General features: G+C 41.3%; 1 protein-coding gene across 4 annotated transcripts; it reads left to right on the top strand.

The window, feature by feature from the left end:
- Positions 1-22,441: 22,441 nt before the first annotated feature.
- Positions 22,442-66,261, top strand: GRAMD2B (GRAM domain containing 2B). 4 transcript variants are annotated; one of them, XM_075411189.1, is made up of 14 exons: positions 22,442-22,566; positions 46,124-46,246; positions 48,368-48,455; positions 48,769-48,835; positions 49,805-49,908; positions 54,845-54,940; positions 55,929-56,000; positions 56,121-56,201; positions 56,903-57,014; positions 58,727-58,849; positions 59,043-59,130; positions 59,400-59,501; positions 61,300-61,393; positions 65,031-66,261. In XM_075411189.1, exons 1-14 carry the CDS (start codon positions 22,442-22,444, stop codon positions 65,064-65,066), a joined length of 1,311 nt encoding a protein of 436 aa, XP_075267304.1. In that variant the 3' UTR covers positions 65,067-66,261. The 4 variants fall into 4 exon arrangements, with proteins under 4 accessions (XP_075267304.1, XP_009930504.1, XP_075267306.1 ...); XM_009932202.2 differs by having other exon boundaries at positions 65,025-66,261; XM_075411191.1 differs by lacking the exon at positions 22,442-22,566 and adding an exon at positions 31,811-31,951 and having other exon boundaries at positions 46,129-46,246; positions 65,025-66,261.
- The last annotated feature ends 5,828 nt before the right edge of the window (positions 66,262-72,089 follow it).

Here is a 72,089-nt window from a genome sequence, read left to right as displayed (position 1 = left end):
TCCATTGTTTTTCAGAGTCTTTATGCAGTATCCAATCTTTTATTGCATACATCCTGCTGAGCTGTAGAAACCAGGTGCTTAACCACTTCAGTCTTGCTACACCTCCCTCTGCTCAGAGAAATAATCTCTCCTCCAAGTTGATTTTTTTGCAAAGAACATTGAATTCTTAAAGTTTTTTTGTTTACATCTAGACCTGACTCTACAGAACAGATCCTTTGATGCAACTGAATGTCATCACACGTAGGAAGCCTCTCAGATATGCCATGTCACAACAGCAACTGCTTCCCAAAAACCTGCATAATCACACACTACCTATTTGTAGGGTCAAGCATGGTTTAATTTTTCTCAACTTATCTTGTCCTTTTAACCACTCCACTCAGAACCGTGTTAGCACACTACTACATGTGCTATGTAGCAGTCGCTCAGAAATCATAGAATCATAGATTCATTAAGGTTGGAAAAGATCTCTAAGATTATGAAGTGCAAACATCAATCCATCACCACCATGCCTGTTAAACCATGTCCCAAAGTGCCACATCTACAAGCTTTTTGAACGCCTCCAGGAATGGGGAGTCCACCACTTCCCTGGGCAGCCTGTTCCAATGCCTGACCATTCTTTCAGTGAAGAAATTTATCATAATATCTAATCTAAACCTCCCCTGATTCAACTTGAGGCCATTGCCTCTCGTCCTATCACTGGTTACCTGGGAGAAGAGACCAATACCTGCCTCAGTACACTCTCCTTTCAGGTAGTTGTAGAGAGCAATAAGGTCCCCCTTCAGCCTGCTCTTCTCCAGACTAAACAGCTCCAGTTCTGTCAACCACCTCCTAAGACTTCTTCTCTAGACCCCTCACCAGCTTCTTTGCCCTTCTCTGGACACACTCCAGCGCCTCAATGACCTGCAACCACTCAAGAGAAGACACAAGATGCTCTTGAAGAGGGCAGTGCTTCATAGGGAAGCAAGACAGAGAAGTTACTACTAATCAATGTCTTTCATTTGTTAGCACTTGCTAACTGAGTATTGTGCTACTCAATAAAGAGACTACCAAGCACTCTGTGAACAAAGGTGGGTCTTTTTTTGGAAAAATTTAAGAGCTGCCTCAGGTTTTGTACTACCTGCAATTTTAAAAGAGCTTGAATTTCATGCAGGATTAATTGAACTGGTGCTTCACTTCATTGAGGGTTGTCACGAGCCGCGCAGAGTCTAGTTCGAGGCCTGTAACTAGTGGTGTCCCTCAGGGGTCAGTACTGGGCACAGTCTTGTTCAGCTTCTTCATCAGTGACCTGGATGAAGAGACAGAGTGTACCCTCAGCAAGTTTGCTGATGACACCAAACTGGGAGGAGTGGTGGATACACTGGTAGGCTGTGCTGCAATTCAGCGTGACCTGGACAGGCTGGAGAGCTGGGCGCAGAGGAACCTGATGAAGTTCAACGAGGGCAAGCGCAAGGTCCTGCACCTGGGGGGGAACAACCCCATGCACCAGTACAGGCTTGGGACGGACCTGCTGGAGAGCAGCTCTGTGGAGAGGGCCCTGGGAGTGCTGGTGGATAACAGGTTGACCAGGAGCCAGCAGTGTGCCCTGGTTGCCAAGAAGGCCAATGGCATCCTGGGGTGCATTAAGAAGGGTGTGGCCATAAGGTCGAGGGAGGTTCTCCTTCCCCTCTACACTGCCCTAGTGAGGCCCCATCTGGAGTACTGTGTCCAGTTCTGGGCTTCCCAGTTCAAGAAAGATGAGGAGCTACTGGAGAGAGTCCAGCGGAGGGCTACAAGCATGATGAGGGGACTCGAGCGTCTCTCCTATGAGGAAAGGCTGAGGGAGCTGGGCTTGTTCAGCCTGAAGAGGAGAAGGCTGTGAGGGCACCTTATAAATATCTTAAGGGTGCGTGTCAGGAGAATGGGGCCAAACTCTTTTCAGTGGTGCCCAGCAACAGGACAAGGGGTAACAGGCACAAACTGAAGCACAGGAAGTTCCAGCTGAACATGAGGAAGAATTTCTTTCTTCTGAGGGTGACAGAGACCTGGAACAAGCGGCTCAGAGGGCTTGTGGAGTCTCCTTCTCTGGAGATATTAAAAACCTACCTGGACAAGGTCCTGTGCAACCTGATTTGAGTGACCCTGCTTTGGCAGGGGGGTTGGACTAGTTGATCTGCAGAGGTGCCTTCCAACCCCTATTATCCTGTGATTCTGTGATTCATGAATGCAAGGGAGTATGACTCCAATGTGTTTTTGCAAACAACTGTAGTTCTTATTTGGAACCCAATTTTTAATCTTCAGTTTCCTGAGGTATCTTTGGACTTCCTTCCAACAAACTAGCACAAAATAGAAGTTTTGCAGTCACTTTATTGAACCAAGTACTAATTTGGAAATAGTATTTGAGAAGAAGATGTAGCAAAACAGACACAGCACAGAAAATAATACAATAACACAGATGCAAGTCATTGTCAAATCAACTCAAAATACTGAGACTTGATATGGTTATTGTTACAATTAAATTATGAGTATGAACTAGTAAGTTTAAATACATCATTGGGACTTGCTCATGAAGCAGCAGCTAGTATGTCAGAAAAATCTTCAGGACTGTGGCAAAAAAGTGTGTGGATATTTCTGCATGTGTGAAAGGTCCAAAATGAAAAAAAATCATGAATGGGGTTCTCCTCTAAGGAGGATTTAATTTGAAAGGTTTACAAGACATAATTGATTCTGTTGGCTTTCTTTCTGAATTTTAAATATCAAATGAAAGCATAGGAACCCATGCAAAGAAACGGGGGGCAGGGGTTGCATGTCTCCTGTTTCTATTGTTTGTAAAATGAACTTTGTGTTTCACTTCCAGGTGCTCCTACAGAGCAGTCATGGAGAGACTGGTGAAAGCTGGGAGCACCACTGGAGTACAGGGACTGCCCAGCACAGAATGAGTGCTGCTGAAGTCACAGAGCCCTTCTTAGGCTAGAGAACAAATGGGGCAGAACTGGACTTCTTGCACACCAGGATGAGACTTTATGCCTTTCCACTCCTGTAGCCAGGAACAGCAGTTCTTCAGGCCCACGGGGCTGCCCAGGGTTTTCCATAATGGCAGCAGCCTCTGCTCTGGCCAAGCCAGGGCCACCACATGCCCAAATCCCAGCCACCCCTCACTGCTCAACTTGCACCTGCAGTCCAAATCACAATGTCCAGAAAACAAGACACCCCACAAACCCAGCAGCCTCTACCCTGACCATCACAACTCTTGCTCAAGCAGGCTGTCAGCAGGACCTTCAAAGCCACCACTACAGCAAACAGAGGAACGACTTCTGGCATGTAGGAGAGGTGCCCACCTGAATAACCTTCACAATGGGACACTTTGACGCCTAACACTGCAGCCTTGCCTCCTACTCCCTGGATGTCAGCTCCTACAGCCAACGGGACCCAGCCCTGCCCTGGCATTGCCTACAACATTTCAAGACACTTGGATTTATTCCTCAACTCTCCCTTCCAAACACCTGCAGCTCTGGAAATGACTATCATTAACTAATATTCAGTAGCTTCTTCTCTCACTGTTGCAGCATGCCAGGACATGGGCACCAGGCTGTGATGTCACTGCCACACAGTACAGGCATCATGGTGACATTTGAGGACTTTTCCTCGGCACCCCAAGCCAGCCAGTGGCAGTTTGCTGGTGGCACTTGCTGTCTGGCAGGACCAAGAACAGCTGCCATGGGAAATGCTTATAGTTAGGCACCACTTTGGTCTAATCCTTGCAAGAGACTTTGCAAGGGAGCTCTCTTCAGGAAAAATATCATCTGCTTCTGCTCTGGACAAGTTCATTGAGTCAGAAGACTGTCTCTCCAGGATGGACAAAAGAGCACCTTGTCGTGCTGATCTAGCATCCCTCAAGGACAAAAAGCATTTCCAAGCATACAGTGAGGACCACAGCACCAACAGAGTCCCAGCTCCTTAGAGGAGCTCATACATCTCCTATAAAACCATACAAAACCCACTCATACTTCTTTTTGGATCAGGGACTTCTCCAAGCACCCTTGCAGACAAGGATCTCGTGTCACCGACAACTGGACTGCCTGACACTGCATTTTCCTTTCGAGCCTCCTCTTATTTGTAAACAGGATAGTATGCTATTTATCTAAGCAGACATGCATTTCCACTAGGTACATTATTTACAGATGTGAGTGATCTTTTTTCCCTTCTATTAGACCAGTTTCCCTTGTAAAATGTGGTTCTACAATTTGGCTCCCTGGCAGGGTTAAATCTCTACAAAGTGTAGCTATTCCTTTGCAACTGCACATTTCCCTTTTCCACCTGATTCTTCAGAAATCTAGAAATTCATTATGCAGAGAGGTGAATCTTCACCTGATCCTCTCGGGCTTCTTCCTGCTTTATGGCCAATATCATTATCAATTTGATAGGTGGAAGTGATTTGTTACTTACAGGAGGTCTTGTACATACTTCGATAAACCTCTCTTTTTATTTCCCAAACTACAAATCCCAGTCAAGAGGCCCGCAGCTTGAGCCATTTACACTCCTTACTGTCGTTGTAATGTTCTGTAAACACCTCCAACTAATTGAAGGATTAACTAGCATAGGTTCTGTTTGGGTGCCCATATAAATCTCCAAAGGTTGGTTACAAATTTTACACTGTAGGCACATTAGCAAAGGATCGGTCTCCTATTTCATAACAATTACGTACTCATAACTTCAGAAGTACTCACAACGTGACCAAATCCTGCTGACTACAAAACCTTGCAGGGATATTAGAAGCACAGCTGCCTCCACCGGCAGCCCTGGCCAGGACCGTCCTGCCAGGCAGCTGGAGCCCATCCCCGTGCCTAGGGACCCAGGATCTCTGCCCAGACTGGGGGCCACAGTTGCCACTTTGCCTGGTGCAGGCTGTCCCAGGTATGAAGCTGAGCACATATCCCAAAGACATAATCGAAGGTCGTACACAGGACATTCATAGAATCATAGAATGTTTTGGGTTGAAAGGAACCTTCAGATGTCATCCAGCCCAATTACCCTGCAGTGAGCAGGGACATCTTCAACTAGATCAGGTTGCTCAGAGCCCCGTCCAACCTGGCCTTGAATGTTTCCAGGGATGAGGCCTCCACTGCTTCTCTGGGCAACCTGTTCCAGTGTTTCACCACCTTCATGGTAAATATTTCTTCCTTATATCTAGCCTAAATCTGCCCTCCCTTAGTTTAAAGCCATTGCTCCTTGTCCTATCGCAACAAGCCCTGCTGAAAACATTTTTCCCATCTTTCCTATAGACCCCCTTCAGGTACTGAAAGGCTGCTAAAAGGTCTCCCTGCAGCCTTCTCTTCTCCGGGATGAACGGCCCCAACTCGCTCAGCCTTTCCTCATAGGAGAGGTGCTCCAGCCCTTGGATCATTTTTGTGGTCCTCCTCTGGACCTGTTCCAACAGCTCCATGTCCTTCTTGTGCTGGGGGCTCCAGAGTTGGACAGAGGACTCCAGGTAGGGTCTCACCAGAGCAAAGGGGCAGAATCACCTCTCTCAACCTGCTGGCCACGCTTCTCCTGATGCAGCCCAGGACACAGTTGGCCCTCTGGGCTGCCGGGGCACATTGCCTGCTCATGTCCAGCCTTTCGTCTATCAGTACCCCCAGCTCCCTCTCAGCAGGGCTGCTCTTGATCCTTTCATCCCCCAGTCTGTATTGATACCGGGGATTACACCGACCCAGGTGTAGGACCTTGCACTTGGCCTTGTTGAACCTCCTGAGGTTCACACAGGCCCACCTCTCCAGCTTGTCCAGGTCCCTCTGGATGGCATCGCGTCCTTCTGGTGTCTCAACCGTACCACTCAGCTTGGTGTCATCTGCAAACTTGCTGAGGGTACACTCGATGTCGCTGTCCATGTCATTGATAAATATATTGAACAGCACTGGTCCCAGTACGGACCCCTGAGGGACTCCACTCGTCACTGGCCTCCATCCGGACAGTGAGCCGTTGACCACTACTCTTTGGCTGCAACCATCCAACCAATTCCTTATCCACCAAATAGTCCACCCATCAAATCCATGGCTCTCCAATTTAGAGAGAAGGATGTTGTGGGGGATCATAGGGTTATCAAAGTCTAGCTGCAGGGCTGTGGACTGTAACTCTGTTGACATTTGATCAAAGGAAGTTCAACCACATCATCCAGCTCTGCTGTGATGGGTGATACACTCTGCATTGTATCTGAAGGTGATCATAGGGTCATCAAAGTCTAACTGCAGGGCTGTGGACTGTAATTCTGTTGACATTTGATCAAAGGAAGTTCAACCACATCATCCAGCTCTGCTGTGACGGGTGATACACTCTGCATTGTATCTGAAGGTGGTGTGACCCTTATACCCTGGCAAGCATGGATCCATCTAGCAGACCCTTGCACATGACTGCAGCACTAGTAATTACCAGTACCAATAAAGTCCCTTCCATGGAAGCTAAAGCACTGGTATATTTACATGTAGACTCAGTCTCCTGATTTCAACGAGTGACAGACTTCAGAGGTGAGTTCTGGTAAAACAACTGTCAGTGGTCTGTGGAAAGTCCTTAAACATTTCATTAGTAGCTGGCAGTATTTCAGAAAAGCATTACCTGTTAGTTCTATGTTTGACTGTAGGGAGTGTTGGGTGAGACAGTCATACGTGTCACCATTATAATCCAGTTAGGTGATAGCCCTTATTCTCTGTTCTCAGTGCATCTTATATATACGTCAGTGGGAGAGGTAACACATCCAGACGTTTCAGGCCAGTCTTTGCACAACTTTTTGCCAGCTGTGTTTTAAAATGTTTTTCCTCCTTGCAGTCCCATGGGATTGGGGATGATGGGCACAATGACAACTTGGTTCTGTTTGTAGGGCTGCCCCAATATTTTGCATTATTTCTCCAGTAAAAAGGGTCCCCTTATTGCTCTCTAACACTAGGGGAATATTAAAGGAATTAGTTCTCTCAGTAATTGTTTGTTGTTTTTTTTGCAACCATCGTTTCACCTGCATGTTTACAAAGACAGGCCTCCATCCCGAGAACCTACCTAAAACAACAAGGACATACTCCAAATTACAGCACTTAGGCATCTGAATAAAGTGAATTTGGAAATTTACAAATGGTCCTTCCAGTTTAGGGTGTACAGCTGTACTTCTCTTCTTCTTCTGTCTTCTGCTATTTTGTTGAAATGATGTCCTAACAATATGAAGATTCAAGAATGTGAACAGTACTTTGGTAGCAAGGCTCAGTTGTTTGCACATTAATTTCTGACAAAATGAAAGCCCCTTCCTGATCATTCAAGTCATAGAAGTATTCAATTAAATAAAAACAAGTTTGAACTATACAAATCCTATAGTCTATGTGTAGACTATTAAAAACAAACAAAACATCTTTCAAGTTCTTTAACCTTCCTTTTTCAGTATTAGCTGCATCTTCACATACATCAACATTTTAATGGTGTAGTCATTAGCTCAGTTTATAATGGTATTTGAAACTCTACATGTGAAATTGCAAAGACAATTGGTCTCCTACGTACAGCAAGAACACAACATCTTTTTCTCAAAAGAACTAGAACAACCATACAGACACTGAATGAGCTATCAAGAACAAAACCCGAAGCCTCACAGGGCAGGCTTTTTGATGCTGCATACCCCAAAAATAGCAGGCAACACCGGAGCCAATGCAACCTTTGCCATGTACCCTCAGTACAAGCAATGCGGGCCAGGATGCCTTTGCTTTCTTGGCTGCACTTCTCTCACATTTCACCAACAAGACTCTTTAACCTTTTAGAGACTGGGTAGGCTGAACCCTGGAACGGAAGTCACGCATTGTGAATTTCCTACACCAGCTGAAGCTCCTCTGAGTACAAGTAAACACAGGCACGTTCAGCTAAGCAGCTTTATCCAGCTTTCTAACAGGCCCTGCAGATTACACATCAGCACCTCCACACTTTGGATTTAATTTCCATCGTTTGGAGCGAGCAGAAAGGCCAGTTTCCAACAGCACACAAATGACTGCATTTTGATTGACTGCCAGATGAGGGAAGAGTTTTGTATTTATTAGAACAAAGTGCATTCAGTAGGTAACATGGGAAGCATTACTAAAATTAATAGTTGTTTTTGCCAGTGGTGTTGATTGTTGCAGGAAGTCTGCTGACACCTTTCTGCCTTCCTGAACACAGAGGCTTCATACAGTAAAATCAAGCCTACTATGAAATTAAAACGTCTCTGAGTCTTTCCTAGTGTGTACTAGCACATCCAGTTGTTACCAGATCAACAATAAAAGACACAGGGGACAAGATGTTATTTTCTTTACTGAAATACCTGAAGAACTACCTTCTTCAGGAAAAGAATCAAAAGGACACTAAATGTTTTCTTCTTCCATTGTGATAGGATTGCAAGCTCCTACAAGCTGAAAATCTGCTTTCAAAGTGTTCCTGTGTAGCTTTGGGTAGCACAAACACACACACAAAAAAAAAAAAAAAATCCCAGAGAATTAAAATATTTTAAATGGTACAAGTTTACTTGTTTGAAAAACAAAACAAAACATGCTTTTTCCTTGCTGGCAAAACATTGGCACTTGTAACAACCAGCTGTCAAAGTAAGTGCTGTGTATGCTTTCAGGATGTAAGCTATTTCATATACACTTTTTCAATGTAATCCACCCAGAAAATTAATTTTCTACTAGACCTTCGCCAGTGTGCAAACCAGGAATTCCAGATAGACCTTTAAGTGCATGACAAACTGAATCATTCTTCACACCCCCAACATAACACTTAAGTTAAATCACAAAACTAACCAGGATGAGTGTCATGCATACCTAATATTTCACCAGTTGGATAGTTAAATTAAAAAAAAGTCCACCAAAGGAGTTCAGATTGGTTTGAGAGCTTCTCTCTCCATAGATGTTAGACGCACACGGGTTACAGCCTGAAAAATGCTCTTTTTCAAATTGCTGTTATAATTCACTGACAAACCTGCACATTTCTCCTGATCAATACCACACTTCCTTGTGTGAAGTTTTTAAATACATTTCTAAATACTCCCAATACATTATTCTTTTCAACAAAAGCTGTGAAAAACTCAGAGAAGGGAACCTACAGGAATAAGGATGGAATTTTATAGAGGGCAAGAATATACTGAGAGACAGATTAGGAAAATGCACAGCAAAGTTTGTTGCAGCCTCAACACTCACTGTGGTTGAGGTCAAAGGAACCATGCCAAGACACATTTAATGTCCACTACATTGACACTTGGTCCTATATCTGGGTAACTAAACCTTGAAATTTTGTGCTTATGTTGAAACAGAGTTCAAGCACATTCAATCCTTCTTTTAGTTTGTGTAAACACAAAAAAATCTTGTTCTTAGAAATAAAAGTATAAAATGTTTAAGGCAAATACGATGCAAATACAGGCAGTCAGCAATTCTAGCAATCCAGAACCCTAACTATGGACTATGTGGCTATCTGCGTGCAAAAGGCAGAGCTGCTCTCTACTTAGAGGAGAAGTTGGGCAGAAAAAAATCAATTTCCAGATCAGGAGATGAAGTTAGACACTGCAAAAGTCTTCAAAAGCCATGGGTTCATAAACAGGTAGATGTAGATGAAGGTAACCTAGAACACTTCAACGTATTTTGTGGCAAATTTGGTATTTCTGATCACTCTTACATCCATTCCCTTTGAGAAAGTATAATTTATAAAATGTTGTTTGGAGACTTTTGGTTCCAAAGATGCTAAAAGCAAGTTTGGGGTCTTTTTTTGCCAGGGGGTGAAGGGCTCTTTCAAACACACAACAGTCAAACAATCAAATCACACAAACACTTTTTTTTCCTCTCCCATAAATAACTCTAGTGAACATTTCCTTTCAGTTTCCAGAATTTAAGATGCATATGCAGTTCCATGTGTAATTTCAAGCGCTCAATGAGTAGCACTCCCTGCTAATATCAACCAGTATTATACGTACTTCTACATCAGCTTTACTCCAGCTTCAAGTGCGGTTGTGTTCACCTCTGCAAGCTCAGTGTTTCCAGCCAGAGATTCAATCTGTCAACATGTTCTGCCACTACCATACTCTTTCACCTTTTAGCACCAAGGGGAACCAGGAAAGGCATAAAAAATATGCAGAATAAGTGCATTTGTGCATATGAAGAAATCTACGATAGACATTCCATGTGAAACAGGTGAAGGGCTTCACACTATTAGGTACATCGCTACAGGGGAAAAAGCAACAGAAGTCAGATCACTGAATTACTCCCAGAAATCTCCCCACTACATAAAGTACGTTCTGTTCACGCTTCTGTGCGCTGCCCTGGCGAATGAAGCACTGTTATCAATGAGCCCTCTCCAATGCAAGCTTGGCACTTGGCAACAGCCCTCATGCCAGCTTTGACCCACTGTCAGATTACTGCATTATCTGCATCTGCATGCTTGTTTCATCCATCAGGCAGTCTGGATTAGTGTTCATTTCAACAAGCATATTCCAGAAACCAGATGAGCTACACTTTTCACAGTTATCATGAAGGGTTGGTGGCTGACCACAAGTTTCCTAGCATACCCAAAACCAATTATCCTTTCTAAATCCAGATTCCAGAGCTAAACCTCCTTTGATTATACTTGCTGCCATATCATATTCAGGACATATTCAACTCTTGCATCCCACAATCAGATCTTATTCGGTTCTAATATGTGTCACCATCCATAATTCATTTCAGATGTGTGACAGCATACCAAACACCTAAAATTTTAAAGCTCTTGCATATGAATCGGATGATGAGAAATACACTCCTAGAGGATGGGGGAGAAAAGAAAAAAAGCACTAGACAAACAAACCCTGCAAGCTGATGAAGCTAAAGCAGAGCGCAGGTTCTGCAGTTCTGCAGCTAACTAGCTGCCTCAAAACTCTACACTTGCCTGTGTTTCCTCCCCATCTTCTCATTATTTGAAGGCTCAAGCTATTAATTCACAGAAGTTAGGTATTATTCACCACAACCACTACTCAATGTATGAATTATTCACCGTAACTTTTACAGCTTCCCGTATAATTAACAAACGACAAACATCCACATCACAATTAGGCTACAGCTGATGTAGGAGGATCTCACTAGTGCTCATTCTTACCAAGTAGACACACGTTCTACTCTTACCCAGTAATCTCAGATGTAGAAAATGCAGTGTTATCACAGAATGTAGACAACATTGAGTAAAAAGCAGCATAATAAACATACTTTTTCTGTATATATGACTTCCTTAGATTTATAAATTTCTTACTTTCTGTCATCTTTCATTAAAACTAGCAAATAACTCACAACAAGTAAATTACCAAGCACCTGGTTTGACATCTTGCTGCTTTCACATCTCAGCTTTCTCATTTATTCCATCATTCTTGGCTCAGTCCCTCAAAGTTGATTTAAATTCTATTTTTGCAAAAATAAACTACATTCAGGCGTCATTTTATGAGAGTCAGAAGGACTAATGGATCACAGTGGAAAAAGTTTCCTTTGGAAGAAAAACCATTGCTGAAAAGCTGTGGTAACTATTAGTAAGTGCACTGCAGAGACAGTCAGCGGCAGTCCAGTGCAAACGGTGCCAGGACCCACTGGGTGCGCTGCTCCCCCCACACGTAGGGAGTTGGGCTGAAAAAGTAAGAATAGAAAAACATTTGTTGAGGGGCGGGTGGGTTGTTTTTTTTATTTGTTTGTTTTTTTTAAAAAACGAAAATAGGCTAAAGCTCCAGAAGAATATTTTATCAGCTTTCTCCATACCACCCGTGTGAGTGGCACTGGCTCCATCACAGCTTTTTCTTGAGGCAACATTAGATCAGAAAATTAAACTTTACCTTTACCCTCGTGTTACAAGCTTGCAGAGGTGTTTTCTTTTTTTTAACTGCTGTTCTCTAAAATTATGCAAGGCTTAGACTGCTCTAGTGATAACGTATGTTACTGAACCAAATACTAAATCGTAACGTGAGAGTCTTCTTACTTTATTAATTCAAAGAAATAGTCAACATGTTTGAAAACAATTTACACTGAATATATAATTTTCATTGTAGGTCAAAAAAAAAAAATTATTTAGACTGTAGGGAACAGAACTTGACCTTTCATTTCCTGAACTTCTTCCAGATTATACACTGATAAATGTCAGAAGTTCACTGGACACAAAGAGAAAGACTATTTTTTCCAGATGGTCTATTCCATTTTGTCTTCATTTCAGAGTAACAGTCTACGCCTTTCCACATCTCTTGAGGGCATTACTGGCAGAGTATTAGTATTAGATAGTATTTTCAGAACATTTTGGTGTTAAAATGGTAGTTGAACCACAAAAGGTGGAAATTTTCTACCAGAAAAAGAAAGTTACACACACAAAAAAAAAGGGGGGGAAAAAAAAAAAAGTTATACACACATAGAATTACAAGGAGAGGAATAATAGGTTGAGTTGTAGGGAAACTTTATTCAAGGAGGGACGGAGAACAGTGTGTGAAGTACTAAGCCAATAAGGCACAGCAGACGGCATCAGAAAACATAAGTCACAATAAAACACAGTGGAGATTTAATTATTAGCAGTTTCAATACAATTTAGAAAATAGGTGTCTTACTGCTGAAGGCCTAAATAAAGTTAGAGAAGAATTCAAGAACTCAAGACAGCAATCACAGATGGTCAGTGAAGAATCACATCACAATCCACCTTCCCTAGCTTCTAAGGGAAAGCTCAGAAACAAGGATGAACTCCAAAATTAGGTTGAACATATGTTTTAGACAAAGAACAAATCCAGCGTTTGCCTAAATAACAACACACAGGAAGCAATCTGGTGATGAAAAGTGCTATTATACATGCAAAGTTACCATCACACGTAGGAACCTAGTATAAAACAGTGAGTTTTAACAGCATTTTTAAAGACATAGGATTAAAATTACATTAGAAAGGTTGACATAAAACCAACCTTCTTAAACTAAGCAACAATTCTGACCATAAACCCAAGGTGATTCTAAGTACGACATCAGGTGTTTAATTTAATATTTTAGATATGAAACTGACAAAAATGTTAAAAGTTACCAACAAAACTAGCAAATGAGCAAAAAAAATGTATTTGTGAAATTTTCTGTCTTTCCTTAACACAAATAATTTACTGCCAGTTTAGACCACTCAGAAAGCAAATTAATAGGTAATATTTATTATAATTAAAAGTTCCTAGTAATTAAAAATAAAGTTAGAAATTTAAAGCTACATGTTAAAAAGCCTAGTATTATTGTTTCTAGTTTTACTGGAGCACTGGGCTATGTCTCCTGTTAAAGCATAAACGGAATTTGTATACTTACAGTACTATTATATTATCAGTAACAAATTGATAGCTTGGCATAGTGAACTGACATACAAGTCTATACTTAAGTTTAAACGTAAAAGATTGTTCTAGACACATCAACAACTTATTTGGGCTTCTTATGCTATTAGCTTACTATGTAGCTTGTTATATTTTTTGTTCACTACAAAAGGTATTTTTCAATACAGAGCAATACAGAGTAATAGTCTGAAAGGAAATTCTCACCCCTCTAACCTAAAATTATAACCTGTATAAGCACTGAAAAGTACAAAATGTTTGTTGTGTAATGTCAGATCTAGTACAGATATTAAAAGGCTTCCTTGTATTTTCAAGCATGTTTCTGCATATACAAACGATTAGTAGAAATGTTTTTCTTGCAAGTTGCCTACTTTGTTGCATTAACCCATTTTATATCTTGTTCATCCTCTTTCAACTGATATGAAAAATTGCTGTAAGGATATTAAAACAGATACGTAAAGGAGGTTGTTAAAACCCTAACCAGTTACCATCATCTGAGGAATGCATGCAGAGATGAACGGACAAAAATTACCTTGGGTCAGCTCTGTTAAGCCATACTACCGACTGCACATTGAGCCAAGCAATAGCTTTACATAACTCATTTGAAGTATTAGGGACTCTAAGGACACAGTCCTGTGCCACCAGTCAAACTGAAGAGCTGAAATTTTGAAGGCTATCCCAGCCTCACTTATCTGAGTGACATGGCCGGCTTGAATAGGCTTTTCAAACACTCAGCATTAATTGGTAACAGAGACTAGATCGGAATCAGCTGATTTCCTTTAACCTTCCCCAAATACCCTCACATCTTCAAGTTTCACTTAATGTAATTGTAAAAACAGGTCTACTGTTATTCGGCTCTCAAGGGTGGCATTAACTTCATTAGGTGCTGTTTGTACAATGTTTTAAGCTCCTCATTAGAGCACGCACAGAGGTTTTTTAGACTAATGAGGCGCTATTGCTATAAACTATCACTGCATAATTGCGATTTCTTTATAAGTGGCTAATGTGGTGCAAACTCAAACGGCAAACAGTGGCACAACAATCAGTTTTCTTTGATGTATACTTTAAAATAAATTTTCCTGTTAGGCTGCAGACTGTATGCCTACTAGCTTCAGACAAGGAAGATTTAAAAAAGAAAAAAAGGAAAAGAAAACTACACACATGTGACCAACACCTCACCTATTTGCAGTAGCATGCTGTAGCCTCCCTACTTCTCTGCAGCCCCACTACACAGCCTTCTCTGCTGGCCAGACACCCAGCAGCAGCAGATGTGCTCTACAGCTGCCACTGAGATACAGCATCCAGCTTACCTCGACCGTGATTTTCCACAGGGGCATTCACTGATGCCCTCAGTTCAGGTATTTCACCACCTCCTCTCATGCTGTGAGAGAAGCAAGGCCAGAGGTCTGGACAGACAGTCTCCTCTCTCACAAGTGTGCAGCCACAAGAGCTAAACCATGTCATTACTGCTGTGCTCACGGTGGCAGGAGGGACAGATGGGAGTCACTCAGCTCACCAAACGCAGCAACTAACGCTCTAGGCAGGTCGAGTACATACAGCAGCTCAGGCACAACACCCAAGAGTGTTTTGGAATGAAAGAAGTTAAGCACATCAAGAGAAAAAAGACAATCAAAACGAAGCAAAAATAATGCAGGTTGCAAACAGGAAGCTTGCTTCTGAAACTGTTTCTGAACAATGTAATTTCCACGCTCTTCTTTGCCCTTCAAGAAGGAAAGATGTGAGGCTTATGTAATTTAAATTGTGTACAGAGCTAAATATAATATAATGTCCAAGGGAAAAGAGCTGCACCTAAACCTTAGTTCCCCTTTTGCCCTGGCAAGGCTTCTAGTTGTCATCCCTGGGCAAAAAAGGTTTTGCTTTTAACACAGTTGCACAGAGAAACACGGCAGATTATTAAAACGGATGCTTGCATATGCAGGGATAGAAATTTGTCTCTGAAAAGACATTCAAATGGAAAAAGTGTTTTTTAAAATATAATGTATTTTTATTTCACTTTCAGGAAGCACTCTATTGTGCAATCACAGAAGATTAAATTTGTCTCTCCAACCCTTCCTCCTATTGTTTGTGTTAAACACGATAAAAAAATATATGGTGAGAGGTACGAAGCGCATTGAATAGCTCAGCCCGTATTCTGATCAGGACTACCTCAGAGCAGCAACTTGACACTTTTCTTACAAAGAACGGAAAAACACGTTTGAAGTCGTCAGGCACTGGAACAGGCTGCCCAGGTGGAGTCACCATCCCTGGAGGTGCTTAAAAAGCTTGTAGACGTGGCACTTTGGGACATGGTTTAGTAGGCATGGTGGTGTTGGGTGGATGGTTGGACTTGATGATCTTGGAGGTCTTTTCCAACCTATGATTCTATGATTCTGTTAATTTCCTGGATCTGTTTACTTTTCTCTTGGGCTAGTCTAATCACTTCCTGAGAAAATCAAAGCAACCAAGTCCATGACTTGTTCAGACTGTCTTCATTGATTACTGTAGGCAAGTTTCTATCAAATGAGGTTTTTTCTGTGCTTCCTACTTACAAGTTAAGTTCACTGTTGCAGCACAGGGTTGTCTGACAGTGATCTGATTAGAAGTCTGATGAAGTTTCTGTTCAGTGAGGTGGGGTTTTGTATAATGCCTCGAATGCCCTTCCTGTTTTAATGATTTGCTACACTGGCACATTACAGCAAGCCTTGTTGGACTCTTATTCCTATTGCCACCTTGCTGTTGTTTGACTGACAATCATATTACCAGCTGCTATGTCACTTACATTAGTACTGTCTCATGCATCTTCCTGGTGCTGCTACACTAGCTAAACATTGCCAGAATTTCCTATTTTAGTCACTAATGCCTTTGGCCCTGAAGCCCTCAAGAGGGGGTCTCACTGCACAGTCAGCAATGGTATTTTACACTGTGCAGACCAGTACCTCATTTACCAAGTGAAGTGTTTGATAAAGCAGAGGTCTAGATAGAAGACTGTGAGCATAAGCTCACCCCAGAGATGACAGTACAATGGGTAAGCACAAGTTTTCAATATTTCACAATACTGCTTACTGAATTTATCTCTTCCTTTCATATCAGCAGCTACCAGCTTGGTAAAATATTGTCACTTCTCATTCTTAGCAACATTTTACTCCAGGCTTGGCTGTACTCCTCACTGTTACCACAGAAAGTTTGAAAACATGACCTTGACAAACTCATTAGATTCAAACGCGGAAATAAAAAGTTGTATTTTTTTTTTTAATTATCTTCTTACACTACAAAGCTGCGAGGGGAGGCAAGAGAAGAGGATCAATTCACATTTTTTAATGCTTGGACTGACAGTACTGCAAGCCTTTAGACATCATTCAAGAATAAGAAATGCAGCCATTTAGAAACCTGAAATCCTTTACCTTTTTAAAGCATATCCTGCAAACATCCATAAGGCAAAGAATGGGCCATTCACTCAAATAAGCAGCACTCTGCAAAAATCAGATGCTGGTAGCCTATTTGCTTTGCATGCTTATATTCTCTTGTTTACTACCACAGAGTCCGTACTCTCATTCTCACCCAAGCCATTCACACCAGGCATTATTAATAGCAGGAGTCATTCAATCAACCAGAAAATGTATTTTGGGGGTTAACAAACCCAAGTCTCTCACTCACGCATGGCAACAAACTCAAGACATCTTTTTAGAAGCCGCTGGTGCTCAAGCATTAAAGCTGTATGTACACCAAATTTTTCGACTTCAGGATTTCCTAGCTTTACAAGGGGATTTTACAAAACCCCATCTTCCAAGTCAGAGTTGCCTTACAGAAATCCACCACATCAGACTCTCTTCTCCATCTTAATGGCTCTCTTCCAAGTTCATTGGGTGTGGGTTTGTTTTCAAAAAACTCTTTCCTGCTTGGAAGTAGAGGCTCCCAAACACAGATATTCCCAAGTACTCCAAGTGGATACATCTCATATATGTGGCTCCAGAAGTAGAGCATAAGGCAGCTTTGGGTAAAGGAAGGTGAGCATTCATACACTGGAGTAAGCACAACTGCATCTACTGAGGCGACCACCATGCCAGAGAGCAAAAAGGGCGTAGTTTTAAGGGCATGTTCCTACAACAAGATTACTGAAGAGAAAAACAGTCACCGGCTTCCACAAACAAGGACACCACGCCATTCAGTTCACTGCTATATAACTCTAGGTGTCCTTCTTTCATGCTACATTTTCATCCACCTCTCCCACAGTGTCTGACCATTTGAAGAATTTTTCTGTCTCCTTGCTTGTAAATATATTTGTGATTCTGCCAGTTCTGCTTTCATCCAGCATTCAGAGCAGCACAGAAAGAGCCAGAGCAATCCTAGGTATCTACTTGCTGCATCCCACATACTCAACAAAGTACTGGTGTAAGTTTAAGCAGAAACAGGCACAACTCAAAACTCACTGCACACAAACTGTGTCTTACTGCTGCAGACTAAGCATAGGATGAAACAGATTAAACACAAGTTCAACAGGAGAACCAAGAAATCTAAGAATAGAAAGAGGAACAGAATATAGGAACTCAGATATAAAACTTATCTAAAAATGTCCAAACTGATTTTATAGTGAACTAGATCTGATCCATATTTCATTCTGGAATTATCTGTGGAAAAGCGCACTCTTCAAATGTACAATTAAGAGAAAAAATACCAGTTTTTGCACAGGCTTGGTCCAGGCAGCAAAAAAGAAAACAAAAACTGGAGGCAATCCTAACCATGAAAGACAGCTTTAAATCAGAGCAGCTGCTTCTTTGTATACCACAGAAAACAAAAATTATGCAAGTCAGACTCATAAAGCAAGATCTCAGTGCTTTCAGCTACTAGTGAAATGTTGCCCACCCCCATCCCCCGCAATTATTCTAGCGATCATAACAAACTACTTATGCACAGTCTTACCCCATTTTACAGGCCTCTAAATTCTGAGACTCAGAACAAACTGATTAAACACCCACTCATCCATTCCCCTGCTCTTTATTATAAAATCTATAAGGTTTTGTGGCTGCACTTCAGCCAAGATGTAAACTCCTACAAGATTGTACGTAAAAACATTCACTATCATCTCAAATCACTAGTATGACATCCTGCCACAAGTACAACAGCTGGTTTATTGTTGATTTCATTCATTCTTGGATGGTAATAAAATTGAACATTTTGTTCAGAATATATTTCCATCCATATCTTTATCTTTTCTTGTTTAGTAACGCCTCTCTTGATCATTGCTTCCATTTGCAATCTTTATGCAGTTTCTTAGCAGTTACCTATCACAAGGCACAAAGGCTTTCCTAGCATAAATGAAAGCTCTCACTTGGAATATCCAGACTTCATCACTTTTTTCTTCCTATCCAATAACATGACATAATTTTAGTAAAGATGTAGGAACTTGAAATAGGTGTGACACAATTGGCATTGCTAATCTATTTCCTGGTATCTACTTCCTCTGAAGAAATACTTCAGGAACTGAGAAAGCAAAAATAAATTACCATTTGTTTTCCTCAAGTAACTCACTTTGAAAAAAAATTCACAGCAGTCATGAGGATAAAAGAAGAAAAGAGAACTGTAATTTTTTCAGGACAAATTCTAACCTTTCAGTGGCGGCTGTTGCAGACTGAGAATAAAATTGTATGAGGTTCAAGGACACCAACAACTTTTTTTTCCCTCTCTCTCCTATCAGAAACAACTGCAATAGTGCTAGATTCCGCAAGATACAGTCTAGCAGGTAAGTGATAACAGAGTGTCAGTGACAAAGGCCAGAATTAAAGGGCATAGTTTGATAATTGAGAAAAATAAGGAAACACTTGGCTAAATATGCATATGGAGTTGAAGGAAAGTAGATTACAGAAAGAGAAACAAGAAATAAAGAGGGAAAGCTGTTTTCATTATATGGGACAGCAAGAGACAGAGTCAAAAAAATGCATTCAAGCTTACAAGCCACTAAGATACCGATTTCTTTGGAACATGAAGAACAATTCTCTGGGGAGAAGTCCGTGTACAGCAGATAGACACACCATCAGGAGTATCAACTTCTCCCCACACCTGATCTACTGCATCAGAAAGAGAAAAGATATTGGTGTCTGTCAACTACTGCTAACAGATCAGCTAAGAAACATAAGTACTGTATCTGCCACATCTCTCTATAGCTGAAATTTCTGTAGGTATCTAAACCTCCCCTGGAAAATTTTATGGATACCAGGAATCAGAAAGATGAAGAGTGACAGACTGCTTAAAATATTTGCAAAGTGATTATAAACTGCAAGGTTTGCATACTCTTGCATCAAAATAGGGCAATCTCGAGGTTGACCATATAGCTTAGATCCCCTGCCAATAAAAATGGCATGAATTCAAGTCTTAATTTCATACAGGCACGATCAGGTCAGCTTTTCTGGGATCCTACCTGCAAACTACAATCTCATTCTTTTCCAGCACCAATACCACCTCCAAAACATCTCAAGATCACAGTTGTGCAGAGGCACTAGAAATCAGTAGTAAACTTATTTTGTCTGAGCCTGATACAAAGGAGAGAAAAGCTCCTTATTATAGACATACAATGCCTACAATAGGCATAGGCTTATAATGACATCACCACCACCACTGCACCTCTCTGCTCCCCCCAATGCATCTTGTAGGCCTGCTGTTCTTTCCATCACTCCAGGCAGCTGCTGCTGCAACACTCAAGAAAGGTAAGCCCTCTTAATAAGCAGCAGCAGTGAGAGTCTAACGGCACTGTCACACAAGCCTGTTTTGCTTCACATGGCCAGACATCATGCCAGTGTCACTGCAACAAAGTTCATGTGGTGGACTTGGCAATGTTAGGTTTACCGTTGGACTTGACAATCTTAAAGGTCTTCTCCAACCTAATTGATTCTACGTAGTCAGACCTGAGCTAGTCCTAAACTAGCTCAGTAACACCAGCTTTGTAGCCACAAGAACATTTAACTTGCCAGCTGAGTACCTGACCTGGTTAGTACAGCACCAGCATGGGCAAACCTAGCAGCCCTCCAGCACAGGCGTACGCAAGGTGCTCATGCAATTGCAGACTGTCAAGCACAGACTTGCCCTGTGGCAGCGTATGATGGAATACTGTATCTTAGTGGAGGGCATGGTGTTCTATAAAACGACTGTTTTCTGGACAACAGCAAAGATGCAGAAACCTGAAGGAAGGAAATCATGTCATGGTTGCTCCTTGCTAAGAATGTTCCTGCAATTAACCATTCAGGGAAAAATTCAATTGCCCTCTCTCTGTACTTGCTCCTTAACACACAGCAGGAACACAGTTGCCATTCTGACTTCTAATGAAGGTTTTTCACTACATTTTACTACACAAATAGATTGTTGTCAAAGATAAATATTTCGTATTCATTATTTACAAACTCACTATGTCACTTAGGTTTTTCTAATCAGTTTTAAGGATGTTTGTTTCTTTAAAAAGAATAAAGACTTCCTATCCGAAGTGGATAGATGTGAACAACACAACAGACCCAAGGCCATTTTTCCTTGTGACTAGAGGAGGAAAATAGCTTTTGTTTACTGTATTTGTTGAAGGTTATATTGCATGTTTTATGGAGGAGGAATAAAGTACAGAGACTTTGCCTATCTGTCCAGCCCTGTGTTTGTGGTCTACAATCATGCAAGATCAAGCAGAATCAGAGTAACAAAAAGGCCTAGACAGCATGAAACAAAGATGTATAGCATAGTTGCTGAAGGAGGCATTAATTCAGAACATTTAACTTGGGAAAAACAAGAAATCCAACTCAATTCCCAAGTAGCTTAAATAGTCCTCCTAAATGTTTAGTTTTTTCATTTCAGAAGGAATACCTAAGATGATGAAGAGTGTATTTCATCCCTTTTCTGCCTTTCTTCTTTCAAGCCTTCTCACATTTATTCAGAATTTCCACTTTCAAGAATACTGCTGTTTTGTCTCTATGTTTGCTTCTTAGCTGTTATGTTAATCCTGTGTTTTAATAGTCACTCTTTCTCCTGTTGCTTATGACATTTATAGATTTCATTACGGTCTGCTTAATACTGATCACAAAATAAATTTCATATTTAAAAAAGCAAAGACCAGGTATTGAGTCATACAAAGAAACCAGAAACAAACAAACAAAAAAAAAAACATGGAGAAGGACATTATAGGTTGACTAGATAGCTCTGAGGTTACATGTAATCCTAGGAACAGCACAAAAGCATTTGTATTGTTTCACATTCTATCTATAGATGTTGAGAATAGAAAGAGCACTACATTCCACATCTGTTCAGCCTCATAGACAAATCCTTATTACCATGGAGGCCCTAAATGACGTTTAACAGAATTTCTGGAAGCCTTGGGTGCTAATTCGGTGCTATAAGAGGACTTGCAATCTAAAGAAACATCGCTTATCACTTCCTTGACTAACCTCATCATTACAGTAATCTTCAACAAACAGAAAACTGTATACGTTTGTAGTTAAAGTTTGCCAGTTCCTATGGAAAAAGTGATTAGACAAACTGGTTTTGTTCAGTTGGGTTGTGGTGCATTGAGAATGAAAAGATTATCTGTACTTAAGCTGAACTTGTATTTAAGCAATGACTCCACTTTCTAGCAGCTACATTCACGCATGTTCACCAATTTGGCACTGGAGAAGAGCATTATAATAATTTTGACATGTCAGAACTGGTGGATATAGTCATTTCTGAAAGATACACAATTATGTTATCCAAACTTGGGTAATTAGAGACAGGTATCTAATTCACAAAGAACAATTTCTGACAGATGCAGACGATGTTACAGTTTTTTGCACAAACCTGTCAGGGAAACAAGATTTGAATTAGAGTTCTTGTTTACATTCCTTCCTTTTCTAAATTCATCAAAACAAATTATTGCTATTAATAATGACATTCCAAAGACACAGTGAACCTAGACTTCATGAGTTTTGTTTCCATGTAAACCTATGAAGCGCTGTGGATAAAAAAAGAAAACCACCTTATGATGTCACATCAGTATGTTACTCATTAACTGATTTTAAAAGCTAGCCTGAGCCGGAGTCACAGGACGACTGCACTTCCTACAGCAGTGAAAGGCTGTGCGTCTGAAGGATCGCTCTAGCACTGAACTTACCTAACTCTGCAGTTAACTCCATTAAAATGATGAGAAAAGGGAATTCCTTGGATGACTCTGTTTTTTATTCTGAAAGTCACAACAGCTTCCGAAAGTCAAGCAACAACACTCCAGTCAGCCCTACAGAAAGTTTTGGATCAGTATTTAAACGGTAAATCCCGATACGTTTGTGTGTTCTGTGTGTATTTGATGCTGGGGCGGACAGGGCAGCAACACAGGAGGGCACTGGGGCAAACAGACCTGTGAAAATAGCCTGATGAGGAAGCTTAATATGAGAAGGCAATGCATGTAGAGATGATAATTTCACTTCTGTTAGTGATTACACTGGGAAAGGGACTGCTACTGTAAAGCAGAAATTTGTAAGGGAGGACGGGAGGGTGATGTTCTCTCTTTCCTTATCTATTACACTTAAGTAAGGCTTTGAATGCATATACCACCGTACACTAACCAACTCCAGTCCTAAATGACCTTTGCAAGGTCAATCAATACTACCTATGACATTTGAGTGGGTCTCTGTACAAAACAAATGTAAGCTTTGTTAGAACAGGGAATTGAACAAAATATTTTCATGTGTGTTTGGCCTATATGAAACTTTACAGTGCTTATTAAATTATGTTTCAAAAGAAATGCTACCACAGTCACAAGGCATATTCATGGAAGTTGAATGTTTGCATGAATGAATACTGCTAAAGGGTTTGCTGATAGAACAATCGCAAACAATTTTTAACGGGGTATCTGTTTTCCTCCTTTGGAAGGGTGGACTTGGGATTGCGGACTCACATTGAGGAGGAATTCATTGTAACAAAGTGTTCTGGATAAATCATGCGCATTTTAGACAGTATAAATAAATGAGGGAAGGCAGCATCAGAGGGTTATATATCCTTCCCCATCTAGTGCTGGAGAAAGACGAGTAAACATCCTTAGTGTTTATGTCAATCTATTATGAATAGCATAGCTTTAAAAAAGCTGTTTAATATAGCTTTAGACATTTATTCCTGCTTAACCAACTTGAAAATTCTTTACCAAGCACTGTTCTTTGTATCTGCTCAGTGCCCAGCCATCCTGAAGAGTGATTTGGAGGGAGAACCTCTACATATTTTTTGTGTGACTGAATTATATTTCTTTGTAGCTGTGCATAAATTCTTTATGTGGGGTGACAGCTCATATCACTAATTGGGTCACAAGTATAAATAAGTCTGCTGGCCTCATTTTTCCGGTTTTGAAATGTTATTAAGGCCTCTTAATATTATAGCTGCATAACATCCTTTCTTCCAGCTCAAATGTCAGAGAGATAATGCCCAACAGTTTGAACAGAGGATAAGGAATCAGAAATACTCAGCTTTAATTAGAGCTGTCAATGGCTCTTACCTAAAACTAATCACTTAGAACTTGTTTTTACAACAACATCCACATATTGTTTTGCATGCCTCTCGATCTCATTTTCTGATTAGGCATGGAACATGAGTACATACAGTGGCATATGGAGGGTTTAACACAAGTAGGTGATGTTTACTTCTAATTTAGGCAATAGAAAGTTTGGCCTCTTTTCTCTGTCTGACCTGGAACACGGGGCAGACAGATTTACCTCCTTTTTTATTTTCCACTAGATAACCACTACACAATAAGCTACCATATATGCTCTGATAGCAATGTGATTAGCCCTTACAAAGAACAGAGTACTTTGCCTCAGATTTCTCAATAATCAACCTGCCTGCCAAGTAGCGAGTGGCAGGGCAGGCCTTCTAGAAATCCAGTTTACTCATCTGCTGTTTCAGTAGGAAGGATAATATGATCATAAAGCCCTGCTGTGAAACTATACCTCTATCAATAGCAAAGATGGAATAGCAGGCTGCAAATACTAGAAAATCTAATACTAAGAATGTACACAATGAGCTAGTAGCTGGACTGAGCTCTCACTGAACTTGCTTTTCATGTGTCATGATACAGTCATGTATCATTTCACAGTCATGATACACTGATCCAAAATGAGCCACATGAAAAATCAGAGAAAATGCTTTTAGGAAAAAGAAATGCAAGCTCTGTGTTTTTAGGTACTATTTTCAACACGTTCCTATTTACTTAGAGCATATTTCCATATATGAAGATGCATCCACAGAGAAACTTTACTATATTAAGGATTGCTCTTGTTCATCCTAATTATTCATGCCTGAGGACAAAAAACTGACTATATGCCTAAGTTTTAATACACCTTTGTCATCACCTCACTATAATTGGCACCATCTGGCACAAATTTGCCAGAATCCATTAATAAATAGGGTTATTAACATTTCAGACAGCGGAGCTCACAGTTTATCACCATGGCAGCATGTTATTCCTGACACAGAGCAGACCTGATTTCAGCAGCAAATGAAGACTCTGGAGCTATAGCTGAGGTGTCAGCCATGCATAATAGATCAGAGATTAGATCTGTATTGATGAAAGTGTTGGTCACGTGTATTCATCTTCTAATCAGCGTGAATGTACAGAGTTGTTCCAACATTAGAACAAAACATCTTTTGGTAGTCCAGATCAAAAGATTGGCAAAAACAATAGGGATCCACACCTCCCCTTTGGAGCCCATCCCTATAACGTGAGTCAATACCCTGCGTCCAGATCTCCTAAACTTTAGAAAAATCTCAAGCCTTGTGATTTTGACCAATCTTCAGAAAAAATATATTGAACACAAAAGAATGAGATTTTTAAACAATTTAGATAAGGACTACTGACCACCAGCTCTGTGAATGTCATACTGTTACATATGTTAACCTCAACCCTAGCAATAATCAAATGCAGGATTTATATCAAATGTTTGTTTAAAAAAAAAAAAAAAAGAAAAAATTCTGCATTGGCCAGTAACATTGACATTAGCTAAATATTATAAATTATAAAAAAAAAACAGGAAAAAAATGCAGTACGGAGAAGTATGTTTACTAAATACAAAGTCATGGGAATGGGAGTCAAAAGCGTTCTCGACTCTAATCTTGGCTTGGCAGCTCATTTGCTGCACTGTAATGTGTAAATCAATTAAATACAGTATTTGTTTTTTCCATCTGTGATCTGGCATTAATATTTACCAATCTTTTGAAAACAGCAGAATAACAGAAAAACTGTGTAACAACTTGTAACATCAACTGTAAAGACTGTTTTGTTGCGGTGGGGTTTCTGTGTGGACACAAGAAAGGATCCATACATTCAGGTTCTCTCTCTGAAGATTTTCGGATGGGGAATGTGAACTTTGTTTAAGGAAGTTTATTTCTGCGTTGAAATTATACTCCTCAGAAACACCCAATGCACTTCTGTAAGACTGAGGGTTAGTTCAGACTAATCCAAGCAGTCATGTTAAAAGAGATAAGCACATACCTACCATCTTCCAAAAGGTGTGTTGTCTTTACAGCTTAATTATGAGCACCCGAAACACTGGCAACCACTTTACTGCTCAGTGGCTTGCACCTGGGATTTGGTATTCACTCTATGTGGCCTTTCTATGCAAGACATATATACATATTTTGTTTTTCCCCAGACTAATATAGCTCCTAGTTCTAAAAGAGGCAAAACAGTAAGTCTATCCGGCTCAGCAGAATAGGTTATTATTCACAACCCCATCTGATGTAAAGACTGTGAGAGAACTGATAGCATGATTCATTCTGTCACACTATCTTGTGTCCCTCACTTTAACCTTCCTCTCCTCAGGGTAAGAACAATTCTTTCCTAAGCTCCTGGAAAGGCTGAGCACTATTTCATCTTCTGGAAGACTCAATTTATCCTCAAAGAAGCTGTGTTTTCATTTTCTTACATACTTAAGATACTATACTGCTGCTCTGCAGAGACTGTCAGATGACTAAAGGTTTCTCTCAGCAAAACGATCACCATATTTAGATATATCATGAATGTCTGCATACATGCATGCATATCTGATTCACAGAGGTATCCATGTATGTTCCATTATGATACACAAATGCAATAATTACATACATGCATGCACATTGTTCATTAGATGCAGGTAATCTCTCTGCTGTATTAAACATACCGGTACACCCGGACTGAATTTTTTGTCCATGTAATCTGTATACAGAGATATCACACAGGGATGTTACCCAAGATTTCCTTTGGACATTTACAAGCAGAGGATGACAAATCAAGCTAAGCCGATCCACCAGGGCAGAACAAGCAGTATTTGTATTTATCTTTTCCTACCTAGCTGGCCAATATATTCAATGACAGTTATAAACACAGAAAAATGGATTTCACTGCCATGGGATTTGGTACTTTCGTTATAAATGACAAGATCTAGGCTTTGCAGCATTCTAATGATGCCATCCATGAAGCATGCAGGGCAATATATTGCTCAGGAAATATGCCATGACTGCTTTTTTCGTCATGAACTAAGACAAGACATTGACCCACATCTTTCAGCAAAGTGCCAACTGGCTGAGTGCCATCTCATAGGTAGCAGAACTGAACTACTACATGTCACAAGGTTGGTTTTTTCAGAATATAAGCAAGTTGCCACAAACAATTTGGAGAGAGATGAATGTTCCTTTACTTCACTGGTTCCACTGTGTTTTGCCATTAACGCTCCTTTCCATACTGTTCTTTTGATCAGTATGACACACAGTAAGACACGTCAGTAACATGCACAGCCTGCAGTGTGTCTTCTGTGACTCTACACAGTAAGTTGTGTGAAGGTCATTGGTATCAAAATGGCAGTAAATGTGCTGATGGAGTACATGTACAACGTGTTACACATTCACTATGAAGGGGGCTGACACCACTTTACTAATACCCTAGAAGTTTTGTGTGAGAATTTCTCTCCTCTTTCCTGCTGGGTGCTACAGTACATGAATTGTAGTTTAGTCTGCTTTATCCAATTGCTTCCGAATTCAGCCACAATGAACAGCCTCAGCGTGCCTCACCATTTGCAGTGAGAAATGCTTCCAATAGCTTGCAGTCCAGCTTACTTCATATGCCCTATGCATATCCCTGTCCAAAGGGGACTTCCATCAATATAGCAGTCAAGGCTCCTTTAAACAAAAAACAGGAACGGATAGGCAGACATCATTTCTAGCAAACTGCTCAGAAGAAACCAATCACCTTACATAGGCCTCTACAAAGCAATCTCACGCTTTTAGAAACAAATAAACTACTAAACTCTTAATCCAGGCAAGAAACGGGGATCAGCTGGCCAAAACTGCTTTTCACTCCTTACAAAATTACACCACTCACTGCGTTCTGGCCCTAGTTAACTTCTACAGACTATTTAGGACCTTGGTTTAGTTCATTTATTTTGAGCACGCTTCAAGTATGCTGACAGACTTGCAGATGTGTCTGAACATTCCTGCTTGAGGCAGGAGTATCACCAACACCAGATCAGATCAAGTATGGCTTGGTCTGGCTGGGTCTTGCAACCTCTGAAGACAGAGTCTACAGTCTCTCTAGGCAACCTCATCCAATGCAGCACCACTGTTCTTGTGCAGTTTTCCTTTGTCTTTTCTGCCCTGCCCCTCTGAAGCTGCAAGCCATTTCACTCAGGCTTGTGGCTGACTATCATATACTTAGAAATCAAAATTTTTCACTGTTTCAACATCTTTCCAAATGTCTATTAGTTTGTGTCTCATATGATCACAGCTCCTATTTATATGGTGTCTAACATCAGTCTGCTTTCCTATCATATTTCAAAAGAGTAGGGTAAGGACTTATTTAGCTGGTCCTACTTCACTTACTGGCTTCAAAGGCATTAGCATAGCTTTCACAGAATCCTACCAATGCAGAATATCATACAGAAAACTGAAGACAAGACATGTAACAACCTATAGTCCTAAAGTACCTGTATTCAGGTACTGTTAAGGCTGTATTTCTTTGTAACTTTTTGCACCTGCAAAGAAGTACAAAAGAATTCTCTACTGAGAAGAAATGTGCTCAAAGTACACAGAATGCCAGAAATCCCTGTGTACTCATTTTCTGCTTTGTTCCTTCCCAAGAAGTTTCCTCACTGTTAGGCACGCTTGATACTCGCCATGTAAGCTGAGAAATACTTTATGAACAGCTTTGATGACTGTACTGAAATAAAACCCCAAGATACAAAAATACTGTTGATCAAGACAATTTCTAACCCTGTTTATTTCCAGCTAGACTGCCTTTTTTTATCATTCATCAGCAATATCCTACCCAAGAATCTCTAGGCACAGTTAGCAGTCCTACTGCTTTTCATACTGACCTTTCCAGTATGTCTCATTTGGCTCCTTTACTCTTCATTTTCTATATCATTCAAGACAGGATCCATAATTATTCTGATAAATTGAAGAAACAGTCGGAAAAAAACGAGTTAAATTCAAAAAAGATGTGTAGAAGATCATACTTCGTCAAATCTAACAATCAGCTGCTAATGCACTAGAGGAGAGTATCATCTCAGTTGTCCTTTACAAAAGCTTCACTAGCTCATAGTGGTTCAACAATGAAACCTGAGCCAGCATCACACTACTGTGAAACACGTAAACATTTTACTATGAAATATAAACAATGATAGTGTGTATAAGACAGATGGAGTTATCTTTTAATCTTGCCTCCATTCAGCCTTCGTAAGGCTTCTGATGTCCAGCCTGGGGCACTGCACTTCTCAAAGGATCTGAACCTATTAGAGACAGTTCATAGGAAAAAAAGAAGTATAGAAAACACTATTTTATCTTAGGCTAAAGAGAAGAAGAAAATAGGGGGAAATGGGAGACAGTTTTTCACTGTTCTCCATATCAAATAAATTAAGAAGCAATGGCTTTAAATTTCAGCAAGAAGGATTCAGGATCATGTTAGAGATTAAGGAGGGCTTCCTCTGGATGACAGCAAACACTGGAACTGATAGCCTGGATACATTGCTGACATTAAAGAACAGCTTAGTCGTAAGTGTCTTGTCAGGAATGACACAGAAATAGCAGACCTTGCCTAGGGATAGGGAAGGAACCTGATGACTCGGTGAGTCCCTCCCTGTTCTGCTTTTCTGTGATTTCATATGTTAACTTAAATATTTTTTTACAATGAAAGTTTTTCCTATTATTTCATCTCTAGATTTTTATCCTTTGCTGTCTTATACATAATGGTGAAGGTCCTGATTATTGAAAATCCTCAACCCCCTCTGAGGCTTAATGCAGTCTCTTCAAAGGAGGAACATGCCAAATTTTGCCTGCATGGCATGACCGGTACTGCAGGCATCAAACAGTAATTAGTAATTTTACAGTAGATTACTTTCTCCTTCTCTCCTCAATCTGCACTTCACCGATTACAGAAAAACACAGTCCAGATTTTCACACAACAACAGGCCTCTGTTGGTGACAGCTTGGTCTTCACATACTTGCTTTAAATGTATCTGTATACACGAGCAATTATAACTGTACAGCAAAAGGTCTTTTGTGGGTTTTTTTGCATATGTAAAACTTGCCACAGCATATCAAAATAAAAGCATAAGGTTTTCAAGTGCCCACAGGAGCAGCTGCACATTTGATTGTTGAATATGAGGCACACCTCAATACGCATTACTGAGAATCCTGGCATTCAGGACTTCTATCACTTCAGAGCGTGTCCTCTCACTCTGGAGCTGCTGCACTGTGCACAGTTTTACAAAGCTCGGCCACAGTTTCTTTTTCATATTCTCCAAAAACCATAAGCTATAGTCCGTGCTTATTACTTCCACTGTCACTAACAGATAATAGTTAAAGAGGCATGTATTGAACCAAGCCTCTGATAAGAGTTAAGTCACTATGACATGGAACAAAGTATTTAGTAAGGATTCATTTTTAGTGTCTAGGCTGCAGGCAGCAATTTATCTGCATGTAACTTTCTTCTAGAGTGAATACTGTGACTAATTAAAACAGGGAGCTTTGCATACCTTGGAAATAGAGTCAGAGAAAACTAAAACAGAGACTGAGCTCCAGGGACCAAGCAGCTCCTTTCCATGTCTTGCACCCCTGGGGTAGAGGCAGGAACCTCTGGAGATGAGCCAACAAAACAGTCAGCAGCAGCATTTATCTCCTGCAGACAAATCTGCCAGAGACTGAAAATCAAAGCACTCAAAAGCCAGCTGATATTATTTGTTCAAATATCGAAAAGTCAGGTGCTCACCTACTGTAAACCAGCATTGTTCTGCTGGAGTGGGTAGAGCTACACAACAGGTACTCAACAAGTCTGCCTTCAGCCTCAAAATGAGGACTAAAATAGCAACTGTTACCTTTCTAGCGCAATGAAAGGCTTCCAGAAATTAGATGAAGGGTAGGCAGTCACTCCTACTGCTTCCAGACATACTGTGTGTGCCTTGGTAGCGCACACTGAAATGAGAACAATTCCCAGGGAACCCAAATCTTCACATCAGCAATCCTAACAACACCTGTGGAAGGCTGACCGATTTGGTTTGTGCTTCTTTTAATCTGTAATGTACATCAGTATCTATCTCTTACCCAGATGTCTGCTAACAGAGACCACTCTCCTGTGCTTATTCTCCCTTTACCTCCTATGAACAGTCCAGCAGTTAGGAAGAAAACTTGATATATTCTATCATTAAGTTTATTAATATATTCTAACACATTAAAACATGACAATAGACCTTTCTCTAGAGATGTGACTTCAAATTCTCATCTCGAGGTTGGGCCATCTCTGCTTTCTGAAAACGTTAGTTCACCAGACCGTTTCACGCCGGTTCCCCGACACCCCACTGGCGCAAGTTCCGTTCTTTGCGCGGCGTCCGGTCACTCCCCGGGCAGACAAACCAGCCGCCGGCTGCCGCTGAAGAAGAGGAGACAAAAATCCCCCCGAGGCAGCCGCAGACAGCTGACGGCCGCGTTATTTTGGGTGGGCGCAGCCGTCCGGAGGCCAGCGCCGGTCTGTGGGCTCCACAGAGACACACCGGAGAAACGCACGGAGGGAACCGCGGGGGAAGCCGTCGTCTGGGAGTCACCGCCGGCCTCCCAGCTCCCTCCCGGGCTGCCCGCGGGTGCGTGTGTGAGACCCTCAGCACCCGGCCGCCGGCCCCGCCGCCTTCCCCCCGCTCAGGCCGCGGGTGCGTGTGTGAAACCCCGTCTCCCGTCCCCCCGCGCGGAACGCCGAGGACGCCCTTTCTTCGAGGCAGCGTCTCGCCCGGCGGCGTCCCGACTGAATAATTTAAGGCGCGTAACGGATCGGGCACGCTAGGAGCGCCGGCTCCTGCCGCCGCCGCCCGGGGCCGCGCCAGTCACTTCGCGGGGGCAGCCAGCCCCGAGACCGGCGGGCGGAACCGGTTTCAACTGCTTCCCGCTGCGTGCCCGCGCCCCGGTTCCTCCCAGCCCCGGACGGCGGCGGCGGCGACCGGGACCCGCCCCGGGGCGGGGCGGCAGGGACGGGGGCGGTGCGGGCCGGCGCGGCCCAGCCCGGCCCGGCGGTGGAGTGCTGTGCGGCGGCGGGGGGGCTGCGTGGTGCCGAGCGGTGCTGATGGTGCTCATGACCGAGCAGCGGTGCGATGCGGAGGAGCCGAAGGCTGCGCGGGCCGCCGGCAGGCGGGAAAACAGGGGCGGCCTGCGGCTGTGAGTACTGCCCGGGACCAGCGCAGCCCGGCGGGGAGCGGAGGCCCCCGAGAGCCGCTCGGCAGAGCCGCGGTGGCGGCCGGGCCCTGTGGGCGGCGGCGGGGGGGGGGGGGGGGGGGGGGCGGTTCGCCGTTGCGGGCTGTGGTTTGAAGTTCACAGGGAAGGGGCGGCGAGGGGTCTCCGCGGCCGGGCTCGGACTGAGCACGGACATCTGGGGTGTGGATGCTGCCGCTGGTGATTTCACGCAGAGGTGTGGAAGCAGCTGGGCTCTATCACCGGCCGTAACCGTGCGCGGGCTGCCGTGGGCAGCCGTGAGCGTCTCCTCCGGGCGCCGAGAAAGCCCAGAACTTCCACGAAAAGTTTTCAGACTTTGGTACGGGCGAGGTGCAGCGAAAGGGGCGTTCGGTGTGAGTTCTGCCCCGGGCAGTGAGGGGCCGGTGGGCGCTTGCCTGCCCTGGCGTCCCTCAGCGCGGCCTTACCCGTCCCCGGCCTCCGCCCGCTCTTCAACCTGAGAGGTACTGTAAAAATTGAGCGGACGTAGAGGTCAGAAGTACTTGGTGTGAGGAGGAGGCCTTGCTGGGTGGTGAAGGCTGGTTAGGCTAGCTGGTGGAAGGTGGGGAGGTCGGAGGGCTTCCCCTTCCGTGGGTGGGAGGACTCCCTGCGCTCCCCCGAGGCCACTGGCCTTCCCAACCTCTGATGGTGGCTGGGGACCTCAGGGATTAAAGGCAGCATCTGCTGCATTGGTCTTGGGTTCGTGTGGAGGTCTGAAGTTCTTCACGTGCTTGTATGCCATGGTAATGACCATCACATGAAAATCTTGCTGAAATCAAGCAGCTGTCTTGTTCCGTGCCAGGCTCCCAATTCACGTGAGACTTGGCAGTCCCAAGGATGCTGTTTGAGAAGGCAAGCTCTGCAAAAGAAGAAACTAAAAATTCTGGGTCTTTCTTCTCAAAAGGAAAAAAAAAAAAAGTGACTTTCTGCTAATCTGGGATGATTCCCCTCCCCCAAAGAACTTTTCTTCACAAAGATTTAGTCTTAAAGAGTATCCAGGAGAAAGTAGAACAAGTTGTCCGCAGCTAGCTCTTTCTCTGGAAAGAAACTCTGAAAAGGTCTGTGAGGTTTTTTCTTTTTCCTGACCCGTCGTTGGTTTCTAAGCAGGTCTATTCTCAAAGTGTGTAGTGCAATGAGGTCTGTTGCCGGAAATCATAGAAATCATAGAAAGTTTTGGGTTGGAAGGGACCCCTAGAGGTCATCTAGTCCAACGCCCCTGCAGCAAGCAGGGACACCACTAACTAGATCAGGTTGCTCAGAGCCCTGTCCAACCTGATCTTGAATGTTTCCAGGGATGGGGCCTCCACTGCCTCTCTGGGCAACCCATTCCAGTGTTTCACAACCCTCATTGTAAAGAATTTCTTCCTTATATCCAGCCTAAACCTACCCTGTTTTAGCTTAAAACCATTACCCCTCATCCTGTCACTGTTGTCTCTACTAAAAAGATCCAATAACTTGCTTGTTAGAGAGCGTTGGGAATCAAAGTGTCTTGTAAGTGTCCTTTATCCTGTATGGTGTAGTCACATCAATGGCTTCACATTAACAAATGAGACATAATTCCCTGACCACCTCTAGAGCCTGCTGACTTCAAGCCTTGGGTCCTGATCCCTCCCACGCAGAATTATGCTGATGAACTTCATGAAACTCTTCAGGTATGCAAGTTCTGTACCTGATTTTTCTCTGGGGAACAGGACTAGGAATCCAAGACAATGAATAGAAAGCGTGATGTCAGAGATATTGCATATGCGTCAGGTAACTGACCCTCTGTTTTGTCACCAGCTGTTTATTTTTTCGGTACTGAATCAGCTATAGTTGTAGAAGTGAGATTCAGACTTAGCCAGTGTGATAAATGGAGAGGTCTGACTCGCTATTACTCTCCTCTTTTTAGCTGTTAGGTTTTGGTGTTCAGTAGAAGGTAGATGTCCTGTAGGGGCAAGCTAGGCGGTCTGTTACGCTGCAAGCTGCGGTGTTCAGCAACACTAGCCTTGGCAGCTGGAGGGTGAAGAGGCTGGGGTAGGCAAAAAAAATTGAAATGCTTTGTAAAAAAATTGAAATGCTGTGTCTTAAACCAGAAAATTGTTTAAGCATTTGCTGGCTGGAAACAAAGTTAGAATTTATGTGCCAGTCCCATTTTGCTGTTAGTTAGATCCTTCTGAGAAGCAGTTGGCTTCGTCTGACTGTGAGCTAACCTCAGAAATCGAGTAACTTGGGTTTGACTAATGTGAAGCTATGGGGCGGGGGGATTGTTCAGCTGAAGAACAAGAACTGAATCTTGGTTTTGATTCAGATAGACGTGAATTCACTAAAGTTGGATCACTGAAGATTTCATTTTAGAAAATTTCATAAGTAAGAAAGTGTGTGTGGTTGTGGTGGAGTTTCATTCCCTTTGCCTACTTCCAGGGAACAGTGTGCAACCAACAGAGCTCATGCTGACCTCTATTTGAAAAAAAATCCTAGCAGCGTTATAGAGGCTCAGTGAATCTTTTAGTGTTTTCGAAAGCTCAAGGGAGAGAGATTTATGTGTGTACTGTAATCTGTACTTCCTAGAGGTATGCTTACAATGTTGTTCAGTTTAGAAATGGTCTTTGTAGCTTGATATGTTTCTGCTGCTACCATAAAGGTGTCCATGGGGGGATAGGTGCTTCTGAAGGATTTAAGCTGTAGAATTTTGGGGGGTGTTTTGGTTGGATTGGTTTTTTTTTTATTTCAAGATTAGATCTGAGATTATATTTATCTGCCAATGACTCAGGATTCTTTATACAGAAAGAGTTAATTACATTCATGCGGATTTAGAAAATGGGCGTGTTTAGCAATAGTTGTATCTTTGCAAAGTTAGCAGTACATCTCTGGGGGTTGTACAAGCCCAGAGGTCACACTGTGTGGAAGATGGGCACTATTACTATGTGGATGCAGAATAGCGATGTGCCAGAAGTTTGTCATTACATGGAGTTCCTCCCAAGCAAATCAAGAAGTTCCTGGACAGAAAACGCCTTCCAAGTGGTGTTCCCTGACCATTACATCCTGATGTGGCCTTAGACCAAAAAGGAATTAACCCTTGCATGGCTGTTTATTTTTCTGACTTGAAAGCAGGGTGTGTTAGGTTTGTGGTTGCACTGGACCTGCCTCAGAAGCAGTCAGCCCCACTGCAGGAGCAGCTGCTGGAACAGATGTTATATTGTTGAAAGCGGAGTGTGACATATTAAGGAGAAATGGCAGAGGTTTAATAACAAGCATTTCATATTCCATGTCGGCATCCTTCTGCTTTCACACACACTTGCTGCTGTTGAAGTGAGTATAGCGTTTTCTGTTTTCCACAGATAGTGTTTGGCCTAGTACCATTAAATCTTTGGTGAGTTACTGTATGGTAAGATACCTTTAACATGGAGTGGCACATTCTGTCCCCTTATGGTTACAGCATCAGGTAATATCCAGTATAGCTTAAAGAAATGAGGAGGCTGGGACCTGAGACTCTGAAAGGTATGGAAAGTTTTAGATTTTGTTGTTTTTTTTTTAGCAAAAGTACATTGCAGATACTGGGGCAAATACGCTACTGAAAGCAGTGGAAGATGCTTACAGGAAAATTAGGTACTTCTGGGAAAAGACAGAATGTGATTGTTTTGGTTTGTTTGTTTGACATGTTATGCTGCCATAACAGATGTTTCCTAATAACTGTTTATCAGTTCATGAGATAAAAGACAATTAATTGACAGACGTGTGCTTTATCACAACTCACTACCTTTCTTCCTAAACTCTCTTACTTCAGAGAAATACAAAACGCAGGGAAGAAAGGGGAGGTTATTTATTCCTGATCCAAAGTTTTTTTTTTTTTTTTTGCCTATGATCCTAGTTAACTCCTTTCCAGCAGCCAAACTTCTGCTGTTTATTTATGAGGGCAAAAAGGTGTAGGTGTGTGCCTATGTTATTCGTGTTCTGTACTTTCAGAGGATGAAGATATTAACACATGTTAAATATCATATTTTTTAATTAATCCCTGGTAGTTCTTCCATATTTTTTTGTAGCGAAAGTTGTAATGCGTGATCTGAAAAGAAGGATAGGCTTGCAAGGTGAAACATTTAAGTTCGATGTGTGACAGAAAAAATCTGGATGATCTCCATTTGTTCATGATTATGTTTTTTAAATGCTCCTATTTTTTCCTTTTTTCCTGTCATTCTTACTTTATTCACTGTATATGCATGCTTAAGTTATAAAAGCATCTGCTTGAAAATAATTGTGCCATGTGTAAGTGCACACTATGAACCTGAACAGGCCTTTTCATTGTACCAAAGTTGCTCGTTGGCTAACCTGAAATACTCCCCAAGTCTACTGCCTTTGCTGGTTATATGCAGTCTGTGAGAAATGCTTGTTAGACAACGTAATACTACAGATAAGCTTTGGGCAGTGGGATTTCTTGCTGGTATTTGACAGGTGATGCATAAACATAGTAACAGAGTATTGTCTTCTTACCACCATCTCCATAAATGTTGCAGTCATGTGGTTAGAGATTATGTGCCTATCTAACAATACCACTGCTGGGACTAGTGATGTTCATGCTCTATACGTAGCTGTTGCCAAGTCCATATATATCCTTTCCAGTTAACCTTTTTAGACTTGTGTTACTGTTATGCCAGGGAGATCTTGTGTTTGGTCTAGCAATCTTTACAGACCTCTTTTGTAGTACTTATTTTGACCAAAATGCATGGGTAGCTGTTTGGATCCGGCTAGGCTGATCAACAAAGTCCCTGCAAATATTCTCATTACAGAGCAAATCACTTCTCTGCAGATAATAGAAGTGCATCAGGACAAGTTGTCTTTCCCCGTTTCTCCACTTTTCCTTGAAAAGAAATTTCTTGCTTTATGTAGAAGATCTCTGAGCTACCCACATTTACAGAGAGGTTATATTTTCTTGCCAGAAACATGTGAACAAATATTTAAACCATCCATTTTTCCTTCCACATTATACAAGAGTTAGTGGGAGAGTCCAGGAGGACATGGGCAGCTGCTCCCTTCCAGCCCACTCTATAGGGCCCTTGTCTCCTTTTTTGTAAATGGCATAGTGTGGTGTCTCATACTGGGGTGATTGTTACAGTAATGGAATTAAGTACTGAGAGGCGGGACACCCAAATAAAAGGGAGAACCAGGGGTTGTAGGGGTATGTACAAGGAGAACACAGTTGCCCCTTCTTAATTCCCTGGTAAGTGAGCTTCAGTGCTGTACCAGAATATTCACTTCCCTTAACTAAACTGCTGCCTGGCACTGTGGCACTGACTGGCTTCTGCCTCCATCCTTGAAAAATAGCACACTAAGGTGAGGGAGGTTAATAAGCTTCCAGAAAGAGTGGCAGGAAATAATGTGCAGGTTGCAGACAGGCAGCAGAGAAACTCAGCAGGGTAGGGGATGTAGAGGCAGACTGAAGCCTTCCCTTGCTGTGGATAGATGGGAAGGACTTCTAGTTACCTAACTATGAAGCATAAGTTCCTGACATCGCCCTGAAAAACCACCATATGTAGGCGTATCCTCTACAAAGATCCATTCCTGTGGATGCTTCAGTGGTTTAGCCTTTTGGGAATCTTAGTTTAGACTGTTTGCGAAAGATAGACCACCAAGGCAAAAGACTTAATGGCTACTGTTTATGCTACACTAGTTCAAGGAGAGCCATTTAGGTTTGTTCAGCTTTTGTTCTGGGCAAGAAGGACTGTTACAGTAGACAAGCCCAGTAAATAACAAAATTACATGTATTCCTATTTGGCTTTGTGAGATTTTACAGTACGTGTAAATATGCTGTGGCCAGCAGAGGAGAGAGTGAGTGTTGCTGTGGAGGATGGCGTGTGGTTGGTGGAAAAGGCTCATACTGAAGAAGGAGGCTTGCAGAGCATTCGAACTCAATGTCCTGGTGACACAGAAAATAGAAAGTCAAACTGGCCTAGCAGTAATCTGGCTACCACATGTCACATCTCATTCTGAAAAGAATATATTTTTCGGGGACTTTGGAAGGAAAATTGTTCCTTCCAAACAGTGTTGCAATCAAAGGCACTGTAGTGATTAGTGTCAGTTAGACCTGTTATTGGAAGCTAGTATTTCCTACTGTGAGATAATAGTTTTTTTATTAGATTATCTACATTGTTCTGATCTTTTCCATGAACACGTAGGCAGGTCTGTAAGAAAAATCATAGGTTGCAAAGGTAATTACGGGTAATTCAGCATTGCCAGACCCTTGGTGAACAGTGAACCTCCAACAGTGGTTTCACTTTGATCCACTTCAGTCTTTGATGGAGGATGTGATGAAGCAGGGTGGATGGACACAGTTAGATGCTCATTTTCATCTTGGTTAGTGTTCTGCATTAGTCTTTGTTGTGCACTAGTCTTGCTGGGGAACCTACTAAAAAAACGTTGTACTTTGGCATCCCTTTAAATTTTCTCAACTCAATTAGTGTTGCCTTTTAAACAGAGAGATATCATTAATGATTGTGGGTTGTCTGTTGTCAGTGCCAGTTCTGAAAGAAACTGCTGGATGATCAAACCCAACCGTCCTGCTCTTGGTGTATATATCCTGTCTGAAGAACTGAAATTATTTCTTCCCCCATACATTGATTAAAATGCTTTGTGTGCAGCATACAGAGTTATTATTTATGGGCAGCATTTTGAATCATTATTTCTAAAAGTCCCATAAAACAGAAGTTTCGGATCAAGTGATTCAAGGCACCTTTATTTTTTAACTTTGTTTCTCTTATGAAGCAGAGAAAGGAATAAAGGTGTTGGCAGGATTGTTCCCAAACCTCTGCTGTCGTCTCTAACTGTTCTGTGTTCTTAATAGTAGTTGTTATATAATTGCTGGTGTCTGCTTTGAGTTTTTTTAACCCTAATTCACTCCGATACAACTACTCATTTTTTTTTTTTCAAAAATACAATTAGTGCTGGAAAACTGGCAGCCAAGTGTTGTATCAGGTGGAGGCGTGTTGCTCTGGAGCTCTTCCTCCAAAAAACAGAAGTGTAGCTTCAGGTAATGAGGCCAAACCTTTATGCTTATGCTCTGATGAGCAGGCCTCATTTGTAAGGATGCTTGTATGTTGTTCTGGAGAGAAACTTACATTGTTTCTGCCGGAGTTACAGAGCAGATCTAGTTGATAGATGCGTATGAGATCGTACTTAACACATGTATTTATCTTTTGTATTGGATTCGCTATAGAACAATTGATAGACCTGACACTTAAGTGCTCTTTTGTCCTCTTTTCTGCACCCTGAACAAGTCATAGATCAAGAATTCTTCTTCCTCTTCCCTTTTTACTGTTACCTCTGGAAGCTGAAGATAAAATGTGATCTGATATAAGGTTGCACGCTTCCTCTTCAGTAAGAATTGTGATCCTGCTTATTTTTGTCTTGTTCTGGGTTAGAAGATAAGTTAGACTAGAACTAGGAAATAGGAAAACCTTTCCACCTAAAGGCTGCCAGTGAATTGGAGAATTAAAAGAACACGTGCTCCAGTCTGAAGTAGATGTGAATGAGCGTCTTCCCCTAAGATCTTTTGCTTCACTTTTTTTCAGAAATGTGTCGCTTGAGAGGATTGGTGTAATTTTCTGGATTTGACTGTGCCTTTGTTGAGATAAATAGTTGCTAGTCACCCTGCTGAGACTCCCATGAAAACTGCATCATGGGACTTTTGTGGGTTTGAGTGAAGATACACGAGAGGGCTTTTGCTTTTTGAAGTGGATATCTGAAACGGCAACTCTTGAAGAGACAAGAGAACTGGATGGCTTATGTTGCTGTTCTAGTGTTGGCTTAATAAAATATCTTGTTATAGTGTCTTGTGTTTCAGAGCCCAGGGAATTCTTCTGTGGTTTGTTTTCTTTTTTTTTCTATGGAACCTGATAGCAGTCTGGTTTTGATTAGACAGGGAATACAGCCAGTTAATAATAGATGGTATTTAGAGGAGAGAATTTACATACTTGCTAATGATGTCTGCAGTGTCACAGTGATCTTGCTGATGTCCAAGTGCTAAGGTAGTGTGAAACTTGATCTGGTTATTATGTGAAATGTCTGTTCAGTTGAGGAGAAAAAATTACTTCCTCTATGCTTGACAGTGTTGGAAGGGTTTCTGTTCAGTATTAACTCAAAAATTTCATTCATCCTTTTAATAAAGCAACACAGACATATGAAACTCCTCATAGCTGAGTAATCATGTTCCAAGAGATAACTGTGAAATACAGTAAATATTTCTGAAATTTATTACCTGGATGTATAAAATAAGATTCACAGTAAGAAAAAGTCTTTAAACAGTTGGGTTGGTCCCTCTTCCAGTGCTAGCTCACATCGAGATTCCACCTGTGCCTGCTGACCTGTTTCATCCTGGAAGTGCATAGACAAACACGTGGTGTATATGTGTGTGTGCCAATCCATATGCATTTGATATTCAGTTAATGTGCAGCAGTAGAACTTTGCCTCCACTATGCTGTGTTTTGACTGTGATCTCACGAGAAGAGACTTAGCCTCGTCGTTGAACAACCTGAGGCAGTTAAATCTGTTTGATTCCTGCATATTCACACTAACAAACCGACCTTTTCCCTCAAGCAGGGTTTCACATCTGTGCTCCTTCACTAATGCTTTGCTGCTCTCTGTATTCAGTATGAATACATCTGCTGGCTGTATATCTGTCATACGAAATGCAACGTAAGAAATGCCGTATCTCAGAATCAGCTGCTTCCCTTCCTTCACTTTTCAGCCTGAAGTACAGGCTGTGTACTAAGTATATGGGATTATACAAATACCAAATGCATACGTTATCACTATCCTTAACATCTATTATAGCAGCTATTAAGTGGCTCTCTGCTCCTTTGTGATTAAGGTAGCTGTAGCTCATTTTCTGCCTGTCTTGATAGTTTTGGAGTCTCAATGATAGTCAATGTCTGGGTTTTCATTTGCATGGTAAAAGTGATGCTTGGTCTTAAAAGTAGATCAAATCGTAGCATTATGCTGAGGCGTGTTTTTTTAGGAGATATATTTTTGCCCATAGACAGTGCCTTGTGCCACGTGACACTGCAGCACGGCTGTAGAACTACTGGGGGCATTTTGCGTCTGAGTGACCACACTTTGTAGAAACAGACAATGTCTAAATCCTCGGCTCAAGCACTGTTGTTTGTTTATCCAGTACAAAGACCACTCTAGTCTGCTATGAAGAGGACAGCAGGAGAGTTTACAATGGAAAAGGTATTTTCTTCAGTCCAGGGGTGAAATAATGCATCTGTGTGAGGTATGAAAGCAAGCTCATCAGATAAAGCACTCCGGATTCTGATTACACATCCAAAATAGATTTGTTCAGACTGGTGTGATGTAGAAAAGACTTGACATTTAGGCCTAGCAAAAGGGAGGTTGATATGATTGCTCCTTCAGGGCGTGATAGGTCAAGGAAAGTCTGTGCTGAGGAGGAGGCCTCTGGCCCGCAGCGTGCTTAGCAGGGTGTCCTTTCAAGCCTTAGCACATTTCATCTCACCTCCTAGCAGTCATCTATGCTTGAAGCATGTTGCTGGTGTGTCTCCTGAATGCTACCTCTTCATCCAGCTCCCTCTTCTCTGCTTTTAAGCCTGCCAGCATCTGTCATCTCGATTTGGGATACTGAAATGTTTCAGGCATTTCCCTTTGGCTTTTAGTTGCTGAAAGAATAACCAATTCCTTTGTCAGAATAGACTCATGTTTGGGAGTAAGAATAGCTTAAATAATGCTCTCTTTTAGTGTTTGCACCTTTCACACTACACTGATTCCTTTGTCAAATCCGTTCGGTCTGCTAACAGCTACCCAGTAAATCCAGTACCTACCCAACAGAACCAAAGGATACAGAATGTCACTGTATTTGTGAAGGATATTTCCACATACGTTGTGCCAAGCGTGGTTGTGGACCGTTGGGGAAAAGTTAACTTTGCACTCTTTTGGTAGATCCTTTGCGATAATGCAGCAGCCCAAAAATAACCCTTTTTGTATAAAAGAGATGAAGCAGGGTAACAGGCCTTCTAAGGTAACATGGTGATCTGATACGTATGCTCCAGCTACAGAGGGAATGTTGCAGCAATGCTGATTCACATTAAACCCTAGGCAAATATTGGCTTGGCTGCAGTTTTTCAAACAATTGAAGTTGTAGCTAACATCTCTGGTTATTCAAGATGCCTTTTGTCTCCTACATAACTGATCTGCAGTTTGTGGACCGGGGAACTGGTTTGTCACTACTTATTATGGCTTTTGAACTTCTTTAGACCTGTTACCTGGTCCTTATGGTAATGTGGGTGTCCTTTGGGGTGGGTCCGAGGAAGCTTTGTAGAAAGGTTTGTGTGGTTGTGAGGAATTAAAGACAGTAACCAGTGTACAGTTCTGGAGTTTTTAATGTCTCGTATGTATGCCTGGGAAGTGTTTGTGTTTGGTAAGACTATCTTGGGCTTGTCAAAGACAACAACAGTTGTTCTTAACGGCTTGCTTTCTAAACTGTGGCCTGTTAGCACATCTCTCGCAAATTGTGTCTGTTCAGTGCTTCTTATTCAAACTAGTTTTGAAGGGAACGGGAAAAGTTTCTGTTTTCAATTACTGTCTTTGATATTTTTTTTTTCTCTTGAAAATTCCCTGTTAATGTGACACAGCATAATTTTCACAGGAAGTCTGAATTTTTCAGGTCCTGAAAAAGGTTAGCGCCAAACAATAAAACCTTTTGAAGTTCAGAAAACTTTCTGCAGTATAAGGAACTTGACACACCTGTCTGTCAGAAAATTTTTGTTTCACAGAAACCAGTCGAATTCAAAGAGGTGAAGTTCCTCTGATTTTTAAAATACATTTATGAATAATGTACTTCTGAACGCTTTATTAGAATGAAACTTAGTCCACTGCTTTTGTTAACGTATTTCTTAGCACTTTCCATTGTTTGTTATTTAATCTCAAATTACTCAGTTCATTTATTGGTGTATATTTAAAAAGGGAAAGAAGCATATCTTGCAAGAAGTTTAGTTGGAATGATTGCAACTAATGTTTATTTTAACTTGCTTAGATGCAAGATGTGTTCCCATAGTAAGTGCAAGCCTTGGCTTTGAAAATACTCACCATGACAAGCCTTCTTTATTTGCAACTGGAGACAACTTTTTTCTTTTTTACTTTTAGCTGTGATTTTAAATAGGCTTGGTAGTAGTACCAAATACACAATATATGTTCAAATTGAAAAATTTTCTTTTTCATGTCAATGAAGTCCTGATGTTGCAAAGTCTACCTGTTTTGCCCTGATATTAGCAAATACAGTTCACTTAATATGCAACTTTTGCTGACAGTTGTAGAGAGTATCACTTGGTTTCTTAAGTGCACTTGATCTAATTTTTGTTCTTGGGTTCCTGACTTTTGTGCTCTTTTTGCAAAGCATTTCACACATGAAAATGTAAGGAGCGGTTTAATTTGTTTGTGGCTTGATGATCGGTATTGTACTGTTTTTAGATCATACCCATGATCTTTCCTTCTCCAGAAGGTCAGCTAAGATTCTTCTGATACTTTAACAACACCTGCGAGGAACTTAGCTGCTGTGTGGAGCTATAATCAGAATTGTAAGGACAAATCCACATATAGTTTTTCTTTATGTGAAGGGGGCATGTGTGAGGTAGGGTGAGGGCTAGGCATAGCAAAACCGTATCAGCTAGTAGCAATACACTCAATTGTTACTGCCAGTAGCATGTTACACGGGTGAGTTTCCTCATGCCTGAGACGTTTCAGGGGAAACTCTTCCTGTGTTTGGGTACATTCGCCCTCTTCTCGGCTGCAGAAGAGGATCCTGGAGAGGTGATCAAACAGAGGTAAGATAACTCGGCATTTCCACACACAACACTCAGCAGGATTAGGATGCTGAGATGCTCGAGATCTCCACTGTCTGAAACCAGCTAGAGGGAATGAGTTCAGACAGTTGAGGTTCAGGAAGAGTCGTAGTTAATAGGGAGACAGACAGGATAGAACAGGCTCATATGTTTAGCTGTGAAGCAGGGATTAATTTATGTGTGAGGGAAAAGGGAATATGAGAGTTAAGTAAATGAAGTGTTTAAGAGCAGCAAAGCATCTAACCATGCTGGCAGGTGGAAGTGAACACCAAAAGCTGTGTTATAGGTATTTTTGAAACAAATTTGTAGTATGGAGATGTGGGTGTGATGTAGGCTGCTTTGACCAGTCAGTAGCATTGCCATAGCAGTCTGCCCCAGGCAATGACTGACACTACTCAGGCTTGAGACTCAAGCAGCTACATCTTAAAAATAATGCTGTGTCATGTAGTCTTACTCACTTGAGAGTTTCCGTGCTGCACTGCTCTTTTGAAATGCACGTGTGATTGAACCTGACAATTTTGCCTCACCCTGTTCCTCATCCCACTCATGTCTAGTATTGTCTGGCCTCCCTTAAAGCCCAAGAATTTTGGGAACAGATAAATAACAAATAGCAAGACTGTGACTAAGGCATTTGCAGGATTTGCAGACTTTTGGAATAGTGGCTCCCCTGTGCTTGTGGGGACCACCGTGGGTTGGCAGTTCTCTCTGCTTAAAATCTCAAACAGCATAAAACGGCTTATTTGGGTTTTTCAGGCAAAAGATTGGATTACACTTTAACCTCTTGATTCACATATTTAATTCTAGTTTATATTGATTGGAAAAAAAATACTGGTGCCTTGTGGTCAGACAGGGAGGATCCTGTAGTGAAGCAATGGGAAGACGATTGTTTTTTTCCTCATTGACTTTATTAGTGCTGTAACCCTTTCAAGTGTACATCAAGTGTGAATTAGGAAGTGTCGATTCAGTGCCCCTGTGGTGGGTAGTGCTGAGGGTTGAGGAAGGATTAGATGGGGGAATAGTTGCTGTATGTAAACATAAGATCCTCTGAGAACAAGTACCAGTAAAGACAAAAACTCCGTGGCTTTTGTCCTGACATAAGCTCTGGTTTAGCTGCGGGTACCACCTTGTTAGGTCTCAGTTAAGATGATGTGAGCTGTATCTTCTGATCTTACTCACCAAAGTGTGATCAAAGCAAGAGACCTTTTTATGCTCTGCTTAAAAGAAAACAGATTAAATTAGTCTGGAATCTCTGTAAGCAAAACTTTTGTCTTAGTAGGAAAAGAAACTGTAAAGACACTGTCACATGACAGCACTGGCTGTGTTTTTACTGTAAAATTGCAGAAATTCGACATTATAAAGGAAAGCTTCTGTAAATGAGGTCATTCAGGCCAGGCATTAATTTATTGGGAAACATAGTTTTGCTTACTTCTTTAATGCTAAGAGTATCCTGTAGTCTTTCTGAGGTTTTAGTCTTCCAAGGGAACGTGTGTGTATGTATTCGTCAGGCCTTATTTTAATGTATTGTCATTCTTCAGACCCTGCTATTAGTGACAGCTCTTTTTTTCTCTAAATTTTCTGAGTTAATATTCTATGAGAAAATTATGAAAAGGGAAGCCAGGGAAAGGCTCTGATGGCCCGTCTCTTAGCCTTCAGACTCTAGTTCCTTAATGTACATTTCTGAAGCAGTGGCATGCGCTGTGGAAGGGCAGTGCTCTGTGGTGGCAGTGCTTCTTTTGTAAAACAAAAAAACCAGCACTTTTTGTACTTTGAGAGGACGCTTTATTGTGAAAATGCTACAGGTGGACTCTCATAGAAGAGGTAAGTGAGAGGCAAAATAGGACCAGCTTCCTCTTGCAACATTGAGCCGCAAATAATCTGCTGAGTGCTAGGTACTGTCATGCAGGATGTTTTTCTCCTAGTTTGCCAATCGAATTCATTTCCATTAGTCATCACATTGGAGTAGTGAACATGAAATGCATTTTTCCTAAACGAGACATTCCATTTGGAACAGAAGCTAGAGCTATGAATTTTATGAGCAGTGAAATATCCCTGGCAGTATTTCAGTTTTCCTTTCTTCATTGCTGAAATTTCAATGATGGAGCACAGAATACCGTTCAGATGTACAATACTGTCAAGTCAGTGTATGAAGACGTTTCAGGACCTTAATATAAAAGACAGGTCATAATTTTGTTCTTTAGTATGTGCTGTATTGTCAACATGTTGCAGTGGCGTTTCACATCGGTATGAATCCTGCAATACATATGTCCATCTCTTTCTTAAATTTTTGTTCTTCCTTCTGCAGTTCAGATGGAGAAAATGGAACAGATGAAAAAAGAAAGGCAGGAAACTCACCTACTGTGTTGCTGCAGACCTCTACCAGTGAAATGGAATATTTTGATGACCGGAAAAAAGTTGATGTTGCTAGGTAATATCAGAAATGCTGTCAATTTTCTTCTAGTTGGATAATCAGAATCTTGAACCCATTCAAGGAGCTACACTGAGTAGCAAGATTTATCAGACATCCCCGTTGTGGGTTAGCTTGCACCACTATGCAAGTAAATGGCAATCAGAGCCACCTTCCAGGGGTTGAGCTGTCACCCACCACAAGCAGTTGGAACAGTGGGAATTTAGACTTTGGGCTGACTTAGTTTCACTGTTCTAGAAAAAAAATGCCTTGCACTGTTTGGTGCCACTGCTAGTTACATCCCTTTCACAGTCAATTTGGCAGGCAGTCAAAGTGAGCTGCAGTTCGAGTCCTGTGCTGTTCCCAGAACACTTTTCATGCTGGAATATTGATTGTCCGTAGTAAAGCTATGACAAAAGTTTTCATTTTGGGCTCCGTGTTGTGTAATGCATCATAATATTGCAGTGTCTCAGTAAAAACGGTCATTCTTCCTTTGTTGGAGAACTGGAATGCATTTGAAACCCTTCTAAAAGAATATTAGATAATACTAAAATCCCACTTGGAGAACTTGAGTACAAATTTTGCATCGAGATTCCACCTGTGCACTTTGTCAACTGAGCAGCCAATGCAGAAGTCAGCAGTCAACTTGACCCTGTGGTTTTGGTCACAAGGCAGATATTTAAAAAGCATCATTTAATTTCCTCGAGCAGTATTTGAGGAGACAGTATTCGAGGAAATATATGATTACTTTTTTTTTTTTTTTTGGCAAACTCTCCTTCCAGTCTCACCGCTCATATACAGTGCCATTGACTGTGTGCTGTTGAGGGACTGGCATAACTCTTTTTGTAAGTCTCACTGTCATTTCAGTTTGATCTGTACTACTGTTCATTTGAGTTTGACATGGACTTCACGTAGGCACACAAATACACGTACACTTGTATTTTAGAGTTCCTTTTCTTTGAGGGACTGCCTGAGATAGGCAGCAAGTCCCCCTGCTATCTGAATCAGTCCTGCTGTACAATCTCTTTACTAAATCCAGCTATATCTCCATTACACTTGGGGCTTCCTCTCACCCTCGCGTTTTTTACTGGAAATCCTGAACCTCTCAAGTTTAGGAAAGTAAAGAAGACTTACTGTAGTAATGGAAACTTTCATAGCACCTTGTTTTGCCCACTGAATCTTTAGCACAACATGTTCTTCAGGTCATTCACTATAAGAGTCCTGTGTTGTATATTTCCATCTGTTCTTCAGTCTGCATGTGAAGGCCCCTGAAAAAGAGCTACCTTTTTTTTATAGCCTGTTGATATGTTTTTGTTCAGTGCTAAATAGCTCTCAGGGATAATGTTCTTCTCTTCCTGATTTGTAAAACACTGTTATGCCACCTCTGTTACTGTTTTTCTGGACAGTCCATGCCATTAATTTCTCCTGTATAAAACAAACAAAACTTGTTCTCCCAGCCATCTGCAGAGACTTTCCTCTGTACTTCTTCTGCTCTAGAGTTGTTGGGTTTTTGGTTGGCTTTCTTTTTCCAATATGAATGGCCAGAGCTGTACAGTTACAGCTTCCTATGCTACTGGCACTCACAATTCCCTATCATCTCCTCTAGGATTGCTGGCTATCTTAGTGGTTTCGTTACACTACACTACAGACTTGGTAGCCATCCTCCGACTTGTGCACCTACATTTCTTCTCTGTTGCATTTTGCAGATGATCTCCCATTTTGTAGTACGAGTTCATAGCTTTCGGTACAGTAACTTGCACTCTCAGCTACTAAGTTTTATCTTACTTTATCTTGCATTAGTAGCATGCTTAGTGTTAATATTTCACATGTTGGCCAGAAACAAATGAACATCGAGCTAAGCACCATGATAATTCGTTGAGCTGTAAAAATGTCTTCGACATTATTTTACTTCCTGACAACTAGTATTTTAGAGTATTCTTTCTAAATTAAAACCTTCAGTGAGGGCTGGCATAGTTTAAGAATAAGATATTCTTCTCTTTATTGCTCCATAATCCTTGATGAATCAGATAATGATTATTAAAGGATAGATATGTTTCATGGAAAAGCACATCCTGTTGATAACTTACCAAGACTAATGAACTGAGGCCAAGCTTATATAGGATGCCATTTTTTAATCTTCAGGACCAAGAGCGGCACAGATAGTCCACTCCTGTCAATGGATATCAAGAGTGACTCCAAAATTGAAAGGAAAAAACGTGCCTCAAATCAGGTAGGGCAGAGGATGGACTTGTTTGTTTGTATATAGTACGAGTAAATAGATAACTACTGTGAGAGCCCCCTTGTTTAGCAATGTTATCGTTCATGATTGTGTAAGGAGATAGGTTCATTTTTCATTGGTGTGTTAGAGTCTGGGGAAAGCAGGACACAGACTTAATAGCCACACAGCAAAAATGAGAATTTACTGTAAAACAAGTGGTCAGAATGAGAAGATACTGGGAGGACAGGAAGTGGAATGGGTCACTTGATTGTAAGAACATCTAATAAGGTATGTATCTCTGGGTGTGGGGCTTTTTGTTTTTTAGCTGAAGGCAAATGCACACTTTCACAAGCTGTTTCTAGATGTTCCCATTGATGAGCCACTGAAACAAAGTGAGTATGAACCCCCTTGTCATTGCTGGCTGTGGATCTAAGATAATGTTGTTACCCGCCAACCATGGTGATGTACAAGAGGGACTACCTAAATTAAAAATTGTTAAGCTCCAGCTTCCTAGAGCTGCAAGGCCTTCATCTGCATGTGGTGTGTGTTTTTGTTGTAACCTTGCAAAACTTAAATCTTCACGTATTGGGCATCTGGGTTTGGGAATTGTAGCCCGCTTTGCACTTCTTAGCAGAATAACTTAGTGCAACATTTTTTCTGTACTGCAGCTTCCTTACTAAGGACACTGCTTAGTTGGGACAGCAGTGGTCAAGTGACTAGCTTGAGTTTTTGCTGTTGATGACGCTTTAAGATTAAAAAACATCGGTAGAAGGACTTAAAGATTCTGCTGTTCTCTGTGGTAGTTGTAACAAATGATTTCTACGTAGATTTGTGTAAAAAATGTTTTCTGAAAGGAATACAAGGAAAGCCATTCATGGGTGGGAAATGATTTTCTCAGTGGCTGTGGAATAAAAGCAGTACTACTTTACGGGTGTTGTACCTCTGTTGATCGTCTAGTCCAGACAACTGCTGTAGAGCTGAAAGTTTAAAGCTAAAACCTTTTGTTAAACTCTTTACATTTACATAGTAGAGTTACCTGAAAGCTAGTCAAAAAGTTTATAGGAAGCTAGGTGGTACTCTCAGAAAGGATTCTTGGCTTCTGGGAGCCAGTTGCGTGTTATTAGGCATTTCAGTCTTTGTCTTTCAGGTGTTTTGAGACTTAATTTAGGCCTGTGAAATCTTCTGAGCTTGTCAGTATTAGTTAAACTTATTGAATATCTTGAGATTTGACAATGTTTATCAAAAGATACAAACTGAAACACATTACGGCTTTGAAAAAAGAGCAAAACAAAATCCAAACTAATAATAGTTGGCTTGGGTTGTGGTTGCCTTGAAGATTATAGAGTATCTGTTTGTTTCAGGCTTTACCTGTGCTCTGCAGAAAGAAATTCTGTACCAAGGAAAGTTATTCCTTTCTGAAAACTGGATTTGCTTCCATTCCAAGGTTTTTGGTAAAGACACTAAGGTTAGTAAAAACTTTATGTACAGAACAGTAATGCTATTCCTTAAGAATTTGTTCCTCACCAGAAGTTCACATCATTATGCAAGACTAGACTATTACTAATACTTTTAAGTATTATTGAATACAATCACTGTTCAGAAGTGATGCCTGAAAGGCACTCTAGAACTGGAGCGCTATTATTAGAGATCGAGTCTCTCACTTAAGGACTTCCTGCCTGAAGAAAATAAATGAAAGGAAAGGATCTGACATGCAGCAGTGAGGGCATTGCCAAGCCCATGTAATGTAAACTGTCCAAAATTGTCTGTCTTGAGTAAGTATGGAAAAGGGGGAGGGAGAGGAAGGAAGGCAGAGAAGCGTGAGGACAGCAAGACTGTAGTTGGGGAACTGGAGGGAAGGATCAAGCATATGAAGGCAATTAAAGAGGAAGAACTAAAATTGGCTTCTGAGTTGAGTGGCAAAGCTCTTTGAGGGATTCTTCTAGTGCTCCTTCTGTTCTGTGTAAACAGAGAATGGGGAAACAAAAACCAGTTTTCTAGGTTTTCACTTGTAGGCTGTCACAAATGAGTGGTTATGTCGCTTAAAGAATAACTGTCAAAGGTATTTTCAAGGAGTGATTTTAATAAGAATTTATAGAAGTGTGATTTAACAAAGTTCGTTGGCATGTGAACTTATTAAATGCATGGAATACAAAATTGAAGTAGGATTGAGGTAGAATGATTGATACAGAGATTGAAGAAAGACGTAAGAGGTAAGGCAGACCCTCCCATTGAGTCACAAGGCTCGGAGTGGACTCCCTTGCTTTCTAAACTCCTCCTCAGAGAGGAGCCTCGATGTGGCTGGATCCAAACCTAGCATCTGACCATAACGATTTATGTCTAAAGGATATGTCTAGCATCAGTTTAAGGTTTGTTTACAGTTAAAGGGAGAGAGCAAGAGGAAAAAAAATCATAGGAATTTAGCAGTGATTAATCATTGGTTAACTTAGCATTTACAAAGTGATTAAAAAGCATTCACTACAATCACAATAATAGGACATCATGATTTGAATCGATTCACACAGGCATATAGACAATATGTGTAGATAAAGGTACCTGTTAAAAATTCCCCTCGAGTTCAGTCAAATACTCACTTCAAATGATTTTCCTCAACGGGCAAAGATCGAGCCTCAAGGAGCGAGGGATTGCTGTAGTTCAGCCCAGGTTCTGTGAGTGACAGTAACTTCAAACTTCAGAGTTCAGAGTACTCTGAGAGGCATTCCACTCAGAGGGAGATACTGGGTGCAGCCCACTGCGGTCCAGAAGAGCTCAGAGGGCCTTTCCTGGTACTACTGTTTGTGGTGTCAAAATGAGTGACTTCGGTCAGAAAATTTCCATCCTGGCCACGATTGGTGTGAGGTAATTCTTGCCAACAACAGGGTAATTTTGATGTTCCTTAGACTGTGCAGTCCTGCCCCTTATCAAGAGGGTAGCAGAAGTTCCAAGTATGGTAAGGGAGCGCCTCATTGTCCCAACTCACTGCTGTCCTTCAAAGGCAAGAGAAATGGCTAGTTATCCCAGCTAATTGCTCTTGCAGTACAGGCAAGAATACAATGTCGGCTGTTTCTGAGGTCGCCAGGTGGTCCAATGGGAACTTGGGGGGGAAAGCCACAGCACTACATGGGCCTAGTGTGAAGACCAAAAATGGGACATGAGCAGTCAGGAAGATCCCATTTTACAAGATCATTGTTTACTCTTTGTTGGTGCAGAAAGGACCCACGTTAAGACTTGGGCCCCCTGTGGTGAATGATATGAATACAGATAAAAATAAAGCCTTTCCAAAAAGATTTGTGTTCTGGTTCTGTTGATTTGGAGCTTTTGGAGTGGATTTCTTGGTTTATGTAAAGTCTTGCTTTGAGCTTTTATTGGGAAACAGCTCGATTTGCTGTGAGGATTTCTTTGGCTTCTTTCTGGAGTACTTCCTTGAACAAAGTTGCTGGTTAGGTCCAGACGCTTTGTCAGTCAGCTGGGTGATGAAACCAGTTTAGGAGTTGACAGTATCTCATTTCTCTGCCGTCAACCATTTTGATGGAACACCATCTATCTTTGAAAGGGCTTTTAAGAAGGTAGAATAGATTTAAAGATTGCTTAAAATTATTAACAACGCATTGTTCATAGTGACCTTATGGGTTGTTATATTTTACTGCTTGACCCAAGAAACTGAGTCATTGTTGATTCCTAGTTAATGGATTCTATTAGTCATGGGCAGTACGTTACTGCAGATGGTGTGTATGTCTGTGGAAACCATGTGGCACAAACAAGGAAATCAAAATTAACAAACGGTTTGATACTGCCATTCATAATTAGTAACAACTATCTTGGCAATTAGTTTCATTAAAATTGAAGCTGCTGTACTAGTGATCTCCTGTTCATCACAAACAAATGTGAGACAGCTTTCTAAATTCAAACTAAGGTAAATGTATACAAAAATCTGGTAGAAGTCTACCAAGTAGACTAGAAAGACCTAGAAAAAAAGATGCAGAATGGTAATGATGTTGTACTAGGAAATTATCTTTATCAACAGAGTTTTAAATACAGGAATACATGCATATTTATGTACATGATGAAAAGAGAAAACATATTACAGGATAGGGTAGAATAGACAGTGTTTGTAAATGTGGCCATAGTGATATTCCAAATTATTCAATTCTCAGTCATCGTTTTCAGAAAACATTGCAGGGAGAAGTGAGAGTGAAGGGGACAGGCCTGATCATTTACTTCCAGCTGTCTTCCCCTACCTCTGCAACACACACTTAAAGCTTTGTCACATACAGCAGGCACAAGTTTTTAGGAATGCCACCAACAAAAAAGCAGGAAAATCAGGGATATAATGACAAATAATGTAATGGGAGAGGGAGGAGAAGAGGAAGCTTGACAGGAAGAGGAACCTTCTTAGCAGTCAGATACACTGACAGAGTTTCCGAGACACACAACTTCTATTGCATAGAACTTGTAGAACAATTCAAGCTTAGTGATTAAGTATTTTATTGTGAGAAATAGCGGGTCTACACGTTCTAATAAATTTTTCAACATGAGTTCTTCTACCTGCAGTTTTTTGTTATTGTTGTTGAAAGCTTTGTTGGAGCAAACAGCCATGCAAATCAGGAGACTTTAGTCTGCAGTATAAACACTGTGAATATTCAAAAATAAAAGATTCCTTCTGCAGGACTGACTAGGCTTTGAAAGACATCACTGTCTTTCCAGGTAGTTCTGTTTTAGCTACGTACTGAGTAGCTTGAGTCTTTCCTGCAGCTGAGCATTGTCTTACGAGTTGTAGTTGCTTTCCAAGTTGCCTGCAGGTAAACCTTGCTTCCTGAAATAATTATTACTCCAGACAGAGATAAAGTACTTTGCAGTGATTTTACCATTTTACTCTAATGCTGGGGTACCAAAGCAGTAAGCAAGTACTTAATCCCACTTAAATGCACTTTAGTCTTGATTACAGTAATGTTATCCATCAGAACAGCATGCAGTAGAATGCCATTAACATCTCTGATTTAAACTTCTTTGAGGTCAACTCAACCAATTAGAAAACTTCTAAGCTTGTTTTTTTATCATTACTATTAGCACGATTTCTGCTGAAAAATCTTCTGGTTTGGCTTTGGTTTGTTGTTTTGGTTTGCTTTTGTAAAGTTGTGCAGATTCTGTTCTGACCTCTTGAGGATTCTGGGTTTTTCCTGTCAAACACACATTGTAGCTGCTCCCTTCTCCCCACTCCTAGAAAAAACTGTTTTGGAAAGTGTTGCAAAAACCATGCTTTGGGTAGGTTGTTTTTTTTTCTGCTAGCAACTTTTTTAATGAAACCAAGTACTGAGTAAGGAGCGAATTTCTAACCCTTAGATGACAAGTGGATACTTGACTAGCAAAACTTCAGCAGTGGTTGGCAATCTTGCACCCAGACTAATGTACACAAATCCATTTTTTGGTACAATTTTTCATTTCATTGCTTTGTTGCTGTTCTGAACAACTATGCACAAAGTATCTTTACTCTGCTTCTGCACTGATGTGTTTTTAACTCAGAGCTATGATCACTTGCTGAATAATCTTTGGACACTTTTAATCTTGCTTCCAGATTTCTCATGTAGTTGTGACTGTGTGTGCCAAAGGAATTTTTAACAGGAGCTGTGTCTTAATCGTGCGTATCCAGGACTATTCTGTTGGCCTTACTGGATAAGCTCTAGGCTTTACAGCTGAAAGTCAAACCAGGTATTTGGTCCTTTGTGATGTAGGATTTACAAGAAGAGCCCATACAGAGTGTCTGAAGATACTCTGAAACTTAGCAGACATTAAGCTAATGGGGTTTCATGTAAACACAAAGCAGGAAGGAAAATTGAAAACTTTTCAATGTAAATGTAGACAGTCTGGATGGCGCACACAGGAATCAGTTTAAGTCAGTCAGTGGGTATGTGGGTGTTGGGTCCTTCAACATTACTGAAGGATGAGTTGTTTACTCAGCTGCTTGCTGCAGACTGAAGGACCTGTATGTGGTGAGAAGACTTTTATATTCATTCTTCAACAAGCCTTTCTTGTCTGATCTGCTCTGAAATGTTTTGTTTCTAAACAAAGAAACCTAGTTTTAAGACTGGTTTGTTCTGCAGATCTGTGGTGAACTAAGCCTGTAGTCTTGTAAGAGCCAGCAGGGATTGGGAAAGGAAGACATCAACAAAAACCTGGGCTGGCATCTGGTGAAAACAGAAGTAAAAATAGTTAAGAGATAGTAATAATCTGAAACGATACCTGTTCTATGTGAAATATTAATAATCAAGGACATAGTAGAGAAATCTTTAAATGAAGAGTGTTGAAGGTCTGGCTTATCACAGTTGGTAGGCTGGCTCCTTGTGAAAGAGCATGCAGATTTGTATGTGCGTGTTGGGACTCTTCACAATACATTGATCTTGTTTCAGATTAGTATACCTGTGCTTTCGGTGACACTTTTGAAGAAAACCAAAACTGCCCTTCTTGTGCCAAATGCTCTGATCATAGCAACAGTCACAGATAGGGTAAGTACTGGTAGAGGGTGAAGAAATTGCATTCTACCTACTTTCTTTTTCAGCTTTTTTCTCTTTTTTTTTTTCCCCTACCTATGGGGAGTTATGTGAGGCGTTCTTGTAGGTGCCAAGTGGCCACGTAAGCAGCTATAGGAATTGGTCACATGTGAGCATTTAGATTTAGGACCCTGGAGGATCTGCTTTCTTAGCAGATGATTCTAGCTGCTTCTGCCTCCTGTCTCGTGACAGACAAGGACCTTATTTATTTTTTTCTCTTTCTAACACCCTGTCTTTTTTCTTTGGATCTACAGTAGACAAAGCTATGTAGAACTTTATGAGAAAATAAGAAACAGAACCTCTGGCTGCCACCTGCTCTCTGTGATCTATTATTCCCCATTCTCCAAGACTGCTGTGTAGTAGCACTGGGGGAACTGAAACAGCTGGGTCTGGAGGTGCATGCACAGAGGGTTGCCTGACTTGTTGGCAGCTGTAACAGTATTCTTTCATTTAATTGGGTCTCTTACCTGACCAGCAATACCTTAGATGCACAAAATACAGTTGCTTACAGTGATACTCAGGAATAGCAATTGCATAAATCAGTAGAAAATGTTGTTATCGTAAGAGAAGTTTTAGAAACATCCCATTTTCATTGCACCAATATTTTGTGGATGCATAAGACTACAAAAAGTGAATTGTGTGTATTTTTTTTTAATAAGCGGTAGGTAAAACATAGTATACAACATATTTTTAAAAAAAGAACAGATCTTGACTACGCACTGGTTTCTGCAGCAGAACATGGTAGCTTTACTGTGCCTGTTCTGTGTTCTTTGTCATTACCCTCAGGTCATAGGCTTAGAAGGAGTGGAGGTTTTTCCTGCTATACAAAATTTCTTGAAAATAGTTACTTGGTCAGCAAAACCACCTGTCAGTTTTATTTAGATAAAAGGAAGCGTGTATTGTATGCCTTTTCTCAAACAGTTATGGAACTTTTGCTTTTCAGTATATGTTTGTCTCCTTACTCTCCAGAGATACCACCTACAAGCTATTAAAATCTATCTGTAGACATCTTGAGGTAAGTACTAATGGGAATGAAGATGGTATGTAGTTTTGTGTTCATTATTATTGCTTTTCTGCTTTTAAATGCTAAGTAGTTTCTCAGTGTGTTCCTTGTTAACACTGCTGCTTTTTTCAGGATACAAGTATGGGCAACAGTCCAAATCCCTCTTCTGCAGAAAACAGCTTCAGGGCTGATCGTCCGACAACTCTGCCCCTGGTAAATGGCTTAGATGTTTGCTCTTTCGTCGCATGGCACCTTTCATTGCAAGTACTACTTACAATGTCTGAAGAAAGGAAATGGGAGGAAATAACGACATCTGTTCCTAAAACTTCCATCAGGTTTTAATATTAGGAAGCAGTGGGAATGATTAGCATAGGTGTAATTTGATCTGATCACGTTCAGTACATATACATGTGCATGCCTTGGCTATATTCCATGGTGTATATGCTCTACATAGCTCCCTTTAGCAGTTGGGTTTCACAGCGCTCTGTGCTGGGTTAAAGTTGCTTCTTCCACTGCCATGAACAGTTATTGAAGTGTTTCTGGTTACAGTCCTTTCTGTGTGAGCCAGTTCAGACATATGAAAGGGCTGTGTAGCCACATGTGACGACCGGAGTCTAATTTTGGTAATGCCTGTCCTGGACTTCTCAGTTTATCTAACTTAACAGTCTTTCTTTTGCACATGGACTTAAATCTCTTCACTTAAACAAAGGCAGGGTATGAGTCTTAAATTCTGGTGATCATATGAGGTTGGTTTGCTAACTTGATCTCAGCATCTTGATATCACAGATTGTTCCTGGTTAAACAGTTTTAAATCCGTAATTGATGGTTCAGTTCCTAGAGGAAGGTCAGAGGAACTAAGATTGTTTAGATTTAGAGCAAGACTGAGCTTGCTTGTGACTCTTGCTCCCCATCAGGATTTCAATGAAGACTATTCTGATCTGGATGGAATAGTGCAGCAGCGGAGACAACAGATGGAAGAGTCCAGCAGCACAGGCTCACAGACCCCAGAGCTGGAGTGCTTCCAAGGTGAGTGGGATCGTGGGGCCCCAAGAAAATGAGAGTGGCTTAGCTCTCAGTTTTGCTTCTGTAATCCCATCATGATGTGGAATCTACATTCTCCACAGTCCTGGAGAATTACATGGTTTTCAATGTCTTCCTCAAAGCCACAATAACTGTGTTTCTTTTATTACATCCCTTTGTGATCCAGACTCAGGCAATGACTTGGTCAGCATTTGATGTGGTTTGTCACTACTGCCTCCAATTGCTTATCCATGCACTATCTGCTCCCTACATCCACCATCAGTTATGCTAGCAGAGATACAATGCAGGAGAAGTTCCTCCTATAAAAAAGAAAAGAAAAACAAACAAACAAAAACCACTATTCTGAAGTAGTTCAAGTCACAGTGTAACATATTTTAAACTATATGAATAACATTCTGTGCCATGGTTGCTTTTGGTCATCAAAAAAGTTATTTTTAACGTATGTTTTTTGTGCATTCATTTTTTGAACCCTCTTTTTGTTCTTTGCTGTTGTTAAGGCACTTGAAGATACTGTCCAGAGTTGTTCTTAACTGTTCTTGCTGTTTGTAGTCTCTTATGCCTCAAGTTCTTCATCTAGTTAGTAGCAATACGGTGTAGAAAGTCACTGTGTATAAGTTCATAAGTACAGCAGAACTTGTTTTATTTATCACATGCTGAATGTTATTAGCCAAACCTAGATTAATGTGTTGTTACGCTGTTACTGCTCCGGGTTCCATCATACTGTGAAGCACTTTGTGTAAGAAGAAACTTCTACCATTACTTCTAAATTAAACACTTTCATTTTTTATAGCAGTTTTCTGTCATGTCAGTTTTAATTAATTCTTCTTTTTTGCTTTGTGTCTTCTGTTCAGTGGTATGATTTGGGGCTTATTACTTTCATTGGTCTTTGGTATTTACTGTGTGTGTTTTTTTTAATTGTTCAGTGGTATTTGTCAAGCAGTAACTAAATTGTGTTGTCGTCACTTGCCACATGAATGCTTCTGAATAATGACTTAACTTGCTGTCTTACTTCCTTATGGTTAATAACTACTTCGAACCTTTCCATTTTCCTTTTCTGCATGTTTAAAAAACAATATTGAGTTAAGGAATCGCCCTAGGAAAAGAGTTGAGCGGTGGGGGGAGAGCACATCTGTCACTTGTATTTCTGTTTCTCATGCATCATTAGAGCAGTCCAGGACGTGCAAGTAAAGCATGAACAAAACTGAGTGTGACTGGATTTTTCTGTCCCATCTCTTTTAAGACATAATCTGCATTTTAAAATCAGTCAGGAAAGGGAGCTCTAATCTCCTTTTTAAAGTAACAATGCAATATCTCCATTTGATATTGCTATTAAAGTAATTTGGAGTCATGACTCTAGCATATTCAGTCCTTGTGTGAGATTACTTTTGTGTCTGTATAGTCTTCTGAGTGGAAATTTAGTGATAACCTTCAAAGTTTGCACAGATTGCCATCTTTCAAAGGACGTGGAGATGTAAATGCAGCATACATCGTCCTTTTTCAGTCCAGGTGTTTCTTTATATTTTGCGATGACATGGAATTACTATGTAAACTATTTTAAGGCCACTAAACCAACTTCTGCTTCCTGTCCAAGTCCAGAAATGCTCCTTTTAAAATCCTGCTCTTCCCCTAATCTTTGACTACCAACAGCTTCCTTTGACTTCATATTTCAGCTTTACTAAAAATCTTCCTTTTGACAGATTATCATGTTGTTGAGACACAGACTCACTTGAAAGTTTCCAAGACTGAGGCAAAGTCTGTCCGTTCAGATGCACACAGTAAACGTGGACCTGATGGAAAAGCCCGCAACAGTCCTCGAAATGGTAAGGAGTCAAGGGCAGATCTTCAGCTGGAGTTAGGTGAGAGAAGTTTGCATAGTTGTGTCAGTTCACATAATTTGGAAGATCTCTGTCTTGTGTATCCCTATGTTTATATTATCTGTTGCATGCTTCAAAACACCATTTGTGTGCCACGGTCTGCTTTGATCAAAATGATTCTTGGTTCTTCTCCTCGCAGGCCATTCTGAACCCTTGAAGCTCTTCCACAGAGTGAAGTCCCAGAAGCTCCTATCTCTGAACCATGTACTTGTATTTTATGCAGTTCTGTAAGTTAACAATTACTACCAAGACTGTCAAAATACTAGGATTTTCTTGCAAGTTAGTTTTACAGGTTACTTAGCAAAGCCATACTCAAGGCTGACATTTTCATAACTGTCTGAATACCACTAATGGTTATTCCTGAGATGTTTCTAAGAATGATACCTTAATTATTCAACATGTACAAGTAACAATTTAAATGGCTTTTAAAATTAAATTTGTCAGGTACTTCTAAAGTTACCATTAACTAATTTACCTTATTTTTCTTTCTTTACAGTGTTTGTATATTAATATTTTCTACCTTCTACATGAGATATAAAATCAGTGTCCTGGAAGAACGTCTTATTTCCATCACATCCTTTGATTCACATATTAAGGAGTAAGATACATTCTGTAAAATGTTGGTTTTTTTAAATCTTTTTCTGGTATCTGTCATGCTCATCTATTTTCTTCAGAAATCACTGTGATACTGCAATGCCTGTGTGACACTTTAGTGTCCTGTAGTTCTTGTATCTGTAATAGCCTCATCTCACAGCTTTCTATTTAAGACTTTCAGTACAAAGGTCATGGTGTACTGCTGCCTTGAGAATGTTTCAGATAGCTGTGGGTAACTTCAGTGTAAACTGCTGAAGCAAGCAGTTCCTTTCCAGAGCCGTGATTCTGTCGAAAAGGTGTGACTTCTGTCTTTAGTCTTCCTGTCATTCGATTAATCTAAGATGACAGAATGACAGAAGGTACTTCATAGTCTTTAGACTAATAAATACATCTGACTTGTTGTGTAATGTTTTCTGAAGCTTTGGGCTGCCTATATTCTCTTTAGAAACTGATATGCTGCTTGCTAAAATTAAAAAAAAAAATTAAAAACAAATCACACCACAAAACCAAAGCAAAACAAAAAATCCAAACACACTAAGGGAAGGTTTTCTGTGTATTTGAAGAGGAGACAGGGAAAAAGGCCATAGTGCCATAGATAGTTCCATTCTATAGCTGGAGTCATGGGTGTCATCTGTCCCTGCATGTTAATTTTTTTTTTTAATATCCATGTTGCATGGATAGGAGAAATGTAGACATCAAATGGAGAGGCAGTACAGGGGCATACACCACAGCAGTTTGCCACTGTAAGTTGTATTAGCTGCCTGCTAATCTCTTAGGACAGTAGGCAGTTGACTGGATACTGCTGAGAATACTAATCAGTTTATTCAGCATTAAATTTTGTATTAACTCTTCTCCCCTTCTTATAACAGATTTTTTCTGAGCTCCCTGAAAAACATGGCTTCAAAAGTAATTTGTAAATCTTAGTGCAAAACCTGCAGCTACATGCGGCATGAGTGGGAATGTTGACAGGTGGAGAAGCACCACCTGATAAACAGAGGGGGAAAATAAAATTCAAGGCAGAGCTGTACCCCAGCTGAGTAGACCTGCCTGCAATGCGTTTTGAACATGGAGCAAGATCTTGAATAAGCATGCTTGTTAATTCAGCTTTCTTTGATGAGCCATCCATGACAAACAGGTCATGCTGACAATGCTCTTGTGTTCATATTGAACAATGACTGTGCTGCTTAGGATCCAACTGCTCTCAGCCGTCTTCTGTGGAAAGCAGTAGGACTTGTATACATGTGTCAGAGATTGGTTCTCGATGAAAAAGGAATAGGAAGAAAATGGTTCTTAAACTGGCTTGCATTTCTACTTTACCAATAATGCAAGGAGAGGGGTAAACCTACCTCTAACAGTTGGCAGTGTCAAAAGCTATTTTCCCACCTTTGGCATGTGTTTCTTAGCAGGACGCTGTGTCCCCCTTCTGAAGCACTCTTACACGAGGAAGTTCTGTTTTCTGTTGCTATGATCCCAAACAGTACAAGATACAGGATGACCTAATGTGCACTTCTATAGTGTCAAGGAGCTGGGCTTTCTAATTTCCTCCAAGTCACAGGACATGGAACTCATGCAACTTTTCAACTTTTTTCCAGTGGAAATAGCTCTAAAGTTTTCCATCCAAACTTCTGGAGAATGAGACCACAAAGAATGTGGTCAAGAGTGCAGAAGTGCCTTAGGCTTTTATTTCTGTAAACAAGTACAGTTCACAGTGTCTCCACTGTATTCCCATCTACATGTATATCTCAGCTCTGTTTTCCTCTTTCTTGCTGCTGTCACACTTACTTCTTCATTTTGTTTGACAGACATCCAGTGCGCCAAGGTTTGGGATCTCATCTGCAAATTAATGCTGATGCCCTTTGTGAGGAGTTAACTGCTAATCTTATAAAATTGGAAAAGGTAAATTCCTATGATATAATACAAATGCTGATAGACTAATCTGGTTATTGCTGAATTTCTGTAGTCTGTTATTTTGAAAAGTGCCAAGTTACCCCCAGATTTGATACCAGAAGCTGGCATGTTTTCCTAGATGAAGGACTGGGTTTTGGACTATAAATTAGCCCAAATACAAATATTAGTATGTATAAATGTTTTGCCTTGAGCTGAGGCTTACAAGTAGGAATACTAATAAACTGGACACTTCAGGGGTGATTATTTGCATCTGATTATCTCAGGGTTTTTTTTTGGTTTGTCAAGGCTAAGGATTTTGAACTTAACTTTTATTACCATTTGATTAACTTTTCTGTCTGGGGCTTTTGTTTGAGTTTTACTTTTCTGATTAAGAAGAACGATGATGACTTTCATATGTAGTCATCCTCTTCATGTGAGGTGGCTGGAATCTGCCTGTTTCACTTTAGTAACACAAATGCTGCTGCATCAGTTGTGTAGTTCCGTATACCTGACCTTTACTTTTTACCATTCTCTAATTGCAAAGGTAAGTTCACTTACTGACTTAAACTGGAAACCTATTCAAAACAAGGGTGGGTGTGCAGGGCTGTTTTCCACTTCAGGCATTGCGGTGGGCTAACCTTGGCCAGCAGTCATATGCCCACCCAGCCGCTCCCTCTCTTCCTCTTCCTGGCAGGGCGGGGGGAGAAGACACGATGACAAAACTCATGGGTCAAGATGAAGCCAGGGAGATTTCTTACCAGTTACCACCCCAGGGAAAAGACACTCAACTTGGGGAAAAGCAGTTTAATGTAATGCCAGTTAAAACAGATTTGGGTAGTGAGAAACAATGACAAATGATAGGACAACATCTTTCCTTCTCCCTGTCCCAGGCTCAACTTCACTTATTTGCTCCTGATTCCTCACCTCACAACCTGCCGCCCAAGTGGGGCTGGTGGGGGGTTGCTGTCAATAGATAACAATTTTTTCGCTGCTGCTCCTTTCTTCCCCCATTTTCTCCCTGCTGCTATGTGAGCTCCTCCAAGGGCTCCAGTCCTTCAGGAAGTAACCGCCTGCTCTGGCGTGGGTTCTCCATGTGGGCTGCAGCATGGACATCATCTGTGTTGTGGAGCATCTCTTCCCCTTCCTCCTTCTCGGGTGTTGGTGTTCCCTCTGTTGTTTCTCATCCTCTTACTCTCCTTCTCTCTCTGTTTGGTGTTTTTCCCCTTTCTGAAATACACTTTCCCAGAGGCTCCACCAGCATCTTGGCTGAGGAGCTCAGCTGTGCCCTGCGGTGGGTCCATGCTGCTGGAACAGCGATGTCCAGCACAGGGCAGTCCCTGGCCTCTTCCCTGCAGCCCCCTGCCCTGCCCCTGCCTCCAAATCTTGACAGCTGCCCCCAGTACAGTTGTATGAAATGTTACATGTTGGGAAGGTATATACTGGCCAAGCATGAAAAAAAGTATTAGTGGAGCAAAAATAAAAATTACTGGAATGCCTATGTGCTTAAGTCACATGAGATATTTTTGCCTCTGTTTCTAAAACTGAGTGTGTGCCAAGGTCTTTCAGCAGCTTTTTTTTCCCAAACCAAGTTTCTCAAAGAGCATAAAGCTAGGAATATATCATATCGCTGTTTACCTATGTGGCATAGGTTTTAGAAAGACTGCCAGAAAGAACTTTTTTCCCCCCACTTCTCCACCCCCTTGGCTGTGGAAGTCGAGAGTAATGCTAGCATAACCCCTCTGTATGCTCTGGGTAATAACAATATGAATACAAGGGGAAAATGCTTACCAGATACAATCTTTCGCCAAATTAGGTCATTTAAGAGGTTACAGCTTTCCAGCTATCTGGGTCAGTCTGGCAAGATGGTTCATGAGAGACCTCACTTCATTTCTGTGGGAAGCTGGCCAGCCAGCCCTTTGCAGCAGGCCTGGGCACTTTCCCGCTCCCTTATATAGTCTCTGCTTGGAGACACAGTAAAAGGCAGCTGGACGGTTGGGTCATTCAGCTGTTCCCAGAGAAGTAACCCTCTGTCCTGAATTAGAGTCTTAAGTCATGTGCTTTTTTCAGTTCCTTTCCCTTAGCCTTACCTTGTATTTGCCAGATACTCTAGACATAATCAGCTGCTGTGTATACAAGCTAAATGAATATTGCCTGTAGCTGCATGGTGCCACATCCCAGTCCTCTCTAATCTAGCTGCGCAGTGGTTAGAACAGGATGTTTGACCCTGCCCTTGTACTGCAAAACTGATAGAAGTCTAATAGCTTTATGTTCTCTAAGCAAAGTCACTGCAGTTGCTTAACTGTTTCATATGCCTCAGTGAAAAGTGCTAGTAATTGAGTGCTGTGGGCTTCGTCAGCAGAGATGGTACCATAAAAGTTCCAGTGTTGCTTGTCGTCTGTCCCCTCACTTCCTATGAAACCGCAGCATTGTAAACTAGAGCACAGAAATAATCTACGTTAAAACTAAAAATTACTCTCCAGTTAAAAAATGTTCAGTGCAAGAGTATGCTGCAATGAGTTTTTCAGTGTGACCTTGTGATTTTTACAAGCTCTGCTTCATACCTGGAGCCAGGGAATGGCCACGGCTTAGCAGAATTTTGCTTTGGCATGTAAGTGTATTTGACAGGTTGTTAAAATGCACTGTGTCTCTCAGATGATAAAGCCTTAAATTATGTCAGGGAAAACGTGTCATAATGTTACTCATTCCCTTATTCTAGTGTAGCTAGTTAAAAGGAAATTCCTATGTATGCGCTGACTCCTATAAAATTAGGTGCTTCTTACTGTTTTCCTTTCCCCAAAATGCCCCTCTTGAAAAAGATGTGCATCTGGGCTAGAAATCACGAGGTGGGATGAAGAAATGGTATCCTTGAACAGGAAGTACAATGGCTCCTCAATGTTAAGCCTGAAAGTGGCTGTGCCTAAGCCTTCAGTAGTCAGTGACTGCTACTTAGTAAGATAAAGGGAACATGTATTCCAGGAGATGTGGCCCATTATATTCTACCCTCTTTGCTTTTAAGGACAAGAACATAAAAGGTGGATAAACAGGCTGTGTAAAGTAGGTCTGCGCAAATCATGCCTGAGGATGCGACTGGCTGGCATTGCCTTCAGTGTAAGAGGGGAAGATAACCCACAATCAGTACACTAAATCTGGCAAATGGGACATGTCTGCTAATGGTTAGAAGACCTTGTTTTGCTGTGCACCAACAACAGCTGAACCTGTTACAAAACTATTTGAATTATCCACTTAAACCTAAGGGCTGTGACTTCGAAGTTTGAGGCTTTTACCTGGATTTTGTCAAGTTCAAAATAACTCTTGTTTCTTGTCCTTTGCTTTCTAGCTCTGGATTTTTTCTATCTTATTTTCTCATATCTAGTGAAGGAGAGAATCTATAGGAGGAAACTGCAAGAGATACTTAGAATATGAATGCTAGGTGTGCTGCTGGCTGATTGTATCCAGATGTTTTCTTTGACTCTAGTACAGGAAGCATTTGACATGAATACCATTGATATGAATAGTTGTGACAGAATTAGTGTGCACATGGGGAGTATACTGAAGAGTATGTCTTGATTTTTTTTTTTTTATTTTTTAATGCAGCATAACAACTTCCTGCCTCCCAATTATTTTTCTGTCTTTTTCTAAGATACAGAACAATTTACAAAAACTACTTGAAGATGGTGAATGAAACATTGATGTTCTTGGACTGCTTCAGACCTCATTCTTCTCTCTTCACAAACAGTTCCAAAGGAGCTCTGCTGGCCAGAGTTCAAGCTTTATTTTCAGTCCAAGCCAAGCTGAAACTGCTGTAAAGCTCATGTCATAATGCAAAAAGTCAGTTTGTTCTTGAGCATGTATCTGTATGCTTTGAAATCGTACATGTTTTGATCTACATGTATCTATATGTTTTGAAAATAAGGGGATTTTTCTTTCTTTGTTGTGTGTGAATTAATGGATTTTATAGCTTGCTTGATTCTAAACTCACTTACACCAGTGCAAACCTGGTGCAACTCCTGTTACCTCAACAATTGCTTTCTTCCTGTTGTCCTAGAAGTGTAAATGGGAAGAATTTCCATTATGACTCATGTGCTGAAGTGCTGTGTGAAGGAGCTGGTGTTGGTTATGGATCGGTGCTGTGCTCTTCAGTTTTACTGCCTTGTGCCCTGGCGTCCTAAAAATCAGATAACAGACACCTCTGGATTTGGTTATGTAAAGTTCTGAATGTTCAAGGTGTCCTCAGTTCTCAGTTGCTGTGAAAATGCTCAATTCCACTTTCCGTGGCATTGCATCACTGCTGAGGGTAAGGTCTGTTTCTACTGGGCATTCAATTTCTATTGAAGTCAAGCTTGAAATATGTATGGACTTGCCAACTTACAGTCGAGTTGCTTATGAATAGCAGTGTGGATGTGATACATCCACACAGCTGAGAAAAACTGCTAGTTTTTTTGTCAACTCATACGGTCTCTGTCTGTTAATTTAATCGTTGTGAAGACCCTCAGACAGCTTTGCTTGCAGTTGCATGGGGTTTTGGTTGGCTGAGCAACGGCAATTTGTGCTTCAGTTTATGGAAATCTGGTCTTGGTATGTGGCTCCAGGGGCCAGCTATTTCCACATAATAGGAACTGAGGAATTAATGGTGCAGCAATACAAACAATCAGTAGAGTAAATGAAAAAGTGGACACCTGCTTTGTTATATCATACTATTTTTTTTTTTTCACAGTGCCTAAGATGGGATAACTGGGGATTTTTAGCTTTCTGATTCACCAAGCAGGCTAGTTAGTTTTTAAAAGCAATATTTAGGATAATAACAACTAGTATCTGTAAAGTAACAGTATTGTTTATAATATGCTATGCATTTCAGAGCCATTTCTGTGAAATGTACCCACTTTGTTTAAATAAACTTTTTTAAAACAAGCGACTCGGTGCTGTAATTTGGATGAAACCAATTCCATCGATCAGTTTTAGTCAAACGTGATACTCGTGATCTGAGTATGTTCACACTTCACAGTACAAAGTTTGGGCAAAAACCCGGTACCCACCATAAAGGGTTAGGAGCTGCATCCTGCTGATGTGCTTCCCCTTACTCAGCTGTACTCAAGGTCTTCCCAGGCTGCAGTGACAGAATAGTAGGAACAATTTTGGCCCCTGGAGTTCTGAGGAAATTTTAGTAGTTTTCTCCAGTGATTCCTCATTGAAGGATATTGGATGAGTATCATGATGTTGAGGCAGCCTGGAGAGTCCTACGTGCTCTTTAATGCTCCTTCCTGGCTCAAGATTCCATCTGAGCATGGTCTGTCAGAAATCTGTGAGTTTTGACTGTTCTCCCTGCTGCAGCCTCTACCTTTGCTTCCTTGGGTATTGTGAGATTATTTGAACACTTAGTTTCACAGACTCTTAGAATGGTTTGGGTGGGAAGGGACCTTAAAGGTCATCTAGTTCCACCTCCCCTGCCATGGTTGCTCAAAGCCCTGTCCAACCTGGCCTTGAACAATTCCAGGGAGGGGACAGCCACAGCTTCTCCAGGCAACCTGTGCCAGTGCCTCACTGCCCTCCTAGCAAAGTTCCATAAGAAAACTATTAAGTGATTTTTTTTTTTTCTTCTTTTTCCATCCTTTACCCTACTCTCTTCTTCCACAGTTACATAGCTTATGCAAAGTTTTGCACTCTGACCTCATCCTCTCCCTTCTCTACTTTCCTCCCTTTAATTCTGTGTTAGTAACAGAAGTCTGCAGTTCTCTTTATGGTTTGAAGATTGATACCACAACTCACCTTTATGAAAGGAACTTCAAGGAAACTTGATTATATCCAGCAGCTGAACTGAGGTAGGCCTGTTACTCCATTACATCAGCAAGGATGTGCTTTGCTGTTGGGAAACAAGGTGGGAGAGATAATATCTGGCATGTGCCTTATGTAAAGCAGGCAGGCTAACCCTTTATCATTCGCCGTAAGCAAAAAAAAAAATAACCAGAGTCAATGAGTAATCAGAGGTGGATGGGTGCCCTTTAGCCCATTGCGGCAGCGTGACAGGGGAGGCAAGTCTGGACAAAGGTGTCACCAGGTCTTTCAAACGGAGGAGAAGCGAATTGCGCTCCAGCGAAACAGCTGGCACTTGGTGCTTGTGACTGTGCGGTCACATCATGTCTCTGACGCAGTTCAGCGTGGACACTTCTCCGCGCTGCAGCGGGTGCCCTCACTCCTCTCCTGGGAGGAAGGAGGAGGAGGAGGAGGAGGGTGTCTCGAGGGTGTCCTGCTGTTGAGAGGCCGGTGCACAGTGGGGCGGTGGGCCGTGCTGTGGGACTGCCAAACGGGCAGGCAGCCCACACACAAAACCCCACGGGGGCAAAGTTTAGAAGTGGGAGCGGGGCGGTTTCAATTTTGTGATTCAATCTTGAGGGTGCAGAGGAGGGGTTTGCCCCAATCCTGTTTGGGAGGAAAGCACCAACAGCAGTGACGAGCAAGGAAAAGCTGCTTCCTGCAAGGGTGGGAGTCTGACAAAGAGTAAGGCGGCTTCTCCTCCAAGCATCTGTGGTCGTCAGTGCAAACAAAGGCCACGAGAAGGGGTTTTGCTGAAAGGTGAAGTGCTGGTTTGCAGAAATAGGTGGGAAGGATGTGTGACTTCAGGGAGGTCAGAAATCTACACCAAATGTTTAGCACGTGATGTTAATGATCACTTACAATTTGCTGCGTAGGCTGCCTGGAAATCTGATTTTAAAAGCCAATTTTCTCATCTCTAATGAGAAAATCTCTGATTTTTCGGATTTTGTGAGTCTGTTTTCCTTCACAGCACAGCTGGAAGCTACACAGCTGGAAGAAAAACTGGGTTCCGCCAGCCACAGAGGACCTAGTAGTAGTACCAGATTCTGGCAAGGTGGTTTGAAACCGCAGATGTGTGGAAGGCAACAGGGGCACATTACTAATGTTTTCTCTAGTTGTAGTTGGTAACCCAATTATTTTTTCTTCAATCTTAGCCCAACCTTCTTCAGTTCATGGAAGTGCTGCTTGACTTTCTCAGAAAATGAGTATTGAGGAAACTCTCAAGACATTTTGGTGGTTGTGGGTAGGAGCCATAGAAAACCTGACTATCTGACTTTCCCACGTACATTCTGCCAGCGTTCAGCAAGTGGACTCCTTACGTCCTGGCCTGGCAAGACCAGGGAAGTCTTTTTTTTAAGTGTTTTTCTCCACCTCACTGGTGTGAACTTGTACCAAATAGCTAATAGTTGTGGGGAGGTAGGAAACATGGAAGTATATTACAGGAATGATTTTCCAATGTTTTGGAATTAATCTATCTTCAGGCTGCTGTCAAGAGGAAGAGTCCTCCTTTCCGTTTACCCCCTCATCCATACTTCCAGTTGTTATTTTCTTGTGCATTTTCACAGACAGCAGAAACAAGGGGAAAAAATTAATGTGGGTTTGGAGAGGCTGATTGGGTTGAGGGGTTGTTGAATTAGTTTTCTGCCAAATTAGTTGCCTGAACTGGCTTGGGCTGAGGGGTATCAAGTTTCTGATACTGTTGGTGTGAAGCATGCAGCTAGCCCTCTAAGAAGGGGACGTATTATAAAGCCCCCTTAGCAGAATGTGAAAGGTAGTAACTCCCATTAGCATTTGCAGAAAAGACAGTTTTATGTGTGTGTGCGTGTATTTGGATTTAATACTATCACTGCTTTCATCTGAACCTTCCTGCAGTTGTGTAGTAATGCTCTCCAATTCCTGCTATGCCTGCACTTTCATTTCCAAGTTTCCACCTAATAGTCAGTTGACAAACGCTAAATAAATCTCCGGGTTGGTGTTATCAAGGCCTTTGCAGGCTATTGCTCAGCTGGTTCAGCTGCAGGTGCCAGTGAGGTGTTAACTCCCAAGAACACAGGAGATTTTATATTTACAGAGCAGGTGTGACATGCAATGAAGATCATGAAAAAGCTGGCTATTTAGACAGAAAACTGAACAAACAGTTAACCTGAGCAAACAGTTCCTTTTGTTCTTGGTGCCTGTGTGTATGCTTCTGTAAACAGCAGAGGAATAATATCATTTGAAAGGATTTTGCCAGCAACAGCTTTCATTTTGCCTGGTAAGACTATCTGAGTCTGACATGCACATTTGCTCAAGAGGGAAAATTGACTAATTTCATTTGGCACTTCTAGGTTTATGTATTGAACCCAGTGGAGCGTTCTGCTAAACATAGTTGCATGTAATGACACTTTACAAAAGGGATGGTTTTTTTTTCCTTTATTGGGTTATAAATTCAGTGTAATACAATAATTGTAGAGCTTTATGATGGCCTGTTGTTCCGCGAACAACCACAACAAAATACATGCCAGTAAATTTCAGTTAATTGCCTCTTCAGTTATTCCCTGTTTATCAGTAGCCTTCCTGGACTTTAACAAAAAATCAGTCAAATGCATATAATAAAACAATGCACACTATATGCACTAACTCAGCAGCACTTACGAGAGTTTATTCCCCGAGCTTCACACAATGTTATGATGCCTGTAACTATTCCTGTACTAAATGTAGGCATTTCACTGGTACTCACATAGTTGGTTTCTAGCCCTTCTGGTTTTCCTCCTGATGGTTTCTCCTGACCCTTATGTGTCCATTTAGTCAAACTGGCCAGCAATACCGTGCCTACTCATCTTAGGTTAAACCTAAAACTATTTGGGTGATTAGGTCTGCACCCTTACAGCACTGGGGTCAGGAGCCCTTGTCTACAGCTGCTATTGGTAGAGCTCTCAAAGCGGGTGATCACAAGAAGGAACTGATTAGAAAAGTGCTCTGAGAGGATACCCGCAGGACTGCTATCATACTCAGAAGCTTTTGTCTTTCTTCCGTACCTGGTATCATCTCTATTACAATTTACAAACAAGTGGTGAGGCTGCAGCATCTTAGCAAGCAGACTTCAAGAAGGAATTCAAGGCAAACATATGTTAGCGAAGCCTTCCCCAAGCTTGTGTTTCTAATACAAAAATAATAAGAATATTCCAGCTATCCCCTATTGAAGTTACAAATGCTTTCGGTGGATCACTGTACCTTTTTTCCCCCACAATGGGAAGTATTTGTGCCAAAGATGTTCCCTTTCCTGGAAGGTCTGAACACCTTTCCAAGAGTGTGACTATTGGTGGCAGGAGTAACCACCCAGAGTTGGATGTCTGTTCACACAGTAGACACCTGTGCCAAAAACTTGGAAGTTAGGTCCTTGAAGAGAGTGTCCTATAAATTATTTCCCTCTGTATATGTTTCATACTGACTAGGCTCGCTAGCTGTCAGCCTCTGTGAATTCAGCCTACAGAACTCTTTCCTGTCTTCCTTTTTTTTTTTCCTTTTGGCCGTTGTGTGTGGAGCCTGTGCCAGTGTATTCTGTTGTGTATGTATGTGACCTTCCTGCCTTGTCAATTTCTGCACTGAGTTCATTTGGATAATGCTTAAAAGTTCATAATGTTCTTAAGGTTGAGAAGATAACTTTTCCCAGGTTTTATGTAACAAGCAGCAAGCTCATGTCATGATGCATGATGATGTCATGACAGCATCCTATTCTGGAGCTGTGACATTCCATATTAAGCTTCATAACAAGGATTTATTAGTATCTGGCAATGCAGGTAGTTTGGACTGTACAATAAAGGCCTCTTCAACTGCTGTTCTCACTTAATGATATTGATAAGGTAATTTTCCACTGAGTGAGCACTTTACCAATGCTTAGCAGGATATGAAAGAAAAATCATTCCGATGTGCTGTCAAGTACAAAATTAAAAAACAGCTCATCACGCTATCTACAGATAGATAGATAAAGGCTCCTTCCAAGCAGTAAAGGTAATGAGTAACTTAATTGTAACCTTACATGCTGAACCTGGCACGCAGGGCAAAATACATCTCCGAATCCTTCCCACTGATAGAAGGGATCATAAGAAATATGAAACTATAACAAAGTAGCTTTAATAATATTTTCTAGTTGTTGGTAGTTTTTATTATTACAGTTTGTATTCTTGCATACATAGTGATCTAATGCTGTAACTAATGTACTACCCCTGTTTCTACTTAGGAATGTAGAGGATGTATGTAGATAGAAGTTATCACTTTTTACACAAACTAATTAAAACCAAAGCAAGTCTTGTTCCTCAGTGGATAATTGGGACAGCTGTAGTGACATGCGGAAAGCAGACTCCACAATCTGTAAGATTGTAAAGTAGGTATGTTTATTCGGCACCGGGCAGCACGGGGTCTAGTCCCACCAAAGTTGTGAGCGCCAAGCAGCAACGTGTCTCTTCAATTTATACAATCAAATATTACATATACATTAGATTTCCCAATACACCTATACATATGCATCTATCCTCATTGCATATCAAAATCAGTTCCGAGAAATAATTTCCACATACTCCTCCCAGTTGCACTTGCGCAGTGCCTCCTAGTGGTGGTCATCGGGGGTCCCAAGATGAAGGCCCATCCTCTTCATCACGGTGTCCGCTGAGTGACCTTTGTTTCTGCGCAAACTCAGTTCTCCCCTGGCTCCCATCCATACAGCAGGGTCAGTCTTGACCGGTTCTCGGCGACTCCCAGCCCCTATCAGGAACTAACCCCTTTGTATGGAGACGCAAGACTCTCTGCTTCAGTTAATTTAGACAATAGATAAGCACTATCAGTTTTTTAAATGCACAGCAACTGTTACGTAATGCCACTTCTATCAAAATCCCTTTTAACCCCTTCCTTCAGTAGGGTA

The sequence above is a fragment of the Opisthocomus hoazin genome, chromosome Z (genome assembly GCF_030867145.1).
Source record: "Opisthocomus hoazin isolate bOpiHoa1 chromosome Z, bOpiHoa1.hap1, whole genome shotgun sequence".
NCBI classification, from domain to species: Eukaryota; Metazoa; Chordata; class Aves; order Opisthocomiformes; family Opisthocomidae; genus Opisthocomus; species Opisthocomus hoazin.
This window is presented reverse-complemented; position numbering and strand designations above follow the sequence as displayed.

Coding starts and splice junctions, on each gene's coding strand:
- GRAMD2B (XM_009932202.2), top strand. CDS start 22,442: ATGATGAGAAAAGGGAATTCCTTGGATGACTCTGTTTTTTATTCTGAA. Junction 46,247..48,367: donor AAAAAAGTTGATGTTGCTAG/GTAATATCAGAA, acceptor TTTAATCTTCAG/GACCAAGAGCGGCACAGATA. Junction 59,131..59,399: donor CTTGTATTTTATGCAGTTCT/GTAAGTTAACAA, acceptor CTTTCTTTACAG/TGTTTGTATATTAATATTTT.